Below are 72,089 nucleotides of genomic sequence, written 5' to 3'. Positions count from 1 at the left end.
AGCAGAGATTCAGAAGACAGAGCATCTCCAAAACCTCAATCTGTTCTCCATTACTGCATAACAAGTATTATTTATTTTATGTTAATTATTTTTCATAAACCCAACCATTTTTATTATTAATTTCCTGACTAAGAATTACAAAATAACCATAGCTTCTTCAAGCCGATAATCTCCGTGGGATCGTGACGTTAGGATTTTATGGTGGTAAAAATTTTATAAAAACAGTCGCGTTGTAGATATAGTCTCTAAACCAATAGACATCCCTTCGTACAAATATTTTGGTTGTCACAAGTAACAAACCCCTAAATAAATTGATAACCGAAGTATTCAAATCTCGGGTCATCTTCTCAAGGAACTGCAAGGAATTATGTTCTTATTATTGGTTACGGAGATTGTAAATTGGGGTTTTGAGAATGAGGAGCGAATAGTCTAATTAGCAAATAAAGTAAATGAAGAACAAGCAATTTAAAATAAATAAATGGCTGTAAATAAACTTTTGGCAAGGTATGAGAAATTGGAGGTCTTATCCTAGTTATCCTTATCAATGATGATGAGAATTGAATCTTAATTCCACTTTATTAACCTTTACTAAGATAAAGGAAGGTCAAGGGATTAATTGGTTTGATCTTCGGATCCTATTTATTTCCTAAGAAAAGATTGGGATTATTGAAGTTCAATTTAATTAACAAAGATAACAACTATCAATCATGTTTGAGTTTGATAACTCCTGAGTTACTGATTCCTTAACCAAGACCAAAAGGAGAAAAGTAAATCTACTGGAATAAAAATGTCTTCAAATGGAAATAACAATAATGTAGATAAAATAAAGCAAGATTAAACTAAAATACCTCAAATAACATTAATTCAAAAGAGTAATCTGTAACATGGAAGAATTCATAAATTAAATTGCAAAAGAAAATAAAATGGAATATTGAACGTGATAAAGAGATAATCCTGAAAGCGAATAAAATCTTAATTCTAAATCCTAATCCTAAAGAGAGGAGAGAGAGGAGAGAACCTCTCTCTAAACTAAATCTAAATCATGAAAACAAACTAAAGTGGAGACTCCCCTTGAATGGATGCATTCCCCCACTTCATAACCTCTGGTCTATGCCTTCTAGACTTGGATTTGGGCCAAAAAGGGCTTCAGAATTCGCTGGGAGCGTTTTCTGCAATTTCTGGTGCGTGGCCTCTGTCACGCGTCCGCGTGGGTCACGCGATCGCGTTATTCGGAGTTTTCCTTGTCACGCGGTCGCGTCAGTCATGCGACCACGTCATATGTGTTTCGCTCGATGCGCGCGGTCGCGTCAGTCATGCGGCCGCGTCGTCCATGCGATCGCGTGGCTGCCAGTTTCTTCACAAACTCCGTTTTATGCTTTCCTTCCATTTTTGTATGTTTCCTTTCCATCCTTTGAGTCATTTCTGCCTTAGAAGATCTGAAACTACTCAACACACTAATCACGGCATCGAATGGAAATAAAGGTAATTAAAATAATTAATTTTAAAGCATAGGAAACATGTTTTTCACATACATCACATAATAAGGAAGGGAAAGTAAAACCATGCAGTTAATATGAATAAGTGGGTGAAGGATTGAATAAATCACTCAGATTAAGCACAAAATATATCATAAAATATGGGTTTATCAACCTCCCCACACTTAAACAATAGCATGTCCTTATGGTAATACCAAGATAAAGAGTAAGGTAAGGTTAAAGTGGTGGAATGTTATGCAATGCAATCTAATCTAAATGCAACTACCTAAATGAATGATGCATCATGCAATTCTAATTTTTATTCACTTGAATATATGCTTACATGTAGTTGAATTAATTCACATTCTCAAGAAGTCATATATATATATATATATATATATATATATATATATATATATATATATATATATATATATATATATATATAGCCAAGCCTTAGATAGTGATAAAGTGCCTTTACAATTGAGATTGGAGAGAAAAAAAAACATTTTATAAACTTGCAACACAATTAATAATTTAAATAGAGATATATGTTAATGAGCTATTGAACCCTCACTGGATTTTGTGTTTACTCTCTAATCACTCAGTGTTTATTGGGTTAATCACTCTATTCTTCTTTTTATTCTTTCTTTCTATAACTTTGTTCTTCATCTAATGAATCAACAATTATAGAATTTAGATATACCAAAAATCATGAGGTCTTGAATTAAGGTTGTAATGGGGCCAAGATAAAGGTAAGGATATATGTATAAGGCTAAGTGAGCTAATAAGTGAATCCTTAGTTAGTCTAAGATCTCACCTAACATACATACTTTCTAAAGCAAAGCTTCTTCACCTATTTTTCCATATTTTCCCACCTTTGATGTTACATGCTCATGTCTTAATATTTATTATTTTTATCCCATGTGCATTGCTTTATTTCACATTTGGGGAATTCTTTCATGTCCCCTTTATTCAACTACTGAAAAATAACACTTCTTTTTTTTTTTTTTAATGCACATGGTAATTCAATTATTTTGATTTCACATGAGCATGCTTCCCAAAACTTTTATTTTGAATTATTTTATTCTTTTCAACTTTTCCACCTTTTGTTTTTATCATCCGTGTTCCCAATAGGGTTTCCATACTTAAACAATTACACAATTTCTATCTTAAGCTAACCAAGGATTCAACTTGGAATTTTTATTTTGTTTTTCTGCTTAAGGCTAGTAATGTGGCTGATAGAATAAGAGGGATTTAAAGGCTCAAGGGGGCTAACAAGGGTGATGTAAAAGGTAGGCTATTTTGGGATAAGTGAGCTAAAATCAAACAATGGCCTCAATCACTCTCTTGGTATGTAGTTATATTCTATAATCGGACATATAGATTAAAACAAAGTAAAGAACATCAGAATAAAAAAAGAAGGGCGGAACACACAGGAATAAAATATTATGGTTTGAATGTAACCATACAATTAAGCTCAAAACTCACAAGCTGTGTGTTCTCTAGCCTAAAAATCATTTATTAGTTATGTATGTCATACAGGTTTAGTTAAAAATTCCCATTATTCTCAATGTAAAACTTAAGGTGGCTTTAAAGTTCTAGTGTTTCTCCTTGATGAAATGTTGTTAACTAACTAACATGTAATGCTATATAAACAAGGTGTGTGGATTGTTTCTATTATGTTCAAGTCCCTAGTTTACTTCCTTTTTATATTTTTCAATTTAAACTAAGTTATCTTATGCTAAAAAAAGGGTAAACTATACTAATTAATCCACAATTTCTATAACTAATAAGTTAGAATTGCAACTAAAACTAAATGGCTAAAATATGAACTAAAGTGCAACATAGAATAAATGCATAAAAATAGCAATATATATAAGTATTGAGAAAATAAAAATAAAAATAAAAATAAAAATACAGAAAAGTAGCAAAATAAATAAAAAGAGTATGTAGTGGTTCACCAAAAAAAAAAAGAACGCCAGAGATGGCGACCTCCCCACACTTAAAATGTAGCATCGTCCCTGATGCTCACTCAAGCAGGGTGTGAAGGGGTGTCATCACTAGAAGGACGGGTAGCTGGAGCCTCTGTGGTGGTGGTCTGAGGAGCTGCCATGTGGCAGAGGAGGTACTGACTAGATAGGGATCTCGGAGTCTACAGCCTGAATCTGATGCGGGGTCTCCTGCTGGTGTGCTGCCTGCTGGGTGCCTGCCTGCTCTGCCTCCTACTGTGGATGAGTCGCAGCCTCGGGCGCATCCGCCTCCTCCTCAGATGCCTCAGATGGTGTGTCAGGCTTGGAGGAGATGTCGCCAGATCGTATCATCAACTTCAGGTGCTCATAGCGTCGCTTGTTGCGATGCTCCATCTGGTCAAGCCGTCGAAACAGGCGGTGCACTAGATGATAGACGGGCTCTGGGGCAGGTGGAGGTGCAGTGGTGGTGGCAGGGGTAGCTAGGGCAGCTGTAGAGTAAGAGGGGCCGACAGATAGTGTGGCTGTGGCACCAGGAGCAGTGAGGAAAGGAGGTCTGTAGCCCAAAGCCAGAAAATTCCTGCTGTGAGGGATAATCTTCTTGCATTCTGCAGCAGGTGGCTTTTCATCAGCATCCTCCCAAGGCACGTTAGCTCGACGGCCTAGTTGTGTAATCAGATAAGGAAAAGGGAAGAATGCCTCGGACGTAGACCCTGGCCATATAGTACCGGATAAAGCGTGGCAAGTACAGGTCCTTACCCTCCATCACACACCATAGGAGGGTGATCATAGCGGTTGGTATCTCAGTCTCGTGAGTACTCGACATAATGAAGTTGCTAAGTATCTGATGCCATAGCCGAGCTGTATCATTCAAGTAAATCCGCTTGATTCCCTTTGGCATGGTAGTGTTCTGACCCATAATCCAAGGAACGGTTGGGTCAAGGGCTATCCGGGCCTTGACTGCATCCCAATCAAACTTCATAAAGCGCATATCCTCCTCAGCTCTTTGATAACCATCCAGCTGATCAGTTTTAGGCAGAAGTTTCAGAACATCTTCAATGGCCTCTTCAGTGACCAGAATTTGCTTCCCTCTAAGGTTCACTGCATCTAGGGAAGTTTTGAAGTAATTACAGTAGAATTCCCTAACCCAAGATGCATTGACCTCAGTCAGGTTTCTCTCCAGAAAGAACCAGCCTCTTTGTTTGATCTGATCAGAGGTGTATTGCTGGAGTTCTTCTGGGATCTTCAAAGTCCTCTCCAGGTAGAGGTTTCTGGAGGTTGCAAACACCGAATTCTTCAGCTCACAGTATTGGTTTGCAAACTTTACTGGATCATTAGTAGGGAGTAGCTGGTCAGCCTTCTCCTGCGGGGTAAAATTTTTCTCCCACCAGGAGTCATCGTGCATGATGTCCATGATGGACATGGAGGATTCTCCTCTTTTACATTTGCGAGCAGTTGGCTTTGCTTTTCCCTTTCTCTGGGAGGTAGACATCCTGAAAAACAGAAAACCAGGATATAATAAAAACAGGAAAACAAATAGGCACATAGTCAAAAGAAACACAAAGTGGCAAAGGAGCAATAGGATAAGGAAAATGAGTTAAGTAAATGTGTATTAAGGATTGTATAGGAGTTAAAAGTTTGAAAGGAAGAATTCACAATCCAAAATGTAATAGAAGGCATGTTAATTAGGAAAAAATTGTCAGTATGCCATGGTTAGAAGGTTAAAAGAAAGTGAAAAACTAGAAGAGATATTTTGAAAGGTTAGTTTGGTTAGAATTGAAAAAGAGTTCAGGAAGTTAAAATTAGTGAGTTAGTGAAAAATGGGGTAAGGTAAGTGGCATAAGGATAAGTTTCTAAGTAACAAGCATTCATAATTAGAAGCTACAGGTAACTCTTAACCAAACAAGGAAAACAGGTTGATGATGATTCAGATAGATATAGAAATAGCAAAAATTGGAATCAAACATCAAAAATGCAATTTATGAACCAGGAAATCAAAGAGAATAAGAATGCGTGCCCTGGCATTCATGAATTGGTTTGGTGAAATCTAAGGAAAGCATAGTTGAAAATGCCAAAACCAAGACATGAATGGAAACATTTTATAGAAATTTGGGCAGCATTTCGGCTAAAATTGGATTGTCCCAGAAAATAAACAACAACAGAATATTTCATATGAATAAAAAATAAAGCTGCAATTACATATAAGGAATAAGAATCATGAAAAATCAGAGTAAAGAGCAGCATGAAACAAGAAATTACAGCATATGAACAAAACTAACATCACAGCAACAGCAGAATTGCGAAAATAATAAAACAAGAAACACGAACAGCGCATTTAAACAGACCAAAATCCACTAACCACATCATAGGCTACCTAACAACCTAGAATCCACTACAACATGCATATCTAACTAGCCTAAAGATGAACATAAACAGAAAAATATGAATTAACTACGAATTGTGATGAGCAGATAATTTATACGCTTTTTGGCATTATTTTTAGTATGTTTTTAGTAGAATCTAGTTACTTTTAGGGATGTTTTAATTAGTTTTTATGTTAAATTCACATTTCTGGACTTTACTATGAGTTTGTGTGTTTTTCTGTGATTTCAGGTATTTTCTGGCTGAAATTGAGGGACTTGAGCAAAAATCAGATTCAGAGGTTGAAGAAGGACTGCTGATGCTGTTGGATTCTGACCTCCCTGCACTCAAAATGGATTTTCTGGAGCTAAAGAACTCGAAATGGCATGCTTCCAATTGCGTTGGAAAATAGACATCCAGGGCTTTCCAGAAATGTATAATAGTCCATACTTTGCCCAAGTTTAGATGACGCAAACTGGTGTTCAACGTCAGCTCTCTGCCCAATTCTGGAGTTTAGCGCCAGAAAGGGATCAAAAACCAGAGTTGAACGCCAGAAATGGATCAAAACCTGGCGTTCAACTCCACAAATGGCCTCTGCACGTGGAAAGTTAAAGCTCAGCCCAAGCACACACCAAGTGGGCCCCAGAAGTGGATTTATGCATCAATTACTTACTTCTGTAAACCCTAGTAGCTAGTTTATTATAAATAGGACATTTCACTATTGTATTTGATATCTTTTGATCCTGGATTGTATTTTGATCCTGTGATCTCGTTTTGGGGGCTGGCCATCTCGGCCATGCCTGGACCTTTCACTTATGTATTTTCAACGGTAGAGTTTCTACACTCCATAGATTAAGGTGTGGAGCTCTGCTGTTCCTCAAAGATTAATGCAAAGTACTACTGTTTTCTATTCAATTCATCCTATTTCGCTTCTAAGATATTCATTCGCTCTTCAACCTGAATGTGATGAACGTGACAATCATCATCATTCCCTATGAACGCGTGCCTGACAACCACTCCCATTCTACCTTCGACTGAATGAGTATCTCTTAGATCTCTTAATCGGAATCTTCGTGGTGTAAGCTAGAATGATGGCGGCATTCAAGAGAATCCGGAAAGTCTAAACCTTGTCTGTGGTATTCCGAGTAGGATTCAATGATTGAATGACTGTGACGAGCTTCAAACTCGCGATTGCCGGGCGTAGTGACAGATGCAAAAGGATAGTAAATCCTATTCCAGCATGATCGAGAACCGACAGATGAATAGCCGTGCCGTGACAGGGTGCGTTGACCATTTTCACTGAGAGGATAAAATGAAACCATTGACAAGGGTGATGCCTCCAGACGATTAGCCGTGCCGTGACAGGGTATTTGGATCATTTTCCCGAGAGAAGACCGAAAGTAGCCATTGACAGTGGTGATGTATCACATAAAGCCAGCCATGGAAAGGAGTAAGACTGATTGGATGAAGATAGCAGGAAAGCAGAGGTTCAGAGGAATGAAAGCATATCTATTCGCTTATCTGAAATTCTCACCAATGATTTACATAAGTATTTCTATCCCTGTTTTATTAATTATTTTCAAAAACCCCATTACTATTTTATATCCGTCTGACTGAGATTTACAAGGTGACCATAGCTTGCTTCATACCAACAATCTCTGTGGGATTCGACCCTTACTCACGTAAGGTATTACTTGGACGACCCAGTGCATTTGCTGGTTAGTTGTGCGAAGTTGTGAACCATGGTATTGGCATCATGTTTTTGGCGCCATTACCAGGGAAAGAAAGAGCGATGAATTTTACATAATCAAAGTGTAATCACAATTTCTGCGCACTAAGTTTTTGGCGCCGTTCCCGGGGATTGTTCGAGTTTGGACAACTGACGGTTCATCCTGTTGCTCAGATTAGGTAATTTTCTTTTGTTTTGTTTTCAAAAAAAAAGTTTTCAAAAAAAAAAATCTTTCAAAAATTTTTCTTTTGTTTTCCAAAAAAAAAATAAAAATGTTTTCAAAAATATATTTTTCTTCAGAATTTCTAAGAATGAATTCTAGTGTTTCACGAAGCATGCGAAGCCTGGCTGGCTGTAAAGCCATGTCTAAATTCATTTGGACTGAGGCTTGCAATTTGTTATCAAGAGCAAGCTAGTTGTTGCTAATGCACCTGCTGCTGTTCCTGATTTACCTGCTGAAGCTTGGCTGGCCATTGGCCATGTCTAGTGTTTTGGACCGGAGCTTTCATTGAAAGCTTGGCTGGCTAGTAAGCCATGTCTAATTCCTGGACTGAAGCTTTAGACTAACATGGCAAGATTCCTGGAATTCATATTAAAAATTTTGGAATCCTTATTTTTTCTTTTACAAATAATTTTCGAAAAAAAAATCCAAAAAAATTAGAAAATCAAAAAAAATATTTTTCTGTTTCTCGTTTGAGTCTTGAGTCATGTTAAAAGTTTGGTGTCAATTGCATGTGCATCTTGCATTTTTTTTTTCGAAAATTTCATGCATTCATAGTGTTCTTCACGATCTTCAAGTTGTTCTTGGTAAGTCTTCTTATTTGATCTTTACATTTGCATGTTTTGTGTCTTTTCTTGTTTTTCATATGCATTCTTGAATTCTTAGTGCCTAAGCATTAAAGAATTCTAAGTTTGGTGTCTTGCATGTTTTCTTTGCATTAAAAATTTTTCAAAAATGTGTTCTTGATGTTCATCATGATCTTCATAGTGTTCTTGGTGGTCATCTTGACATTCATAGCATTCTTGCATGCATTCATTATTTTTCTTGTTTTTCTCTCTCATCATAAAAATTCAAAAATAAAAAAAAAATATCTTCCCCTTTTTCTCTCATAATTTCGAAAATTAGATTTGACTTTTTCAAATATTTTAAAATCTAGTTGTTTTTAAGAGTCAAATCAAATTTTCAATTTAAAAATCTCATCTTTTTCAAAATCTTTTTCAAAAAAAATCAAATCTTTTTCATTTTTCTTAGTTATTTTCGAAAATTCCAAAAACATTTTTCAAAAATCTTTTTCTTATTTTTATACCAAATTTTCGAAAATAACATAAACAAATAATGTTTTGATTCAAAAATTTCAAGTTTGTTACTTGCTTGTTAAGAAAGATTCAAACTTTAAGTTCTAGAATCATATTTTTTGATTTCTTGTGAATCAAGTCATTAATTGTGATTTTAAAAATCAAATCTTTTTCAAAACTAATTTCAATCATATCTTTTCAAAAATATCTTTTTATCTTATCTTTTTCAAAATCATATCTTTTTCAAAAATTTGATTTCAAAATATCTTTTCCAACTTCCTAACTTCTTATTTTTTCAAAATTTGTTTCAACTAACTAACTAACTTTTTGTTTGTTTCTTATCCTTTTCAAAACTACCTAACTAACTCTCTCTCTCTAATTTTCGAAAATATCTTCCCCCTTTTTCAAAAATTTCTTTTTAATTAACTAATTATTATTTTTTTTTTGAATTTTTGAAAAACTACTAACCTTTTTCAAAACTATTTTCGAAAATCACTAACTCTTTTTCAAAAATTATTTTCGAAAATCCTTCTCCCTCATCTCCTTCTATTTATTTATTCATCTACTAACATCTCTTCCTCACATCACCAAAAATCCGAACCCTCTCTCTCTCTCTTAGTTCAGATTTTCTTCTTCTTTTCTTCCACTAACAATAAGGAACATCTTTACTGTGACATAGAGGATTCCTCTTCTTTTCTTGTTTTCTTCTCTTTCTTATGAGCAGGAACAAGGAAAAAGGCATTCTTGTTGAAGCTGATCCAGAACCTGAAAGGACTCTGAAGAGAAAACTAAGAGAAGCTAAATTACAACAATCCAGAGACAACTTGATTGAAAATTTTGAACAAGTAAAGGAGATGGCAGCCGAACCCAACAACAATGCAAGGAGAATGCTTGGTGACTTTACTGCACCAAATTCCAATTTACATGGAAGAAGCATCTCCATTCCTACCATTGGAGCAAACAATTTTGAGCTAAAACCTCAGCTAGTTTCTCTGATGCAGCAGAACTGCAAGTTTCATGGACTTCCATCTGAAGATCCTTTTCAGTTCTTAACTGAATTCTTGCAGATCTGTGATACTTTTAAGACTAATGGAGTAGATCCTGAAGTCTACAGGCTCATGCTTTTCCCTTTTGCTGTAAGAGACAGAGCTAGAGTGTGGTTGGACTCTCAACCCAGAGATAGACTGAACTCTTGGGATAAGCTGATCACGGCTTTCTTAGCCAAGTTCTTTCCTCCTCAAAAGCTGAGCAAGCTTAGAGTGGATGTTCAAACCTTCAAACAGAAAGAAGGTGAATCCCTCTATGAAGCTTGGGAAAGATACAAGCAGCTGACCAAAAAGTGTCTTTCTGACCTGCTTTCAAAATGGACCATCCTGGATATATTCTACGATGGTTTATCTGAGCTATCAAAGATGTCATTGGATACTTCTGCAGGTGGATCCATTCACCTAAAGAAAACACCTGCAGAAGCTCAAGAACTCATTGACATGGTTGCTAATAACCAGTTCATGTACACTTCTGAGAGGAATCCTGGGAGTAATGGGACGCCTATGAAGAAGGGAGTTCTTGAAATTGATACTCTGAATGCCATATTGGCTCAGAATAAAATATTGACTTAGCAAGTCAATATGATTTTCCAGAGTCTAAATGGAATGCAAGCTGCATCCAACAGTACTCAAGAGGCATCTTCTGAAGAAGAAGCTTATGATCCTGAGAACCCTGCAATAGCAGAGGTGAATTACTTAGGTGAACCTTATGGAAACACCTATAACTCATCATGGAGAAATCATCCAAATTTCTCATGGAAGGATCAAAAGCCTCAACAAGGCTTTAATAGTGGTGGAAGAAACAGGTTTAACAATAATAAACCCTTTCCATCATCCACTCAGCAACAGACAGAGAACTCTGAACAAAATACGTTTAATTTAGCAAACTTAGTCTCCGATCTATCCAAGGCCACTGCAAGTTTCATGAATGAAACAAGGTCTTCCATTAGAAATTTGGAAGCACAAGTGGGCCAGCTGAGTAAAAGGATCACTGAAATCCCTCCTAGTACTCTCCCAAGCAATATGGTGCACGAAATTGTGATCTTCAGGCTCGAACAAATCCTGGTAATGGCTTCAAAGCTTGGTGCTCTGATCTTAATTCATAATCGTCACAACTTCGATACAACTAACCAGCAAGTGCACTGGGTCGTCCAAGTAATACCTTACGTGAGTAAGGGTCGAATCCCACGGAGATTGTTGGTATGAAGCAAGCTATGGTCACCTTGCAAATCTCAGTCAGGCGGATTTAAACATGATATTTTATTAGATTCAAATAAACAATAAAAGGGATAGAGATACTTATGTAAATCTTTGGTAGGAATTTCAGATAAGCGAATGGAGATACTTTTCGTTCCTCTGAACCTCTGCTTTCCTGCTATCTTCATCCAATCAGTCTTACTCCTTTCCATGGCTGGCTTTATGTGATACATCACCACTGTCAACGGCTACTTTCGGTCATCTCACGGGAAAATGATCCAATGCCCTGTCACGGCACGGCTAATCGTCTGGAGGCATCACCCTTGTCAATGGCTTCATCTTATCCTCTCAGTGAATAATATGCTCACGCACCCTGTCACGGCACGGCTATTCATCTGTCGGTTCTCGATCATGCTAGAATAGGATTTACTATCCTTTTGCGTCTGTCACTAACGCCCTACAATCGCGAGTTAGGAGCTCGTCACAGTCATTCAATCATTGAATCCTACTCGGAATACCACAGACAAGGTTTAGACTTTCCGGATTCTCTTGAATGCCGCCATCATTCTAGCTTACGCCACGAAGATTCTGGTTAGGAGATCTAAGAGATATTCATTCTAGCTTATTTCATGTAGAACAGAAGTGTTTGTCAGGCACGCGTTCATAAGGGAGAAAGATGATGAGCGTCACACATAATCATCACCTTCATCACGTTCTTGGGTGCGAATGGATATCTTAGAAGACAAATAAGAAGAATTGAATAGAAAACAGAAGTACTTTGCATTAATCTTTGAGGAACAGCAGAGCTCCACACCTTAATCTATGGAGTGTAGAAACTCTACCGTTGAAAATACATAAGTGAAAGGTCCAGGCATGGCCGAGATGGCCAGCCCCCTAAAACGTGATCAAAGGATCATAAGGTAATCCAAAGATGTCTAATACAATAGTAAGAGGTCCTATTTATAATAAACTAGTTACTAGGGTTTACATGAGTAAGTAATTGATGCATAAATCCACTTCTGGGGCCCACTTGGTGTATGTTTGGGCTGAGCTTAAGTGTTGCACGTGCAGAGGCAATTTGTGGAGTTGAACGCCAGTTTCTGTGCCAGTTTGGGCGTTCAACTCTGGTTTTGGATCCTTTTCTGGCGCTGGACGTCAGATTTGGGCAGAAGGCTGGCGTTGAATGCCAGTTTACGTCGTCAATTCTTGGCCAAAGTATGAACTATTATATATTGCTGGAAAGCCCTGGATGTATACTTTCCAACGCAATTGGAAGCGCGTCATTTCAAGTTCTGTAGCTCCAGAAAATCCACTTTGAGTGCAGGGAGGTCAGAATCCAACAGCATCAACAGTCCTTTTTCAACCTCTGAATCTGATTTCTGCTCAAGTCCCTCAATTTCAGCCAGAAAATACCTGAAATCACAAAAAAACACACAAACTCATAGTAAAGTCCAGAAATGTGAATTTAACATAAAAACTAATGAAAACATCCCTAAAAGTAACTAGATCCTACTAAAAACATACTAAAAACAATGTCAAAAAGCGTATAAATTATCCGCTCATCACAACACCAAACTTAAATTGTTGCTTGTCCCCAAGCAACTGAAAATCAAATAGGATAAAAAGAAGAGAATATACTACAAATTCCAAACTATCAATGAAACAGAGCTTCAATCATATGAGCGGGACTTGTAGCTTTTTGCCTCTTGAATAGTTTTGGCATCTCACTTTATCCATTTAAGTTTAGAATGATTGGCATCTATAGGAACTTCAGATTTCGAATAGTGTTATTGACTCTCCTAGTTCAGTATGATGATTCTTGAACACAGCTTCTTTATGAGTCTTGGCCGTGGCCCTAAGCACTTTGTTTTCCAGTATTACCACCGGATACATAAATGCCACAGATACATAATTGGGTGAACCTTTTCAGATTGTGACTCAGCTTTGCTAAAGTCCCCAATTAGAGGTGTCCAGGGTTCTTAAGCACACTCTTTTTTTGCTTTGGACCTTGACTTTAACCGCCCAGTCTCAAGTTTTCACTTGACACCTACACGCCACAAGCACATGGTTAGGGACAGCTTGGTTTAGCCGCTTAGACCAGGATTTTATTCCTTTAGGCCCTCCTATCCACTGATGCTCAAAGCCTTGGGATCCTTTTTATTTGCCCTTGCCTTTTGGTTTTAAGGGTTATTGGCTTTTTCTGCTTGCTTTTTCTTTTTCTTTCTATTTTTTTTTTATTTTTCTTTCGCCCTTTTTTTTTTTCTGCAAGCTTTGTTCTTTGCTGCTTTTTCTTGCTTCAAGAATCATTTTTATGATTTTTCAGATTATCAAATAACATGTCTCCTAGTCATCATTCTTTCAAGAGCCAACATATTTAACATTATTAAACAACAACTTCAAAAGACATATGCACTATTCAAGCATACATTCAGAAAACAAGAAGCATTGTCACCACATCAATATAATTAAACTAAGTTCAAGGATAAATTCGAAACTCATGTACTTCTTGTTCTTTTGAATTAAAACAGTTTTCATTTAAGAGAGGTGATGGATTCATAGGACATTTATAACTTTAAGACAAAGTTACTAACTACTAATGATCATGTAATGAAGACACAAACATAGATAAGCACATAACATAGAAAATGAAAAACAGAGAAAGTAAGAACAAGGAATGAGTCCACCTTAGTGATGTCCTTGAGCTCTTCTATGTCTCTTCCTTGCCTTGGCTGCTCCTCCTTCATTGCTTTTAGATCTTCTCTGATTTCATGAAGGATGATGGAGTGCTCTTCATGTTCCACCCTTAGTTGCTTCCAATAATTGTGTGGAAGAAAATGTATCCCCTGAGGTATCTCAGGGATCTCTTGATTTGCAGTTAAATGTTTTACCACTGAGCTATAGACCCTTGATGGAAGCTTTTGTCTTCCCTTTCCTCTTTCTAGAGGTTTCTCTGGCCTTAGGTGCCATCAATGGTTATGGAAAAAAACAAAAAAGCTATGCTTTTACCACACCAAACTTAGAATGTTGTTCGCCCTCGAGCAAAAGAAGAAAGAATAGAAGAATAAGAAGAAGATATGGAGGAGATAGATGGGAGTGTGTATTCGGCTATATGGGTGAGATTGGGTGGGAGAGAGATGTTGAATTTTGAAGGTAGTGGGTGTATGGATGTGAGTGGTAAATGGAAAGTAGAAGGGATGATCATGAATGGGAAGAGAGATGATGAGGTAGGTGGGGATACTGTGGGGTCCACAGATCCTGAGGTGTCAAGGCATTTACATCCCTGCACCAATTTAGGCATGCAAAATGCCCTTGCACACAACTCTGGGCGTTCAGCGCCAGGTTGGTGCCCATTTTGGGCGTTCAATGCCCCTTTGCTACCATTTCTGGTGTTGAACGCCAGAACCATGCTTGTTCTGGGCGTTCAGCGCCAGGATGCTCCCATTCTGGGCGTTCAGCGCCAGAACTATGCTCTGTTCCGGCGCTGAACGCCAGACAGATGCTCCTCCAGGGTGCGATTTTTCTTCTGCTGTTTTTGATTCCGTTTTCAATTTTTATATTTGTTTTGTGACTCCACATGATCATGACCCTAAGAAAACAATAAAAATAAGAATTAGATAAACATTGGGTTGCCTCCCAACAAGCGCTTCTTTAATGTCAATAGCTTGACAGTGGGCTCTCATGGAGCCTCACAGATGTGCAGAGCTTTGTTGAGACTCTCCAACACCAAATTTAGAGTTTGGATATGGGAGTTCAACACCAAACTTAGAGTTTGGTTGTGGTCTCCCAACACCAAACTTAGAGTTTGACTGTGGGGGCTCTGGTTGACTCTGCTTGGAGAGAAGCTTTTTCTGCTTCCTCTCCATGGTTGCAGAGGGAGATCCTTGAGTTTTGAATACAAGGGAGTTCTCATTCCATTGAAGGAATATTTCACCTCTGTCAACATCAATCACAGCTCTTGCTGTGGCCAGGAAAGGTCTTCCCAGGATGATGGATTCATCCTCTTCCTTTCCAGTATCCAGGACTATGAAATCAGTAGGTATGTAAAGGCCCTCAACCTTTACTAATACGTCCTCTACTTGTCCATATGCCTATTTTCTTGAGCTGTCTGCCATCTCTAGTGAGATTTTAGCAGCCTGCACCCCATAGATTCCCAGTTTCTCTATTACAGAGAGGGGCATGAGGTTTATTCCTGAACCAAGGTCACACAGAGCCTTAAAGATCATGGTGCCTATGGTACAGGGTATTATGAACTTTCCAGGATCCTGTCTCTTCTGAGGCAATGTCAGTTGATCCAGATCACTTAGTTCATTGATGAACAAGGGAGGTTCAACTTCCCAAGCATCAATGCCAAATAATTTGGCATTCAGCTTCATGATTGCACCAAGAAACTTGGCAGTTTGCTCTTTAGTGACATCCTCATTCTCTTCAGAAGAGGAATACTCATCAGAGCTCATGAAGGGCATAAGGAGGTTCAATGGAATCTCTATGGTCTCTAGATGAGCCTCAGAGTCCTTTGGTTCCTCAGAGGGAAGCTCCTTATTGGTCACTGGACGTCCCAGGAGGTCTTCCTCCTTGGGATTCACGTCCTTTCCTCTCCTCACAGGTTCGGCCATGGCACTTATGTCAATAGCCTTGCACTCTCCTTTTGGATTATCTTCTGTATTGCTTGGGAGAGTACTAGGAGGGATTTCAGTGATCCTTTTACTCAGCTGGCCCACTTGTGCTTCCAAATTTCTAATGGAAGATCTTGTTTCATTCATGAAACTTACAGTGGCCTTAGATAGATCAGAGACTAGATTTGCTAAATTAGAAGCATTTTGTTCAGAGTTCTCTGTCTGTTGCTAAGTTGATGATGGAAAAGGCTTGCTATTGCTAAACCTGTTTCTTCCACCATTATTAAAGCCTTGTTGAGGCTTTTGATCCTTCCATGAGAAATTTGGATGATTTCTCCATGTTGAGTTATAGGTGTTTCCATAAGGTTCACCTAAGTAATTTACCTCTGCTATTGCAGGGTTCTCAGGATCATAGGCTTCTTCTTCAGAAGATGCCTCTTGAGTACTGTTGGATGCAGCTTGCATTCCATGCAGACTCTGAGAAATCATATTGACTTGCTGAGTCAATATTTTATTCTGAGCCAATATGGCATTCAGAGTATCAACCTCAAGAACTCCCTTCTTCATAGGCGTCCCATTACTCACAGGATTCCTTTCAGAAGTGTACATGAACTGGTTATTAGCAACCATGTCAATGAGTTCTTGAGCTTCTGCAGGCGTTTTCTTTAGGTGAATGGATCCACCTGCAGAAGTGTCCAGTGACATCTTTGATAGCTCAGATAAACCATCATAGAATATATCCAGGATGGTCCATTCTGAAAGCATGTCAGAAGGACACTTTTTGGTCAACTGTTTGTATCTTTCCCAAGCTTCATAGAGAGATTCACCTTCTTTCTGTCTGAAGGTTTGAACATCAGCTCTAAGCTTGCTCAGCTTTTGAGGAGGAAAGTACTTGGCTAAGAAAGCCGTGACCAGCTTATCCCAAGAGTTCAGGCTGTCTTTAGGTTGAGAATCCAACCATAATCTAGCTCTGTCTCTTACAGCAAAAGGGAAAAGCATGAGCCTGTAGACTTCAGGATCTATTCCATTAGTCTTAACAGTATCACATATCTGCAAGAATTCAGTTAAGAACTGAAAAGGATCTTCAGATGGAAGTCCATGAAACTTGCAGTTCTGCTGCATCAGAGAAACTAATTGAGGTTTCAGCTCAAAGTTGTTTGCTCCAATGGCAGGAATGGAGATGCTTCTTCCATGTAAATTGGAATTAGGTGCAGTGAAGTCACCAAGCATCTTCCTTATATTATTATTATTTTCGGCTGCCATCTCCTCTGCCTGTTCGAAAATTTCTGAAAGGTTATCTCTGGATTGTTGTATTTTAGTTTCTCTTAATTTTCTCTTCAGAGTCCTTTCAGGTTCTGGATCTGCTTCCACAAGAATGTTCTTATCCTTGCTCCTGCTCTTATGACAAAGAAGAGGGCACAGAAAAATAATAATAATAATAGAGATTCTCTTTACCACAGTATAGAGGTTTCCTTATGTAAGTGGAAGAAAAGAGAAGGAGATAAAGAATGTAATATAAAGGAAGAAACACAACTGTGAGAATGGAAGAGATGTGAGATGAGATGTTAGGATATGAATGAATAAATAGAATAGGATGGGGGAGGTATAATTTTCGAAAATTATTTTTGAAAAGGAGTTAGTGATTTTTGAAAATAGTTTTTGAAAATTGTTAGTATTTTTTTTTTCGAAAATTTTTTTGAAATAAAAATAAAAATAAAATAATTAGTTAATTAAAAAGAAATTTTTGAAAAAGGGGGAGATATTTTCGAAAAATGAGAGAGAGAGTTAGTTAGGTGGTTTTGAAAAAGTTAAGAAACAAACAAAAAGTTAGTTAGTTAGTTGAAACAAACTTTTGAAAAGATAAGAGGTTAGGAAGTTAGAAAAGATATTTTGAAAAGATATTTTTGAAAAAAATAAGATAAGAAGATATTTTTGAAAAGATATGATAGAAATTAGTTTTTTTGAAAAAGATTTGATTTTTAAAATCTCAATTAATGACTTGATTCATAAGAAATCACAAGATATGATTCTAGAACTCAAAGTTTGAATCTTTCTTAACAAGCAAGTAACAAACTTCAAATTTTTGAATCAAAACATTAATTGATTATGTTATTTTCGAAAATTTGGTATAAAAATAAGAAAAAGATTTTTGAAAACTATTTTTTTGAAATTTTCGAAAATAACTAATAATTTTGAAAAAGATTTGATTTTTGAAAAAGATTTTGAAAAAGATAAGATTTTCAAATTGAAAATTTGATTTGACTCATGAGAAACAACTTGATTTTTAAAAATTTTTGAAAAAGTCAACTCAATTTTCGAATTTGATGAGAGAAAAAGGGGAAAGATATTTTTTTGATTTTTGAATTTTTATGATGCAAGGGAAAAACACAAAAAAAATGCAATGCATGAAATTTTTTAGATCAAAACATGTGATGCATGCAAGAATGCTATGAATGTCAAGATGAACACCAAGAACACTATGAATGTCATGATGAACATCAAGAACATAATTTTGAAAAATTTTTAATGCAAAGAAAACATGCAAGACACCAAACTTAGAATTCTTTAATGCTTACGCACTAAGAATTCCAGAATGCATATGATAAACATGAAAAGACACAAAACAAAAAATCATCAAGATCAAACAAGAAGACTTACCAAGAACAACTTGAAGATCATGAAGAACACTATGAATGCATGATATTTTCGAAAAATACAAGATGCACATGCAATTGACACCAAACTTATTATATGACTCAAGACTCAAACAAGAAACATGAAATATTTTTGATTTTTATGATTTTCTAATTTTTTTGGTATTTTTCGAAAATTATATGAAAAAGGAAAATAAGGATTCCAAAATTTTTAATATGAACTCTAGGAATCTTGCATTCTTAGTCTAAAGCTTCAGTCCAGGAATTAGACATGGCTCACTAGCCAGCCAAGCTTCAGCATTTAACTCTCATGCATACAACAGCAAATTTTATTGGCAACAACTAACTTGCTCTTGTGATGATGATTAGGAAGCCTCAGTCCAAAAGAATTTAGACATGGCTTTGCAGCCAGCCAGGCTTCACATGCTTCATGAAACACTAGAATTCATTCTTAAAAATTTTGAATAAAATTTTTGAAAACATTTTTATTTTATTTTTTTTTCAAAAACAAAAGAGAAATTTTTTTGAGAATATTTTTGAAAGATTTTTTAAAAGAAAACGAAAAGAAAGTTACCCAATCTGAGCAACAAGATGAACCGTCAGTTGTCCATACACGAACAATCCCCGGCAACGGCACCAAAAACTTGGTGCTGTTGCCGGATCAAAAGGGAATCTGGCACTGATGTTACCGGACCAAAAGCTTGCCGAAAACTCAAACAATCCCCGGCAACGGCGCCAAAAACTTGGTGTTGTTGCCGGGATTGGGATCTCAGACGATTCTTGGCGCCAAACAGGAACAATTAAGTCCCCGGCAACGGCGCCAAAAACATGGTGCACGAAATTGTGATGTCCAGGCTCAAACAATCCCCGGCAACGGCGCCAAAAACTTGGTGCACGAAATTGTGATCTCCAGGCTCGAACAAATCCTGGTAATGGCTTCAAAGCTTGGTGCTCTGATCTTAATTCATAATCGTCACAACTTCGATACAACTAACCAGCAAGTGCACTGGGTCGTCCAAGTAATACCTTACGTGAGTAAGGGTCGAATCCCACGGAGATTGTTGGTATGAAGCAAGCTATGGTCACCTTGCAAATCTCAGTCAGGCGGATTTAAACATGATATTTTATTAGATTCAAATAAACAATAAAAGGGATAGATATACTTATGTAAATCTTTGGTAAGAATTTCAGATAAGCGAATGGAGATACTTTTCGTTCCTCTGAACCTCTGCTTTCCTGCTATCTTCATCCAATCAGTCTTACTCCTTTCCATGGCTGGCTTTATGTGATACATCACCACTGTCAACGGCTACTTTCGGTCATCTCACGGGAAAATGATCCAATGCCCTGTCACGGCACGGCTAATCGTCTGGAGGCATCACCCTTGTCAATGGCTTCATCTTATCCTCTCAGTGAATAATATGCTCACGCACCCTGTCACGGCACGGCTATTCATCTGTCGGTTCTCGATCATGCTGGAATAGGATTTACTATCCTTTTGCGTCTGTCACTAACGCCCTGCAATCGCGAGTTAGGAGCTCGTCACAGTCATTCAATCATTGAATCCTACTCGGAATACCACAGACAAGGTTTAGACTTTCCGGATTCTCTTGAATGCCGCCATCATTCTAGCTTACGCCACGAAGATTCTGGTTAGGAGATCTAAGAGATATTCATTCTAGCTTATTTCATGTAGAATAGAAGTGTTTGTGAGGCACGCGTTCATAAGGGAGAAGGATGATGAGCGTCACACATAATCATCACCTTCATCACGTTCTTGGGTGCGAATGGATATCTTAGAAGAGAAATAAGAAGAATTGAATAGAAAACAGAAGTACTTTGCATTAATCTTTGAGGAACAGCAGAGCTCCACACCTTAATCTATGGAGTGTAGAAACTCTACCGTTGAAAATACATAAGTGAAAGGTCCAGGCATGGCCGAGATGGCCAGCCCCCTAAAACGTGATCAAAGGATCATAAGGTAATCCAAAGATGTCTAATACAATAGTAAGAGGTCCTATTTATAATAAACTAGTTACTAGGGTTTACATGAGTAAGTAATTGATGCATAAATCCACTTCCGGGGCCCACTTGGTGTGTGTTTGGGCTGAGCTTAAGTGTTGCACGTGCAGAGGCCATTTGTGGAGTTGAACGCCAGTTTCTGTGCCAGTTTGGGCGTTCAACTCTGGTTTTGGATCCTTTTTTGGCGCTGGACGTCAGATTTGGGCAGAAGGCTGGTGTTGAACGCCAGTTTACGTCGTCAATTCTTGGCCAAAGTATGGACTATTATATATTTCTGGAAAGCCCTGGATGTCTACTTTCCAACGCAATTGGAAGCGCGCCATTTCGAGTTCTGTAGCTCCAGAAAAGCCACTTTGATTGCAGGGAGGTCAGAATCCAACAGCATCAGCAGTCCTTTTTCAACCTCTGAATCTGATTTCTGCTCAAGTCCCTCAATTTCAGCCAGAAAATACCTGAAATCACAGAAAAACACACAAACTCATAGTAAAGTCCAGAAATGTGAATTTAACATAAAAACTAATGAAAACATCCCTAAAAGTAACTAGATCCTACTAAAAACATACTAAAAACAATGTCAAAAAGCGTATAAATTATCCGCTCATCACAATACAGAAGAGAATCCAAAAGGAGAGTGCAAGGCCATTGACATAAGCACCATGGCCGAACCTGTAAGGGAAGGAGAGGACGTGAATCCCAAGGAGGAAGACCTCCTGGGACGTCTAGTGATCAATAAGGAGCTTCCCTCTGAGGAACCAAAGGACTCTGAGGCTCATCTAGAGACCATAGAGATTCTATTGAACCTCCTTATGCCCTTCATGAGCTCTGATGAGTATTCCTCTTCTGAAGAGAATGAAGATGTTACTAAAGAGCAAACTGCCAAGTTTCTTGGTGCAATCATGAAGCTAAATGCCAAATTATTTGGTATTGAGACTTGGGAAGATGAACCTCCCTTGTTCATCAATGAACTAAGTGATCTGGATCAACTGACATTACCTTAGAAGAGACAGGATCCTGGAAAGTTCATAATACCTTGTACCATAGGCACCATGATCTTCAAGGCTCTGTGTGACCTTGGTTCAGGGATAAACCTCATGCCCCTCTCTGTAATAGAGAAACTGGGAATCTATGGGGTGCAAGCTGCTAAAATCTCATTAGAGATGGCAGATAATTCCAGATAACAGGCTTATGGACAAGTAGAGGACGTATTAGTAAAGGTTGAAGGCCTTTACATCCCTGCTGATTTCATAGTCCTGGATACTGGAAAGGAAGAGGATGAATCCATCATCTTGGGAAGACCTTTTCTAGCCACAGCAAGAGTTGTGATTGATGTGGACAGAGGAGAATTGATCCTTCAATTGAATGAGGACAACCTTGTGTTTACAACTCAAGGATCTCTCTCTGCATCCATGGAGAGGAAGCAGAAGAAGCTTCTCTCAAAGCAGAGTCAAACAAAGCCCCCACAGTCAAACTCTAAGTTTGGTGTTGGGAGGCCACAACCAAACTCTAAGTTTGGTGTTGAACTCCCATATCCAAACTCTAAGTTTGGTGTTGGAGAGTTTCAACAATGCTCTGAACATCTGTGAGGCTCCATGAGAGCCCACTGTCAAGCTATTGACACTAAAGAAGCGCTTATTGGGAGGCAACCCAATTTTTATTTATCTAACTATATTTTTCTTAGTTATATGTCTTTCTAGGTTCATGATCATGTGGAGTCACAAAATAAATATAAAAAAATTGAAAACAGAATCAAAAACAGCAGAAGAAAAATCACACCCTGGAGGAAGCACTTGTCTGGCGTTCAACGCCAGAACAGAGCATGGTTCTGGCGCTGAACGCCCAAAAAGGGCAGCATCCTGGCGCTGAACGCCCAGAACAAGCATGGTTCTGGCGTTCAACGCCAGAAATGGCTATTAAATGGGCGTTGAACGCCCAAAATGGGCACCAACCTGGCGTTGAACGCCCAGAGTTGTGTGCAAGGGCATTTTGCATGCCTAAATTGGTGCAGAGATGTAAATGCCTTGACACCTCAAGATCTGTGTACCCCATAGGATCATCTCAGGATCTGTGGACCCCACAGGATCACTTAAGGATCTGTGGACCCCACAGAATCCACACCTACCTCTACTCACTTCTTCTCATCCCTCACCACTCTCTTTCACACAATCCCATAAACACTCTTCCCCATAAACCTACCTCATAAACTCCACCTACCTTCAAAATTCAAAACCAATTTCCCACCCAAACCCACCCTAAATGGCCGAACCTTAACCCCCCTCCCTCCCCTATATATAGCCCTCCATTATTCTTCATTTTCACACAACACAACCTTCTCCTCTCTACTTGGCCGAAACACACTTCACCCCTCTTCTCCATATTTTCTTCTTCTTCTTCCTCTATTCTTTCTTTTATTGCTCGAGGGCGAGCAATATTCTAAGTTTGGTGTGGTAAAAGCATAAGCTTTTTGTTTTTCCATTACCATTGATGGCACCTAAGACCAGAGAATCCTCTAGAAAGGGGAAAGGGAAGACAAAAGCTTCCACCTCTGAGTCATGGGAGATGGAAAGGTTCATCTCCAAAGCCCATCAAGACCACTTCTATGATGTTGTGGCCAAGAAAAAGGTGATCCCTGAGGTCCCTTTCAAACTCAAAAGAAATGAGTATCCGGAGATCCGACATGAAATTCAAAGAAGAGGTTGGGAAGTTCTAACAAATCCCATCCAACAAGTCGGCATCCTAATGGTTCAAGAGTTCTATGCCAATGCATGGATCACCAAGAACCATGATCAAAGTAAGAACCCGGATCCAAAGAACTACGTTACAATGGTTCGGGGGAAATACTTAGATTTTAGTCCGGAGAATGTGAGGTTGGCGCTCAACTTGCCCATAATGCAAGGAGATGAATGCCCCTACACTAGAAGGGTCAACTTTAATCAAAGGTTGGACCAAGTCCTTATGGACATATGTGTGGAAGGAGCTCAATGGAAGATTGACTCCAAAGGCAAGCCGGTTCAACTAAGAAGATTGGACCTCAAGCCTGTGGCTAGAGGATGGTTGGAGTTCATTCAATGCTCAATCATTCCCACTAGCAACCGATCTGAATTTACTGTGGATCGGGCCATCATGATTCATAGCATCATGATTGGAGAGGAAATAGAAGTTCATGAAGTCATCTCTAATGAACTCTACAAAATAGCCGAAAAGTCATCCCCCATGGCAAGGCTAGCTTTTCCTCATCTTATCTGCCATCTATGTTACTCAGCTGGAGCTTTCATAGAAGGAGACATTCCTATTAAGGAAGAGAAGCCCATCACTAAGAAAAAGATGGAGCAAGCAAGAGAGCCCATTCATGAAGCTCAAGAGGCGCAGGAAGCTCATTACCATGAGATCCCGGAGATGCCTCAAATGCATTTTCCTCCACAAAACTATTGGGAGCAAATCAACACCTCCCTAGGAGAATTAAGTGCCAACATGGGAAAATTAAGGGTGGAACATCAAGAGCACTCCATCATGCTTCATGAAGTAAGAGAAGATCAAAAAGCAACGAGGGAGGAGCAACAAAGACAAGGAAGAGACATAGAAGAGCTCAAAGACATCATTGGTTCCTCAAGGAGGAAACGCCACCATCACTAAGGTGGACTCATTCCTTGTTCTTACTTTCTCTGTTTTTCGTTTTCTATGTTATGTGCTTATCTATGTTTGTATCTTCATTACATGATCATTAGTAGTTAGTAACTATGTCTTAAAGTTATGAATGTCCTATGAATCCATCACCTCTCTTAAATAAAAACTGTTTTAATTCAAAAGAACAAGAAGTACATGAGTTTCGAATTTATCCTTGAACTTAGTTTAATTATATTGATGTGGTGACAATGCTTCTTGTTTTCTGAATGTATGCTTAAACAGTGCATATGTCTTTTGAAGTTGTTGTTTAAGAATGTTAAATATGTTGGCTCTTGAAAGAATGATGACTAGGAGACATGTTATTTGATAATCTGAAAAATCATAAAAATGATTCTTGAAGCAAGAAAAAGCAGCAAAGAACAAAGCTTGCAGAAAAAAAAAATAGGCGAAAAAAAAATAGAAAGAGAAAGAAAAAACAAGTAGAAAAAGCCAAAAGCTCTTAAAACCAAGAGGCAAGAGCAAAAAGCCAATAACCTTTAAAACCAAAAGGCAAGGGCAAATAAAAAGGATCCCAAGGCTTTGAGCATCAGTGGATAGGAGGGCCTAAAGGAATAAAATCCTGGCCTAAGCGGCTAAACCAAGCTGTCCCTAACCATGTGCTTGTGGCGTGAAGGTGTCCAGTGAAAACTTGAGACTGAGCGGTTAAAGTCAAGGTCCAAAGCAAAAGAAGAGTGTGCTTAAGAACCCTGGACACCTCTAATTGGGGACTTTAGCAAAGCTGAGTCACAATCTGAAAAGGTTCACCCAATTATGTGTCTATGGCATTTATGTATCCGGTGGTAATACTGGAAAACAAAGTGCTTAGGGCCACGGCCAAGACTCATAAAATAGTTGTGTTCAAGAATCATCATACTGAACTAGGAGAGTCAATAACACTATCTGAACTCTGAGTTCCTATAGATGCCAATCATTTTGAACCTCAATGGATAAAGTGAGATGCCAAAACTATTCAAGAGGCAAAAATCTACAAGTCCCGCTCATATGATTGAAGCTATGTTTCATTGATAGTTTGGAATTTATAGTATATTCTCTTCTTTTTATCCTATTTGATTTTCAGTTGCTTGGGGACAAGCAACAATTTAAGTTTGGTGTTGTGATGAGCGGATAATTTATACGCTTTTTGGCATTGTTTTTAGTATGTTTTTAGTAGAATCTTGTTACTTTTAGGGATGTTTTTATTAGTTTTTATGTTAAATTCACATTTCTGGACTTTACTATGAGTTTGTGTGTTTTTCTGTGATTTCAGGTATTTTCTGGCTGAAATTGAGGGATTTGAGCAAAAATCAGATTCAGAGGTTGAAGAAGGACTGCTGATGCTGTTGGATTCTGACCTCCCTGCACTCAAAATGGATTTTCTGGAGCTAAAGAACTCGAAATGGCATGCTTCCAATTCGTTGGAAAGTAGACATCCAAGGCTTTCTAGTAATGTATAATAGTCCATACTTTGCCCAAGTTTAGATGACGCAAACTGGCGTTCAACGCCAGCTCTCTTCCCAATTCGGGAGTTCAGCGCCAGAAAGGGATCAAAAACCAGAATTGAACGCCAGAAATGGATCAAAACCTAGCGTTCAACTCCACAAATGGCCTCTGCACGTGGAAAGTTAAAGCTCAGCCCAAGCACACACTAAGTGGGCCCCGGAAGTGGATTTATGATCAATTACTTACTTCTGTAAACCCTAGTAGCTAGTTTATTATAAATATGTCATTTCACTATTGTATTTGATATCTTTTGATCCTGGATTGTATTTTGATCCTGTGATCTTGTTTTGGGGGCTGGCCATCTCAGCCATGCCTGGACCTTTCACTTATGTATTTTCAACGGTAGAGTTTCTACACTCCATAGATTAAGGTGTGGAGCTCTGCTGTTCCTCAAAGATTAATGCAAAGTACTACTGTTTTCTATTCAATTCATCCTATTTCGCTTCTAAGATATTCATTCGCTCTTCAAGCTGAATGTGATGAACATGACAATCATCATCATTCCCTATGAACGCGTGCCTGACAACCACTCCCGTTCTACCTTCGACTGAATGAGTATCTCTTAGATCTCTTAATCGGAATCTTCGTGGTGTAAGCTAGAATGATGGCGGCATTCAAGAGAATCCGGAAAGTCTAAACCTTGTCTGTGGTATTCCGAGTAGGATTCAATGATTGAATGACTGTGACGAGCTTCAAACTTGCGATTGCCGGGCGTAGTGACAGACGCAAAAGGATAGTAAATCCTATTCTAGCATGATCGAGAACCGACAGATGAATAGCCGTGCCGTGAAAGGGTGCGTTGACCATTTTCACTGAGAGGATAAGATGAAACCATTGACAAGGGTGATGCCTCCAGACGATTAGCCATGCCGTGACAGGGCATTTGGATAATTTTCCCGAGATAAGACCGAAAGTAGCCATTGACAGTGGTGATGTATCACATAAAGCCAGCCATGGAAAGGAGTGAGACGGATTGGATGAAGATAGCAGGAAAGCAGAGGTTCAGAGGAATGAAAGCATATCTATTCGCTTATCTGAAATTCTCACCAATGATTTACATAAGTATTTCTATCCCTGTTTTATTAATTATTTTCAAAAACCCCATTACTATTTTATATCCGTCTGACTGAGATTTACAAGGTGACCATAGCTTGCTTCATACCAACAATCTCTGTGGGATTCGACCCTTACTCACGTAAGGTATTACTTGGACGACCCAGTGCATTTGCTGGTTAGTTGTGCGAAGTTGTGAACCATGGTATTGGCATCATGTTTTTGGCGCCATTACCAGGGAAAGAAAGAGCGATGAATTTTACATAATCAAAGTGTAATCACAATTTTTGCGCACCAAGTTTTTGGTGCCGTTGCCTGGGATTGTTCGAGTTTGGACATCTGACGGTTCATCCTGTTGCCCAGATTAGGTAATTTTCTTTTTGTTTTGTCTTCAAAAAAAAAGTTTTCAAAAAAAAAAATTTCTTTCAAAAATTTTTCTTTTGTTTTCGAAAAAAAATAAAAATGTTTTCAAAAATATATTTTTCTTCAGAATTTCTAAGAATGAATTCTAGTGTTTCACGAAGCATGCGAAGCCTGGCTGGCTGTAAAGCCATGTCTAAATTCATTTGGACTGAGGCTTGCAATTTGTTATCAAGAGCAAGCTAGTTGTTGCTAATCCACCTGCTGCTGTTCCTGATTTACCTGCTGAAGCTTGGCTGGCCATTGGCCATGTCTAGTGTTTTGGACCGGAGCTTTCATTGAAAGCTTGGCTGGCTAGTGAGCCATGTCTAATTCCTGGACTAAAGCTTTAGACTAACATGGCAAGATTCCTGGAATTCATATTAAAAATTTTGGAATCCTTATTTTTTCTTTTACAAATAATTTTCGAAAAAAAAAATCCAAAAAAATTAGAAAATAAAAAAAAAATATTTTTCTGTTTCTTGTTTGAGTCTTGAGTCATGTTATAAGTTTGGTGTCAATTGCATGTGCATCTTGCATTTTTTTCGAAAATTTCATGCATTCATAGTGTTCTTCACGATCTTCAAGCTGTTCTTGGTAAGTCTTCTTGTTTGATCTTTGCATTTGCATGTTTTGTGTCTTTTCTTGTTTTTCATATGCATTCTTGAATTCTTAGTGCCTAAGCATTAAAGAATTCTAAGTTTGGTGTCTTGCATGTTTTCTTTGCATTAAAAATTTTTCAAAAATGTGTTCTTGATGTTCATCATGATCTTCATAGTGTTCTTGGTGTTCATCTTGACATTCATAGCATTCTTGCATGCATTCATTGTTTTGAACCATAACTTTCATGCATTGCATCATTTTTCTTGTTTTTCTCTTTCATCATAAAAATTCAAAAATAAAAAAAAAATATCTTCCCCTTTTTCTCTCATAATTTTGAAAATTAGATTTGACTTTTTCAAATATTTTAAAATCTAGTTGTTTTTATGAGTCAAATCAAATTTTCAATTTAAAAATCTCATCTTTTTCAAAATCTTTTTCAAAAAAAAATCAAATCTTTTTCATTTTTCTTAGTTATTTTCGAAAATTCCAAAAATATTTTTCAAAAATCTTTTTCTTATTTTTATACCAAATTTTCAAAAATAACATAAATAATTAATGTTTTGATTCAAAAATTTCAAGTTTGTTACTTGCTTGATAAGAAAGATTCAAACTTTAAGTTCTAGAATCATATTTTTTGATTTCTTGTGAATCAAGTCATTAATTGTGATTTTAAAAATCAAATCTTTTTCAAAACTAATTTCAATCATATCTTTTCAAAAATATCTTTTTATCTTATCTTTTTCAAAATCATATCTTTTTCAAAAATTTGATTTCAAAATATCTTTTCCAACTTCCTATCTTCTTATCTTTTCAAAATTTGTTTCAACTAACTAACTAACTTTTTGTTTGTTTCTTATCTTTTTCAAAACTACCTAACTAACTCTCTCTCTCTAATTTTCGAAAATATCTTCCCCCTTTTTCAAAAATTTCTTTTTAATAAACTAATTATTATTTTTTTTGAATTTTTGAAAAACTACTAACCTTTTTCAAAACTATTTTCGAAAATCACTAACTCTTTTTCAAAAATTATTTTCGAAAATCCTTCTCCCTCATCTCCTTCTATTTATTTATTCATCTACTAACATCTCTTCCTCACATCACCAAAAATCCGAACCCTCTCTCTCTCTCTGAGTTCAGATTTTCTTCTTCTTTTCTTCCACTAACAATAAGGAACCTCTTTACTGTGACATAAAGGATTCCTCTTCTTTTCTTGTTTTCTTCTCTTTCTTATGAGCAGGAACAAGGAAAAAGGCATTCTTGTTAAAGCTGATCTAGAACCTGAAAGGACTCTAAAGAGAAAACTAAGAGAAGGGATAAGAAAAATTAGGATTGGGGAAGACAAGATAAGATATCTGGCGCTGATCTGGATAAACTGTACGTCGCATGTGACGCGGATGCGTGGTGCACATGTTTGCGTGGTTTGTGATAATTTCAGGTGACGCGAACGCGTGGGTCACGCGTTTGCGTGATACGGCTTGTGCTTCCAGCACCATTCGAGCCCTACTCCATCATAACTTGTTGCCATATACCTCTTTACGTCGACTTTGCAAGGTCACGCGTGCTTGTGGATGACGCGCACATGTGGGAGGCTATTTTTCAACTGACGCGGACGCGTCAGCGACGCGTTTGCGTGGGCATGTTTGTGCCTAAGGCATGCCTCTAGCCACGCTCTTGCGTGACTCTCTGCTTTTTTTCTTCTTGTTTCGAAAACACATATGACGCGGATGCTTCAACGACGCTTACGCGTCGTGTGCTCCTTTTTTTTTATGCAGTATGTAAATGCAGATGCAGACTATATGCAGAGATTATGAGAAGAGTCATTAACAAAAACAAAGTAGAATAAAATAAAACAAAAATAATACTGAAACTGAACGATCATACCATGGTGGGTTGTCTCCCACCTAGCACTTTGCTTTTACGTCCTTAAGTTGGACGTCTTCAGGCTCATTCTGCTTCTGTTGGTGGGTCTTCCAAGAGGAAAACCTCTTGTTCTTTGTGATCCTTCATCTTTTCTCCATGATAAAGCTTTAAGCGATATCCATTGACCTTAATAAATTTGGAGCTAGAAGGATGACGCAGGTGAAAAACTCCGTATGGCTTTGCCTTCTCTACTCTATAGGGACCTTCCCATCTTGATCTTAGTTTTCCTGGCATAAGCCTCAGTCTAGAGTTATAAAGAAGAACTAACTCCCCTAGTCTGAACTCTCTCCTTTTTATGTGCTTGTCATGGACAGCCTTCATCTTCTCTTTGTATCCTCTGGAGTTGTCATATGCTTCTAGGCGAAGATTTTCCAATTCTGCTAGTTGCAGCTTTCTTTCAGCACCAGATTCTTCAAAATTCACATTGCATTCCCTTACAGCCTAGAAAGCCTTGTGTTCCACCTCTATTGGAAGGTGGCAAGCCTTTCCGTATACCAAGCGGAAGGGGCTCATCCCAATGGGTGTCTTATACGCTGTTCTATATGCCCATAGTGCATCTTGTAGCCTGGCACTCTAGTCTTTCCTATGGGGCTTTACTATTTTCTCTAGAATGCATTTAATTTCTCTGTTAGACAGTTTTGCTTGTCCATTGGTCTGGGGATGATAAGCTGTTGCTACTTTGTGAACTATCCCATGCTTCTTCAGTAATCCTGTTAGTCTCCTGTTACAAAAGTGAGTGCCTTGATCGCTCACGATTGCTCATGGTGATCCAAAGCGATAGATAATATGGTTTCTAACAAAGGAAACGACAGTGTTAGCATCATTAGTATGGGTAGGAATTGCTTCCACCCATTTAGAAACATAATCTACAGCTAAGAGTATATAAAGGTAACCATTAGAGTTTGGAAATGGACCCATGAAGTCAATGCCCCAAACATAAAAAATTTCACAGAAAAGCATAATCTGTTGAGGCATTTCATCCCTCTTGGATATATTACCAAACCTTTGGCATGGGGAACAAGATTTACAAAATTCAGCAGCATCTTTAAAAAGAGTAGGCCACCAGAATCCATAGTCTAAGATTTTTCTAGTTGTTCTTTGAGGGCCAAAATGTCCTCCACTCTCAGAAGAGTGGCAGGCCTCTAAAATGAACTGGAATTCTGTTTGAGGCACACACTTTCTAATTACCTAGTCAGCACCACACCTCCATAAATATGGGTCATCCCATATATAATATTTAGACTCACTTTTCAGCTTGTCCTCTTGATGTTTAGTAAAATTGGGAGGGAAAGTATGGCTAACTAGATAATTAGCTACAGGTGCATACCAAGGAACTACTTCAGATACTGCTTGCAAGCTATCAAATGGAAAAGCATCATTTATAGGAATGGAGTCATCCTTAATGTGCTCAAGGCGACTCAAGTGGTCTGCCACTAAATTCTGGTAACTACTCCTATCCTTAATTTCTAAATCAAATTCTTGCAGCAGCAGTATCCAACGTATCAACCTTGGTTTGGACTCCTTTTTAGCTAATAAATATTTTAGAGCTGCATGGTCTGAGTACACTACTACCTTAGTACCAAGTAAATAGTCTCAGAATTTATCCAGAGCAAAAACAATAGCAAGAAGCCCTTTTTTAGTAGTAGTGTAACTAGACTGAGCAGCATATAAGGTCTTAGATGCATATGCAATTACGAAAGGATCCTTACCTTCGTGCTGAGCCAACGCCGCTCCTACTGCATGGTTGGAGGCATCACACATAATTTCAAATTGCTGGCTCTAGTCTGGTCCTCTCACAATCGGAGCTTGAGTCAGGGCAATCTTCAGTTTATCAACTGCTTTCATGCAGTCCTCACTGAACTCGATCTCAATATCTTTCTGTAGTAGTCTGGATAAAGGTAATGCTACCTTACTGAAGTCCTCAATGAATCTCCTGTAAAAACCTGCATGGCCTAGGAACGAACGGACTTACCTCACGGAGGAGGGGTAAGGTAAACTAAAAATGACATCTGATGAGCGAATAATTTATACCCTTTTTGGCATTGTTTTTACATAGTTTTTATTATGATTTAGTTAATTTTTATTAGTTTTTATGCAAAAATCACATTTCTGGACTTTACTATGATTTTTTGTGTATTTCTATGATTTCAGGTATTTTCTGGTTGAAATTGAGGGACCTGAGCAAAAATCTGATTCAGAGGCTGAAAAAGGACTGCAGATGCTATTGGATTCTGACCCTCCTGCACTCGAAATGGATTTTCTGGAGCTACAGAAGCATATTTGGCGCGCTCTCAAGTGACTTTCCAGCAATATATAATAGTCCATACTTTGCTCGAGATTTGATGGCCCAAAATGGCGTTCAAAGTCTGCCTAAAAATTCTGGCGTAAAACGCCCAAACTAGCACCAGAATTGGAGTTAAATGCCCAAACTGGCACCAAAGCTGGCGTTTAACTCCAGGAACAGCCTATGCACGTGTAAAGCTCAATGCTCAGCCCAAGCACACACCAAGTGGGCCTCGGAAGTGGATTTCTGCACTATCTGCACTTAGTTACTCATTTTTTGTAAACCCTAGTTACTAGTTTAGTATAAAAATTACTTTTAGAGATTTATTTTACGTCTTCTTTTCAGTATTTTGTTAATTCTAAGCTATCAGAGACCATTGTACACATTTGGAGGCTGGCCTCATGGTGATGCCTAGACCTTTCACTTATGTATTTTCTACGGTGGAGTTTCTACACCCCATAGGTTAAGGTGTGGAGCTCTGCTGTTCTTCATGAATTAATGCAATTACTACTATTTTTCTATTCAATTCACGCCTATTTCTTCTCCAAGTTATACTCTCGTTCTTAATTCAATTAAGTCAGAATGAAGGGGTGACCCGTGACAATCACCCAATCTTCGTTACTCGCTTAGCCAAGGTCGCGTGCCTGACAACCACAAAGCGATCTACATGATGTTCAACGGAGTTATTGGACGACAGCTGGAGTATATTCTCTTGGGTTTCTAATCTAAGATTAGAACCTTCGTGGTATAGGCTAGAACCATTGGAAGCATTCCTGGGATCCAGAAAGTCTAAACCTTGTCTATGGTATTCCGAGTAGGATCCGGGATCCGGAAAGTCTAAACTTTGTCTATGGTATTCCGATTAGGATTTAGGAAGGGATGACTGTAAAGAGCTTCAAACCTGCGAATGTGGGGCGCAAGTGACAGTGCGCAAAAGGACAATGGTCCTATTCCAACGCTAGCGGGAACCCACAGATGATTAGCCGTGCAGTGACAGTGCATATGGATTTGTTTTCATCCGAGAGGATCATACAGCTTGCCATGGAAGGAGGTAACGCATGATTGGAAGAAGGCAATAGGAAAGCAGAGGTTCAGAAGCAACAAAGCCTCTCCAGACGCTTATCGAAATTCCCACCAATGAATTACATAAGTATTTCTATCTTATTTTATATTTTATTTATATTTTAATTATCAAAATCTCATAAAAAGTTTAATCCGCCTGACTAAGATTTACAAGATGACCATAGCTTGCTTCAAGCCGACAATCTCCGTGGGATCGACCCTTACTCACGTAAGGTTTATTACTTGGACGACCCAGTGTACTTGCTGGTTAGTTGTGCGGAGTTGTGAAGAATAATTGAGATTACAATCGTGCGTACCAAGATGTTGGCGCAGTTGAGATCACAATTTCGTGCACCAAGTTTTTGGCGACGTTGCCGTGGATTGTTCGATTTTGGACAACTGACGGTTCATCTTGTTGCTCAGATTAGGTATTTTTATTTTATGTTTAAAGCTTTTTATTTTAATTTTTGAAAAAAAAATAAATAAATAAAATAATTTTTTTCTGAAGAACAAAATAAAATATCTTTAGTTTTCTAAAAACTCTTAAGAATTTTTAAGAATGAATTCTAGAGTTTCAGATCATGCTTTTATCATCACAGGAGCTAGTTGATTCCCATCAATTTGGCTGTTGTATGTAATGTCCTGCTGAAGCTTGGCTAGCCATGTCTAATCTTTTTAGACTGAAGCTTTAGACTAACATTGCATGATTCCTGGAATCCGTATTAAAAATTTTGAAATTTTTATTTTCTTTTCCTAATTAATTTTTGAAAAATACAAAAACAATTTAAAAAAATCATAAAAACCAAAAGTATTTTGTGTTTCTTGTTTGAGTCTAGTGTCAATTTTTAGGTTTGGTGTCAATTGCATCTTTTTAATTGTTCTTTAAATTTTCAAAAGTTCATGCATTGAGTTTTGTTCTTCATAATCTTCAAATTGTTCTTAATGATTTTCTTTGTTTGATCTTTACATTTTCTTGTTTTGTGTCTTTTCTTGTTTTTCATATGCATTCTTGAATTATTAGTGTCTAAAGAATAAAAATTTTTAAGTTTGGTGTCTTGCATGTTTTTCTTTTCTTAAAAATTTTCAAAAATGTGTTCTTGATGTTCATCATGATCTTCAAAGTGTTCTTGGTGTTCATCTTGACATTCAAAGTGTTCTTGCATGCATTTTTATTTTGATCTTAAATTTTCATGTTTTGTGTCATTTTTGTGTTTTTCTCTTTCTTCATTAAAAATTAAAAAATAAAAAATATCTTTCCCTTATTCTTCTCATAAATTTCGAAAATTTTGAATTGATTTAGTCAAAAAGTTTTGAAATTTAGTTGTCTCTTATTAGTCAAGTCAAAATTTTCAAGTTAAAAATTCTATCTTTTTCAAATCCTTTTCAAAAATCAAATCTTTTTCATTTTTTTTATATTTTCAAAAACTTTAAAAATTTGATTTTCAAAATCTTTTTCTTATTTTTATTTCATATTTTCGAATTTATTACTAGCATTTAATGTTTTGATTCAAAAATTTCAAGTTGTTACTTGCCTCTTAAGAAAGGATCAATCTTTAAATTCTAAAATCATATCTTTTTAGTTTCTTATTAGTCAAGTAATCAACTTTAATTTCAAAAATCAAATCTTTTTAATTTCTTTTTCAAATCTTTTTCAAAATAAATTTCAATCATATCTTTTTCAAAATCAATTTCAAAATCTTCTCTAACTTCTTATCTTTTCAAAATTGATTTTCAAATCTTTTTCAATTAATCACTTGTCTTTTTGTTTGTTTTACTATTTCTTATCATTTTCAAAACCACCTAACTATTTTTGTCTCTCTCTTATTTTTGAAAATCACTAACCTCTTTTTCAAAATTACTCTTCATTAACTAATTGTTTAAAATTTCAATTTAATTTTATTTTCCTTCTTAATTTCGAATTCTAACTAATATTTAAAATAAAAATAAAAATATTTTTATTTTATTTTAATTAATTTTCGAAAACCCTCTCTCTCATCTCTTTCTATTTATTTATTTATTCACTAACACTTCTCTTCTTCTTAAAAATTCGAACCCTCCCTCCCTCTCTGTGTTCGAATTTTTCTCTTCTCAGTCTTTTACTCTTCTCTTCTTCTACTCACATAAAGGAATCTCTATACTGTGACATAGAGGATTCCTATTCTTTTCTGTTCTCTTGTTTTTCATATGAGCAGGAGCAAGGATAAGAACATTCTTGTTGAAGCTGATCTGGAACCTGAAAGGACTCTAAAGAGGAAGCTAAGTGAAGCTAAAGCACAACACTCTGGAGAGGACCTGACAGAATTTTTCGAAAAAGAAGAAGAGATGGCCGAACCCAACAACAATGGTGGAGATGCAAGGAAGATGCTTGGTGACTTTATTGCACCCTCTTCTGACTTCTGTGGAAGAAGCATCTCAATTCCTGCAATTGGAGCAAACAACTTTGAGCTTAAGCCTCAATTAGTTTCTCTAATGCAGCAGAATTGCAAGTTTCATGGACTTCCATTGGAAGATCCTCATCAGTTTTTGGCTGAATTCTTGCAAATCTGTGACACTGTTAAGACCAATGAGGTTAATTCTGATGTTTACAGACTTATGCTTTCCCCTTTGTTGTAAGAGACAGAGCTAGGACATGGTTGGACTCACAGCCTAAAGATAGCCTGAACTCTTGGGAAAAGTTGGTCAATGCTTTCTTGGCCGAATTCTTTCCACCTCAAAAATTGAGCAAGCTTAGAGTGGAAGTCCAAACCATCAGATAGAAGGAAGGTGAATCCCTCTATGAAGCTTGGGAAAGATACAAGCAATTGATCAGGAGATGTCCTTCTAGCATGCTTTCAGAATGGAGCATCATATGCATATTCTATGATGGTCTGTCTGAATTGTCCAAGATGTCATTGGACAACTCTGCTCATGGATCTCTTCATCTAAAGAAGATGCCTGAAGAAGCCCAGGAACTCATTGATATAGTTGCAAATAACCAGTTCATATACACTTCTGAAAGGAATCCTATGAATAATGGGACAACTCAGACGAAAAGAGTTCTGGAGATTGATACTCTGAATGCCATATTAGCTCAGAACAAAATATTGACTCAGCAAGTCAATATGATTTCTCAGCTGTCTGGAATGCAAGCTGCATCAGGCAGTACTAAGGAAGCTTCCTCTGAAGAAGAAGCCTATGACCCTGAGAATCTTGCAATGGAAGAGGTGAATTATATGGGAGAATCCTCTGAAAACACCTATAATCCTTCATGGAGGAATCATCATAATCTCTCATGGAAGGATCAAGAGAAGCCTAATCAAGGCTTCAATAATAATAATAATGGTGGGAGAACACAGTTTGGCAATAGCAAACCTTTCCCATCTTCTTCTCAGCAATAGATAGAGAATTCTAAGCAGAGCCTCTTTGATTTAGCAACCATAATCTCTGATCTAAGTAAGACCACTCAAAGTTTTATGACTGAAACAAGGTCCTCCATTAGAAATTTGGATGCACAAGTGGGTCAGCTGAGTAAGAAAGTTACTAAACTCCCTTCTAGTACTCTCCCAAGCAATATAGAAGAGAACCTAAAAAGAGAGTGCAAGGCCATAACCATAACTAACATGGCCAAACCTAGAGAGAAAGAAAAGGCAGTGATTTCCAATGAGGAAGACCTCAATAGACGCCCACTGGCCTCCAAGGAGTTCCCTAATGAGGAACCAAAGGAATTTGAGGCTCATATAGAGACCATAGAGATTCCACTGAACTTACTGTTGCCATTCATGAGCTCTGATGAGTATTCATCCTCTGAAGAGGATGAAGACATTGTTGAAGAGCAAGTTGCTTAGTATCTAGGAGCAATCATGAAGCTGAATGCCAAGTTAATTGGCAAGGAGATTTGGGAGGATGAACCCTCATTTCTCCTCAATGAACTGAATGATTTGGTTCAACTGAAATTACCTCAGAAGAAACAGGATCCTGGAAAGTTCTTAATACCTTGTACCATAGGCACCATGACCATTGAGAAGGCTCTATGTGACCTTGGTTCAAGTATAAATCTCATGCCCCTCTCTGTAATAGAGAAACTATGGATCTTTGAGGTACAAGCTGCAAGAATCTCACTAGAGATGGCAGACAATTCAAGGAAACAGGCTTATGGACTTGTAGAGGATGTCTTAGTGAAGGTTGAAGGCTATTACATCCCTGCTGACTTCATAATCCTAGACATTGGGAAGGATGAGGATGAATCCATCGTCCTAGGAAGACCCTTCCTAGCCACAGCAAGAGCTGTGATTGATGTGGACAGAGGAGAGCTAGTCCTTCAATTGAATGATGACTACCTTCTGTTCAAGGCTCAAGGATCTTCTTTTGTAACCATGGAGAGGAAGCATGAAAAGCTTTTCTCAATACAGAGTCAAACAGAGCTCCCACACTCAACTTCTAAGTTTGGTGTTGGGAGGCCACCACTAAGCTCTGAATCTCTGTGAGGCTCTCTAAGAGCTCACTGTCAAGCTATTGACATTAAAGAAGCGCTTGTTGGGAGGCAACCCAATTTTATTTAATTATATTTATTTATTTTCCATTGTTATTTTATGTTTTCTTTAGGTTGATGATCATGTGAAGTCACAAAAATAACTGAAAAATCAAAAATAGAATGAAAAATAGCATTAAAAATAGCACACCTTAGAGGACAGACTTACTGGCATTTAAACGCTAGTAAGGATAGCAGAATGAGCGTTTAACGCCCAGCCTGGCAGCATTCTGGGCGTTAAACGCCAGAATAGGCAGCACTCTGGACGTTTAACGCAAGAAAGGGCTATCTGGCACAGGCTGGCGTTAAACGCCAAAAATGGGCATCTGGCTGGCGTTTAACGCCAGAAATGGGCAGCAGAGTGGCGTTTAACGTCAGGAAAGGTAGCAGGACTGGCGTTTAATGCCAAGAAAGGTAGCAGAGCTGGCGTTAAATGCTAGATTTGGCACAGAATGGGTGTTTGAACGCCAGATTGGTGCAGGGACTCAAATTCCTTGACACCTCGGGATCTGTGGACCCCACAGGATCCCCACCTATCCCACTTCTTCTTCTCTCCTCTTCACACCTTTCCATAACACTCTTCCACATACACCCTTGACCAATCACCTCAATACCTCTTCCCCAAATACCATTCACCTATCAAATCTTACCCTCTTCTCCATACTCTCTTCACCACTCAGATCCATCCATTATAAAACCCCACCTACCTCACCATTCAAATTCAAACCATTTCCCTCCTAAACCCACCCACACATGGCCAAACCTTCCCTCTCTCCCTTACCCTATAAATACCCCTCCTTACCACCTTCATTTTCACAAAAGATACACACTTCTCTCCCTCTTGGCCGAATCACATAACCCTCTCCATCTCCTCCATTTCTTCTTCTTCTACTCCCTTCTTTCTTCTTTTACTCGAGGACAAGCAAATCTTCTAAGTTTGGTATGGGAAAAGCTAAAGCTTTTTGTTTTTTACATAACCATTAATGGCACCTAAGGCCGGAGAAACCTCTAGAAAGATGAAAGGGAAGGCAATTGCTTCCACATCCGAGTCATGGGAGATGGAGAGATTCATCCCAAAGGTCCATCAAGACCACTTCTATGAAGTTGTGGCCAAGAAAAAGGTGATCCACGAGGTCCCCTTCAAGCTCAAAAAGAGTGAATATCCAGAGATCTGACATGAAGTTCAAAGAAGAGATTGGGAAATCCTCACCAACCCTATTCAACAAGTCGAGATCTTAATGGTTCAAGAGTTCTATGCCAATATATGGATCACTAAGAACCATGACCAAAGTGTGAACCCGAACCCAAAGAATTGGCTCACAATGGTTCGGGGGAATTACTTGGATTTCAGTCCAGAAAATGTGAGGTTAGCATTCAACTTGCCAATGATGCAAGGAGACCATCACCCTTTCACTAGAAGGGTCAACTTTGATCAAAGGTTGGACCAGGTCCTCTTGGACATTTGTGTGGAAGGCGCTCAATGGAAAAGAGACACAAGAGGCAAGCCGGTTCAACTAAGAAGGCTTGACCTCAAACCCGTGGCTAGGGGATGGTTGGAGTTCATCCAATGCTCAATCATTCCTACTAGCAACCGGTCTGAAGTTACTATAGACCGGGCTATCATGATCCATAGTATCATGATTGGAGAGGAAGTAGAAGTTCATGAGATCATATCCCTAGAACTCTACAAGGTGGCGGACAAGTCCTCTACTTTGGAAAGGTTAGCCTTTCCTCATCTCATTTGTCACCTCTGCAATTCAGCTGGAATTGTCATAGAGGTAGACACCCTCATTGAAGAGGACAAGCCCATTACTAAGAAAAGGACGGAGCAAACAAGAGAGCCCACTCATAGACCTCAACAAGAGCATGAGGAAGTTCCTCATCATGAAATCCCTGAGATGCCTCAAGGGATGCATTTTCCTTCACAAAACTATTGGGAGCAAATCAACACCTCCCTAGAAAAATTAAGTTCCAACATGGGACAACTATGGGTGGAGCACCAAGAGCATTCCATCCTCCTCCATGAAATTAGAAGAGACCAAAGAGCCATGAGGGAGGAGCAACAAAGGCAAGGAAGAGACATTGAGGAGCTCAAGCACTCCATAAGATCTTCAAGAGGAAGAACTAGCCGCCATCACTAAGGTGGACCCGTTCTTTAATTTCCTTGTTCTTTATTTTCTGTTTTTCGTTTATTATGCTTTATGTTTTATTTATGTTTGTGTCTTGTTACATGATCATTAGTGTCTAGTGTCTATGCCTTAAAGCTATGAATGTCCTATGAATCCATCACCTTTCTTAAATGAAAAATGTTTTTAATTACAAAAGAACAAGAAGTACATGATTTTGAATTCTATCTTGAAATTAGTTAATTATTTTGATGTGGTGGCAATACCTCTTGTTTTCTGAATGAATGCTTGAACAGTGCATATTTTTGAATTTGTTGTTTATGAATGTTAAAATTGTTGGCTCTTGAAAGAATAATGAAAAAGGAAAAATGTTATTGATAATTTGAAAAATCATAAAATTGATTCTTGAAGTAAGAAAAAGCAATGAAGAACTAAAGCTTGAGAAAAAAAAGAAAAAAAATAAAAGAAAAAGAAAGAAAAAGAAAAAGCAAGCAGAAAAAGCCAGTAACCCTTTTAACCAAAAGGCAAAGGTAAAAAAAGGATCCAAGGCTTTGAGCATTACTGGATAGGAGGGCCCAAGGGAATAAAATCCTGGCCTAAGCGGCTAAACCAAGCTATCCCTAACCATGTGTTTGTGGCGTGAAGGTGTCAAGTGAAAAGCTTGAGACTGAGCGGTTATGGTCGTGGTCCAAAGCAAAAAGAGTGTGCTTAATAGCTCTGGACACCTCTAGCTGGGGACTCTAGCAAAGCTGAGTCACAATCTAAAAAGGTTCACCCAGTTATGTGTCTGTGGCATTTATGTATCCAGTAGTAATACTGGAAAACAAAATGCTTAGGGTCACGGCCAAGACTCAAAAAGTAGCTGTGTTCAAGAATCAACATACTGAACTAGGAGAATCAATAACACTATCTGAAGTCTGAGTTTCTATAGATGCCAATCATTCTGAACTTCAAAGGATAAAGTGAGATGCCAAAACTGTTCAGAAGCAAAAAGGCTACAAGTCCCGCTCATCTAATTGAAGCAAATTTTCATTGATAAGTTTGGAATTTATTCTATATTCCCTTCTTTTTATCCTATTTTGTTTTCAGTTGCTTGGGGACAAGTAACAATTTAAGTTTGGTGTTGTGATGAGCGGGTAATTTATACCCTTTTTGGCATTGTTTTTACATAGTTTTTAGTATGATTTAGTTAATTTTTATTATTTTTTATTAGTTTTTATGCAAAAATCACATTTCTAGACTTTATTATGAGTTTGTGTGTTTTTCTATGATTTCAGATATTTTCTGGCTAAAATTGAGGGACCTGAGCAAAAATCTGATTCAGAGGCTGGAAAACGACTGCAGATGCTGTTGGATTCTGACCCTCCTGCACTCGAAGTGGATTTTCTGGAGCTACAGATGCCCAATTGGTGCGCTCTGAATTGCGTTGGAAGGTAGACATCCTGGGCTTTCCATCAATATATAATAGTCCATACTTTGCCCAAGATTTGATGGCCCAAACTGGCGTTCAAATTCTGCCTAAAAATTCTGGCGTAAAACGCCCAAACTGGCACCAGAATTGGAGTTAAACGCCCAAACTGGCACCATAGCTGGTGTTTAACTCCAGGAATAGCCTATGCACGTGTAAAGCTCAATGCTCAGCTCAAGCACACACCAAGTGGGCCCCAGAAGTAGATTTCTACACTTAGTTACTCATTTTCTGTAAACCCTAGTTACTAGTTTAGTATAAAAATTACTTTTAGAGATTTATTTTACGTCTTCTGTTCAGTCTTTTGTTAATTCTATGCTATCAGAGACCATTGTACACGTTTGGAGGCTGGCCTCACGGCCATGCCTAGACCTTTCACTTATGTATTTTTTACGGTGGAGTTTCTACACCCCATAGATTAAGGTGTGGAGCTCTGCTGTTCTTCATGAATTAATGCAATTACTACTGTTTTTCTATTCAATTCACGCCTACTTCTTCTCCAAGATATACTCTCGTTCTTAATTTAGTTAAGTTAGAATGAAGGAGTGACCCATGAGAATCACCCAATCTTCGTTACCCTCTTAGCCAAGGTCGCGTGCTTGGCAACCACAAAGCGATCTACATGATGTTTAACGTAGTCATTGGACGACAGCTGGAGTATATTCTGTTGGGTTTCTAATCTAAGATTAGAACCTTCATGGTATAGGCTAGAACCATTGGCAGCATTCTTGGGATCCAGAAGTCTAAACCTTGTCTGTGGTATTCCAAGTAGGATCTGGGATTCGGAAAGTCTAAACCTTATCTGTGGTATTCCGAGTAGGATCTGGGAAGGGATGACTGTAAAAAGCTTCAAACCTGCGAATGTGGGGCATAAGTGACAGTGCGCAAAAGGACAATGGTCCTATTCCGACGTTAGCGGGAACCGACAGATGATTAGCCATGCGGTGACAGCGCATATGGATTTGTTTTCATCCGAGAGGATCATACAGCTTGCCATGGAAGGAGGTAACGCATGATTGGAAGAAGGCAATAGGAAAGCAGAGGATCAGAAGCAACAAAGCATCTCCAGATGCTTATTTGAAATTCCCACCAATGAATTACATAAGTATTTCTATCTTAATTTATATTTCATTTATATTTTAATTATCAAAACCTCATAACCAGTTTAATCCGCCTGACTGAGATTTACAAGATGACCATAGCTTGCTTCAAGCTGACAATCTCCGTGGGATCGACCCTTACTCATGTAAGGTTTATTACTTGGACGACCCAGTGCACTTGCTGGTTAGTTGTGCGGGTTGTGAAGAATAATTGAGATTACAATCGTGCGTACCAAGATGTTGGCAAAGTTGAAATCACAATTTTGTGTACCAACATCCACCTTTGCTGGATCTACTGAAATACCAGTTTTAGAGAAAACATGTCCTAGAACAATCCCTTGTTTTACCATAAAATGACATTTTTCAAAATTCAATACAAGGTTTGAACTAACACATCTGTCTAATACTCTAGCTAAACTATCCAAGCAAAGGTCAAATGAATCACCATATACGCTAAAATCATCCATAAATACTTCCATACAGTTCTCAATAAGATCTGAAAAGATACTTATCATGCATCTTTGGAAAGTAGCAGGTGCATTACATTAGCCAAAAGGCATCCTTTTGTATGCATACGTTCCAAAGGGGCATGTAAAAGTAGTCTTCTCCTGATCTTCAGAAGCTATATAAATTTGAAAATAGCCTGTATAACCATCTAAAAAGCAATAGTGGGATTTACCTGACAGGCGATCGAGCATCTGATCAATAAATGGTAAGGGATAATGGTCCTTGCGAGTAGCTTGGTTGAGACGCCTATAGTTAATGCAAACCCTCCATGAATTCTGCACTCTAGTTGTCAGGAGCTCTCCATGCTCATTCTTTATTGTTGTGACTCCAGACTTCTTGGGCACCACTTGTACTGGACTGACCCATTCACTGTCTGAGATGGGGTAAATGATATCTGCTTCAAGTAGCCTGGTTACTTCTTTCTTGACAACTTCTAAGATGGTGGGATTCAATCTTCTTTGGGGTTGACGGATAGGTTTTGATTCCTGTTCTAAATATATTCTGTGCTCACAAAATTGAGGGCTGATGCCTACTATATCCGCCAAGCTCCACCCAATTACTTTCTTGTGCTTTTTCAGCACGCTAAGCAGTTGCTCCTCCGGTTGAGAAGTGAGTTACCATGCAATGATAACTGGAAACTTCTGATTATCCTCAAGGTAAGCATACTTAAAGTGTGGAGGAAGGGGCTTCAATTCCAATTTCTGCTCATGGCTAGGTTCTGGATCATCCGGGGCTAGTGGTAATGGTAAGGTGTCTTCCTTATGTTCAGAGGGTGTCCCCACACTTGGACCTTGCTCCATGTGCTTCTCTTCTAATTCTTCTTGGTGAAGTTGAGCTACAGTTTCATCAATGATGTTGCACTGGAAGATAGAATGATCTTTCGGAGGGTGCTTCGTAGCTTCATTTAAACTGAAACTTACTGTTCTGCCATTTATCTCAAAGGAGTAAGTTCCTGAGAATGCATCCAGCTTGAACTTCGAGGTTTTCAGGAATGGTCTTCCAAGCAGGATTGATGATGGTCTTCCTGAGTCATTAGGGGGCATTTCCAGGATATAGAAGTCAATAGGAAATGTGAGCCCCTTAATGCTCACTAATACATCTTCAGCAATGCCAACTACTGTAATAATGCTTTTGTCTGCTAACACAAAATGAGCTGCCGACCATTTTAAGGAAGGGATCATATATAGACAATGGCATTATACTAACACACGCTCCTAAGTCACACATGCAATCAGAAAATATTACACCTCCAATGGTACAGTTAACCATGCATGGACCTAGATCACTACATTTTTCAGGTATACCTCCCATTAAAGCAGATATAGAACTACCTAAAAGAATAGTTTCTAACTCATTAATTTTATCTTTATGTATGCATAAATCTTTCAGAAACTTTGCATATTTAGGTACTTGCTAAATAACATAAAAAAGGGGAACAATTACCTCAACCTTCTTGAAAATTTCTACCGTTTTGTGATCAAGTTCCATCTGCTTTCTGGACTTCCTTGCAACATGCAAAAATGGGATAGGAATGGCACCACTTGCAGCTTCTGCATCCTTTGGTGCTCCATTCCTTTACTGAGTTACTTCTTCTTCAACAATGTCTTGTGCTTCCTCTTTCTCTTCAGCATCTTCCACTTCTATCACATCCTCAGTTGAGGCGTGTACTTGTGGGATTGGCTCCTCTTGATTCCTCTCTTGCAGCGTGGTTCCGGACCTCAAAGTGATGGCATTGATGCCACCCTTGGGGTTAGGTAAGGGTTGAGAAGGGATTCTACTGGAGCTTAAAGGTTCGTTAGTAGAAGTAGGTAATGAATCTATCCAGGAAGCGAGAGCTTGTAAAGTGGCATTCAGACCATTTAGAGTAGAGTTCAGTGTAGTTTGCATGTCTTGTTGTCCTTGTGCAAGAGAATGAAGCATCTCGTCATTTGGTGAGGAAGTGGGATAAGTGATCTGTGGTACTTGTTGTTGGTTTTTCTGGGGTCCTTGTGATTGCCTTAGGTGAGGAGCTCTGTAAGGTTGGTTCTGATTCTGCTGTCTGTTGTTGTTATTCCACCTTTGGTTTCCATTGTTGTCTCTGCCTTCTCTGTTATAGTTATCCCTTCAGCCATGGTTGGTATTATCCCTCCAACCTTGGTTAGAGTTGTCCTGCCATCCTTGGTTATAGTTCCCACCTTAGTTGTAGTTGCCGCCTTGTTGATTGTATCCTTGCTTTGGGCGGTCATAGAAGTTATGAGTAGCTGCCACAGTATTGTCTTCTTGTTGGAGCTGCGGGCATTCATCAATATAATGACTATAATCAGCACATATTCCGCATATTCTTTGGGGAACTAACTGTTGGCTTTGCTGTGGTGGAGAAGGCTGAGCTTCTTGTTGTTGATTCAACTGTAATTGCTTCAATAGGTTGGTCATTTCACATATACTTTGTGTAAGAGCAGAAGTCTCAGTGCTAGAGGAAACTTTTGCAACAGCTTTTGAGTGGCAATTCCTGTGCCTGTGATTCTTGGTGGACTCAGCTAAGTCACTGATTAGTTGCCATGCTTCATCTGCGGTCTTATACTTCTTCAGAGAACCATTACTAGCACCATCTAATGTAGTTTTATCCCAAGGCTTCTTGCCTTGAGTGAAATAGCTGATCAATACTAGCCTGTCAATCATGTGGTGGGAGATCTCTTTCCTCAGTCTGTCTGTAACTTCAGTTGGAAAGTATTTTTCCAGAAATTTTCTCCTGAGCGTATCTCAGTTAGTAATAGTCGCTTCAGGTTGGGAGTAGTACCACTCCCTCGCCTTTCCCTCAAGAGAAAATAGGAAGGCAGTTAACAGAATAGAAGTTTCATTTGCACCCTGACGCCTAACAGTAGAACAGGCTGTCTGAAAATCCCTGAGGTGCTTGATGGGCTCCTGAGCAGGTAAGCCATGAAACTTGGGCATTAAGTTGATTAGTGTAGTTTTTAGTTCAAAATCTACAGCCGGAGTTGGATGATGCACTTGATACGGCTGCATTGTAAAATCTGGGTGATGACTTGCATCATCTACCCTTCTTTCTTGCATAAAGAAGACAATAAAAGAGCATAAATCTCATTTGATCAGTACAATTCATGCATTATTTGATGAATATGATGGTACACTACTTTGAGATGAGTTGTGGTGAATTTCGGGTGAAAAAGGCCTAAAAAATGGGTAGAAGACAAACAAGAAGCTGGGCGTGTGAAACTGGCGTGCCACTTGCGAGCAAATGCCACAAAAATGCACTGGCGTGGCACGCCATGAGCTATGCATGGCACGCCAGTACTAAATTCCAGAGGGGAAGTCCAAGCATGCATGTGGGCATGGCACGCCAGGGACTGGGCGTGGCACGCTAGTACAAAGTTCTAGAGAGCAACAATGGAGGACACAAAAGGAACGTGGAACACCAGGTTAGGCGTGGCATGCCTAACCCACCAACTACTATGGGCGTGCCACTTGAGCAAAAGGGGCGTGGCACGCCAACTCACCATTCCAAGAAGAACCTCCACTATGGCGTGCCACTTGGTATCGAAGGCATGGCACGCCAGCTCCAAGAAGACACTTGGGCGTGCCACTTAAGAACCCAGGCGTGGCACGCCAAGCTTGAAGAGTTCACAAATCCATGGGCGTGCCACTTGAACAGCATGGGGTGGCACGTTGGTACAATAATCTAGAGAAGGGGTTGAAGGCAATTGAAGACTGGGCATGCCACTTGAAGTCGAAAAAACCCTAAAGTAAGTGGCATGGTGTTGTGGTTCTTAATTAACATAAATTGAAAAAACTTGAATAATAAGCAACTCACATTCAAGTAGATATTGTAGATTATTGATGATAAATCATATAAAGAAAAGAATTGCAAAATAAAATCATCAATAATGCTATTTAATGAATAAGGGAATCAGAAAGAATAAGAATGCTAGCCCATTCATCCATGAATTGGCTTGGTTGAAACCAATTAGTGCAAAACTTGAAGAAGAAGAAGGGGAGAAGAAGAGAAGAGAGGAGGGGGGTTCGGCAAGGGCGGCACGGTGGCGGGGGAACGGCGAGGTGGGGCGGCGTGGTGGTGGCTGGTCGGCGGCGGTGGTTACAGAGGAGAAGGGAGAAGGCTGTGAGGGAGGGGAAAACATGGTGACGCGGGGGGGCTAGGGTTTTGCGTGGGTTGGGTTAAGTGGATTCAAATCCACGCAGATGCGTGGGTCACGCGAATGCATGGTTGAAGCGGAAACACAATGATGCGGACGCGTCATTGACGCAATCGCACGAGTGAGGGATAAAGAAAATGACGCGTACGCGTGGAGCACGCGTATGCGTCGCTCAAAATTGTGCTAAACGCACAATTCCAACGTCGTTTAGGCGCAACTCTCTGTTTCAAATGAGGGGGCAAGAATTTCCACACGACGCGTACGCGTCGCCCACGCTTTCGCGTGGGGTGTGTAAAGTGAAAGTGACGCGTTCGCGTCATTGATGCGAACCCGTGGCCCAAATTGTGCCTAACGCATACCAGCCGCACGATTCCAGTGCAACTTTCTGGGCGTTGGATTGTGACGTCGATTTTGAGTCGACGCCCACGCGTGGGGTGCTTTGTTTTTTTTTATGCAGTATGCAGAATTCTATATGCAATGCTTATGCAGATATTTTGAATAATTCCAGGTAAAATAAAACAGAATAAAATAAAGTTAAAAACAAACAAAACGAAATAAAATTAAAATTTGAAGAAGGAACGATCATACCATGGTGGGTGATGAGTGGATAATTTATACGCTTTTTGGCATTGTTTTTAGTATGTTTTTAGTAGAATCTAGTTACTTTTAGGGATGTTTTCATTAGTTTTTATGTTAAATTTACAATTCTGGACTTTACTATGAGTTTGTGTGTTTTTCTGTGATTTCAGGTATTTTCTGATTGAAATTGAGGGACTTGAGCAAAAATCAGATTCAGAGGTTGAAGAAGGACTGCTGATGCTGTTGGATTCTGACCTCCCTGCACTCAAATTGGATTTTCTGGAGCTACAGAACTCAAAATGGCGCGCTTTTAATTGCGTTGGAAAGTAGATATCCAGGGCTTTCCAGCAATGTATAATAGTCCAAACTTTGCCCAATTTTAGACGACGCAAACTGAAGTTCAACGCCAGCTCTCTCCCCAATTCTGGCGTCCAGCGCCAGAAACAAGCTGCAAAGTGGAGTTCAACGCCCAAACTGGCACAAAAGCTGGCGTTCAACTCCAAGAATGACCCCTACACGTGCAACACTCAAGCTCAGCCCAAGCACACACCAAGTGGGCCCCGGAAGTGGATTTATGCATTAATTACTTACTTCTGTAAACCCTAGTGACTAGTTTATTATAAATAGAACTTTTTATCATTGTATTCACAGTCTTGGTTACTCCAGTTCGCCTCTGGGGCCGAGACCAATGAACTCCATTATCACTTATATATTTTCAATGGTAGAGTTTCTACATTCCATAGATTAAGGTGCGGAGCTCTGCTGTTCCTCAAAGGTTAATGCAAAGTACTACTGTTTTCTATTCAATTCATCTTATTTCGCTTCTAAGATATTCATTCGCACTTCAACCTGAATGTGATGAACGTGACAATCATCATCATTCCCTATGAACGCGTGCCTGACAATCACTTCTGTTCTACATTAGATTGAATGAGTATCTCTTAGATCTCTTAATCGAAATCTTCGTGGTGTAAGCTAGAATGATGGCGGCATTCAAGAGAATCCGGAAAGTCTAAACCTTGTCTGTGGTATTCCAAGTAGGATTCAATGACTGAATGACTGTGACGAGCTTCAAACTCGTGATTGCTGGTGACAGACGCAAAAGGATAGTAAATCCTATTCCAGCATGATCGAGAACCGACAGATGAATAGCCGTGCTGTGACAGGGTGCGTTGACCATTTTCACTGAGAGGATAGGAAGTAACCATTGACAAGGGTGATGCCTCCAGACGATTAGCCATGCCGTGACAGGGCATTTGGATCATTTTCCCGAGAGAAGACCGAAAGTAGCCATTGACAATGGTGATGCATTACATAAAGCCAGCCATGGAAAGGAGTAAGATTGATTGGATGAAGATAGCAGGAAAGCAGAGGTTCAGAGGAACGAAAGCATCTCTATTCGCTTATCTGAAATTCTCACCAATGATTTACATAAGTATTTCTATCACTATTTTATTAATTATTTTCGAAAATCCCATTACTATTTTATATCCGCCTGACTAAGATTTACAAGGTGACCATAGCTTGCTTCATACCAACAATCTCCGTGAGATTCGACCCTTACTCACGTAAGGTATTACTTGGACGACCCAGTGCACTTGCTGGTTAGTTGTGCGAAGTTGTGAACCATGGTATTGGCATCATGTTTTTGGCGCCATTACCAGGGAAAGAAAGAGCGATGAATTTTACATAATCAAAGTGTAATCACAATTTCTGCGCACCAAGTTTTTGGCGCCGTTGCCGGGGATTGTTTGAGTTTGGACAACTGACGGTTCATCCTGTTGCTCAGATTAGGTAATTTTCTTTTTGTTTTGTTTTCAAAAATTTTTCAAAAATCTTTCAAAAAAATTTCTCCTTTGTTTTCAAAAAAAAAAAATTTCAAAAAAAAAATTAAAAATAAAAATAACAAAAATAAAAATGTTTTCAAAAAAAAAATATATTTTTCTTCAGGATTTTTAAGAATAAATTCTAGTGTTTCATAAAGCATGTTGAAGCCTGGCTGGCTGTAAAGCTACGACTGTAGGGCATGTTAGACGTGTCATGTCTGAGTTACATACTAAAGCTTGGCTGGCTATTAAGCCATGCCTGACCCTTTGATTGGAGCTTTAGAGTATAAGATTCCTGGAATTCATATTAAAAATTTTAGAATCCTTATTTTTCTTTTTCAAAATGATTTTCAAAAAAATTAAAAGAAAATACAAAAAAAAATTCATAAAATCAAAAAAATAAAAAATATTTCATGTTTCTTGTTTGAGTCTTGAGTCAAGTTGAAAGTTTGGTGTCAATTGCATCTTTATCTTGCATTTTTTCGAAAAATTCATGCATTCATAGTGTTCTTCATGATCTTCAAGTTGTTCTTGGTAAGTCTTCTTGTTTGATCTTTGCATTTGCATGTTTTGTGTCTTTTCTTGTTTTTCATATGCATTCTTGGATTCTTAGTGTCTAAGCATTAAAGAATTCTAAGTTTGGTGTCTTGCATGTTTTCTTTGCATTAAAATTTTTTCAAAAATATGTTCTTGATGTTCATCATGATCTTCATAGTGTTCTTGGTGTTCATCTTGACATTCATAGCACTCTTGCATGCATTCATTGTTTTGATCTAAAAATTTCATGCATTGCATCATTTTTCTTGTTTTTCTCTCTCATCATAAAAATTCAAAAATCCAAAAAAAATATCTTTCCCTTTTTCTCTCTTAAAATTTCGAAAATTAGATTTGACTTTTTCAAAAATTTTTAAAATCTAGTTGTTTTTATGAGTCAAATCAAATTTTCAATTTAAAAAAATCTTGTCTTTTTCAAAATCTTTTTCAAAAAATCAAATCTTTTTTCAATTTTTTTTAGTTATTTTCGAAAATTTCAAAAATATTTTTCAAAAATCTTTTTCTTAATTTTACATCATATTTTCGAAAATAACAATAACAATTAATGTTTTGATTCAAAAATTTCAAGTTTGTTACTTGTTAAGAAAGATTCAAACTTTAAGTTCTAGAATCATATCTTGTGATTTCTTGTGAATCAAGTCATTAATTATGATTTTAAAAATCAAATCTTTTTCAAAACTAATTTCAATCATAGCTTTTCAAAAATATCTTCCTTATCTCATCTTTTTCAAAATATGATTTCAAAATATCTTTTCTAACTTCTTATCTTCTTATCTTTTCAAAATTGATTTTCAAATTTGTTTCAACTAACTAACTAACTTTTTGTTTGTTTCTTATCTTTTTCAAAACCACCTAACTAACTCTCTCTCTTTCTCTAATTTTCGAAAATATCTCCCTCTTTTTCAAAATTTCTTTTTAATTAAACTAATTATTTTATTTTTTATTTGAATTTTCGAAAAACTACCAACCCTTTTCAAAATTAATTTTCGAAAATTACTAACCCTCTTTCAAAAATTATTTTCGAAAATCCTCTCCCTCTCTCATCTTATTCTATTTATTTATTCATCTACTAATACTTCATCTTACCCAAATTCGAACCCTCTCTTCCATCTGTATTCGAATTTCTTCTTCTTCTTTTCTTCTACTCACACTGGGACCTCTATACTGTGGTAAAAAGGACCCCTATTATTATTATTTTTCTGTTCTCTCTTTTTCATATGAGCAAGAGCAAAGATAAGAATATTCTTGTTGAAGCAGATCCAGAACCTGAAAGGACTCTGAAAAGGAAACTAAGAGAAGCTAAAATACAACAATCTAGAGATAACCTTTCAGAAATTTTCGAACAAGAAGAGGAGATGGCAGCCGAAAATAATAATAATGCAAGGAGAATGCTTGGTGACTTTACTGCACCTAACTCCAATTTACATGGAAGAAGCATCTCCATTCCTGCCATTGGAGCAAACAATTTTGAGCTGAAACCTCAGCTAGTTTCTCTGATGCAGCAGAACTGCAAGTTTCATGGACTTTCATCTGAAGATCCTTTTCAGTTCTTAACTGAATTCTTGCAGATCTGTGATACTGTTAAGACTAATGGAGTAGATCCTGAAGTCTACAGGCTCATGCTTTTCCCATTTGCTGTAAGAGACAGAGCTAGAATCTGGTTAGACTCTCAACCCAAAGACAGCCTGAACTCTTGGGATAAGCTGGTCACGGCTTTCTTAGCCAAGTTCTTTCCTCCTCAAAAGCTGAGCAAGCTTAGAGTGGATGTCCAAACCTTCAAACAAAAAGATGGTGAATCCCTCTATGAAGCTTGGGAAAGATACAAACAGTTGACCAAAAAGTGTCCTTCTGACATGCTTTCAGAATGGACCATCCTGGATATATTCTACGATGGTTTATCTGAGTTATCAAAGATGTCATTGGATACTTCTGCAGGTGGATCCATTCACCTAAATAAAATGCCTGTAGAAGCTCAAGAACTCATTGACATGGTTGCTAATAACCAGTTCATGTACACTTCTGAGAGGAATCCTGTAAGTAATGGGACGCCTATGAAGAAGGGAGTTCTTGAAGTTGATACTCTGAATGCCATATTGGCTCAGAACAAAATATTGACTCAGCAAGTCAATATGATTTCTCAGAGTCTGAATGGAATGCAAGCTGCATCCAACAGTACTCAAGAGGCTTCTTATGCAGAAGAAGCTTATGATCCTGAAAACCCTGCAATAGCAGAGGTGAATTACTTAGGTGAACCTTATGGAAACACCTATAACTCATCATGGATAAATCATCCAAATTTCTCATGGAAGGATCAAAAGCCTCAACAAGGCTTTAATAATGGTAGAAGAAACAGGTTTAGCAATAGCAAGCCTTTTCCATCATCCACTCAGCAACAGACATAGAATTCTGAGCAGAATCCATCTAGCTTAGCAAACTTAGTCTCTGATCTATCTAAGGCCACTGTGAGTTTCATGAATGAAACAAGGTCTTCCATTAGAAATTTGGAAGCACAAGTGGGCCAGCTGAGTAAAAGGATCACTGAAATCCCTCCTAGTACTCTCCCAAGCAATACAGAAGAGAATCCAAAAGGAGAGTGCAAGGCCATTGACATATGCACCATGGCCGAACCTGTAAGGGAAGGAGAGGACGTGAATCCCAAGGGGGAAGACCTCCTGGGACGTCCAGTGATCAATAAGGAGCTTCCCTCTGAGGAACCAAAGGACTCTGAGGCTCATCTAGAGACCATAGAGATTCCATTAAACCTCCTTATGCCATTCATGAGCTCTGATGAGTATTCCTCTTCTGAAGAGAATGAGGATGTTACTGAAGAGCAAGCTGCCAAGTTTCTTGGTGCAATCATGAAGCTGAATGCCAAATTATTTGGTATTGAAACTTGGGAAGATGAACCTCCCTTGTTCATCAATGAACTAAGTGATCTGGATCAACTGACATTGCCTCAGAAGAGACAGGATCCTGGAAAGTTCATAATACCTTGTACCATAGGCACCATGATCTTTAAGGCTCTGTGTGACCTTGGTTCAGGAATAAACCTCATTCCCCTCTCTGTAATAGAGAAACTGGGAATCTATGGGGTACAAGCTGCTAAAATCTCATTAGAGATGGCAGACAATTCAAGAAAACAGGCTTATGGACAAGTAGAGGACGTGTTAGTAAAGGTTGAAGGCCTTTACATCCCTGCTGATTTCATAGTCCTGGATACTGGAAAGGAAGAGGATGAATCCATCATCCTAGGAAGACCTTTCCTAGCCACAGCAAGAGCTGTGATTGATGTGGACAGAGGAGAATTGATCCTTCAATTAAATAAAGACAACCTTGTGTTTACAACTCAAGGATCTCTCTCTGCATCCATGGAGAGGAAGCATAAAGAGCTTCTCTCAAAGCAGAGTCAAACAAAGCCCCCACAGTCAAACTCTAAGTTTGGTGTTGGGAGGCCACAACCAAACTCTAAGTTTGGTGTTGAACTCCCATATCTAAACTCTAAGTTTGGTGTTGGGGAGTCTTAACAAAGCTCTGCACATCTGTGAGGCTCCATGAGAGCCCACTGTCAAGCTATTGACATTAAAGAAGCGCTTGTTGGGAGGCAACCCAATTTTTATCTAACTATATTTTTCTTGGTTATATGTCTTTATAGGTTCATGATCATGTGGAGTCACAAAATAAATATAAAAATTGAAAACGGAATCAAAAACAGCAGAAGAAAAATCACACCCTGGAGGAAGCATCTGCCTGGCGTTCAACGCCAGAACAGAGCATGGTTCTGGCGTTCAACGCCAGAAATGGGCAGTATCTGGGCGTTGAACGCCCAAAATGGGCATCATCTGGGCGCTGAACGCCAGAATTGCACCCTGGAAAGGAGCTGACGCTGAACGCCCAGAACAAGCATGGTTCTGGCGTTCAACGCCAGAAATGGGCAACAAATAGGCGTTGAACGCCCAAAATGGGCACCAACCTAGCGCTGAACGCCCAGAGTTGTGTGCAAAGGCATTTTGCATGCCTAATGGGTGCAGGGATGTAAATCCTTGATACCTCAGGATCTGTGGACACCACAGGATCATCTCAGGATCTGTGAATCTCACAGGATCCCCACCCACCTCACCCTCTCTCTCTCCATTCATGGTCATCCCTTCTGTTTTCTATTCACCACTCACATCCATACACATATCCCTCCATCTCCTCCATATCTTCTTCTTCTTCTTCTATTCTTTCTTCTTTTGCTCAAGGGCGAGCAACATTCTAAGTTTGGTGTGGTAAAAGCATAAGCTTTTTGTTTTTCATTACCATTAATGGCACCTAAGACCGGAGAAACCTCTAGAAAAGGGGAAGGAAAGACAAAGGCTTCCACCTCCGAGTCATGGGAGATGGAAAGATTCATCTCAAGGGTCTATAGCTCAGTGGTAGAACATGTGGCTGCAAATTAAGAGATCCCTGAGATACCTCAGGGGATGCACTTCCCTCCACATAAATATTGGGAGCAAATCAACACCTCCCTAGGAGAATTAAGTTCCAACATGGGACAATTAAGGGTGGAACATCAAGAGCACTCCATCATCCTTCATGAAATTAGAGAAGATCAAAAAGCAATGAGGGAGGAGCAACAAAGACAAGGAAGAGACATAGAAGAGCTCAAGGACATCATTGGTTCCTCAAGAAGGAAACGTCACCATCACTAAGGTGGATTCATTCCTTGTTCTTATTTCTTCTGTTTTTCGTTTTCTATGTTATGTGCTTATCTATGTTTGTGTCTTATTACATGATCATTAGTAGTTAGTAACTATGTCTTAAAGTTATGAATGTCCTATGAATCCATCACCTCTCTTAAATGAAAAATGTTTTAATTCAAAAGAACAAGAAGTACATGAGTTTCGAATTTATCCTTGAACTTAGTTTAATTATATTGATGTGGTGACAATGCTTCTTGTTTTCTGAATGAATGCTTGAACAGTGCATATGTCTTTTGAAGTTGTTGTTCATGAATGTTAAATATGTTGGCTCTTGAAAGAATGATGACAAGGAGACATGTTATTTGATAATCTGAAAAATCATAAAAATGATTCTTGAAGCAAGAAAAAGCAGCAAAGAACAAAGCTTGCAGAAAAAAAAAAGAAAAAAGAAAAAAAAATAGTGAAAAAAAAAAATAGAAAGAAAAAGAAAAAGCAAGCAGAAAAAGCCAAAAGCTCTTAAAACCAAGAGGCAAGAGCAAAAAGCCAGTAAACCTTAAAACCAAAAGGCAAGGGCAATAAAAAGGATCCCAAGGCTTTGAGCATCAGTGGATAGGAGGGCCTAAAGGAATAAAATCCTGGCCTAAGCGACTAAACCAAGCTATCCCTAACCATGTGCTTGTGGCGTGAAGGTGTCAAGTGAAAACTTGAGACTGAGCGGTTAAAGTCAAGGTCCAAAGCAAAAAAAGAGTGTGCTTAAGAACCCTGGACACCTCTAATTGGGGACTTTAGCAAAGCTGAGTCACAACCTGAAAAGGTTCACCCAATAATGTGTCTGTGGCATTTATGTATCCGGTGGTAATACTGGAAAACAAAGTGCTTAGGGCCACGGCCAAGACTCATAAAATAGCTGTGTTCAAGAATCATCATACTGAACTAGGAGAGTCAATAACACTATCTAAACTTTGAGTTCCTATAGATGCCAATCATTCTGAACTTCAATGGATGAAGTGAGATGCCAAAACTATTCAAGAGGCAAAAAGCTTTAAGTCCCGCTCATATGATTGAAGCTCTGTTTTATTGATAGTTTGGAATTTATAGTATATTCTCTTCTTTTTATCCTATTTGATTTTCAGTTGCTTGGGGACAAGCAACAATTTAAGTTTGGTGTTGTGATGAGCGGATAATTTATACGCTTTTTGGCATTGTTTTTAGTATGTTTTTAGTAGAATCTAGTTACTTTTAGGGATGTTTTCATTAGTTTTTATGTTAAATTCACATTTCTTGACTTTACTATGAGTTTGTGTGTTTTTCTTTGATTTCAGGTATTTTCTGACTGAAATTGAGGGACTTGAGCAAAAATCAGATTCAGAGGTTGAAGAAGGACTGCTGATGCTGTTGGATTCTGACCTCCATGCACTCAAATTGGATATTCTGGAGCTACAGAACTCAAAATGGCGCGCTTCCAATTGCTTTGGAAAGTAGACATCCAGGGCTTTCCAGCAATGTATAATAGTCCATACTTTGCCCAAGTTTAGACGACGCAAACTGGCGTTCAACGCCAGCTCTCTGCCCAATTCTGGCATCCAGCGCCAGAAACAAGCTGCAAAGTGGAGTTCAACGCCCAAACTGGCACAAAAGCTGGCGTTCAACTCCAAGAATGACCCCTACACGTGAAACACTCAAGCTCAGCCCAAGCACACACCAAGTGGGCCCCGGAAGTGGATTTATGCATCAATTACTTACTTCTGTAAACCCTAGTGACTAGTTTATTATAAATAGAACTTTTTATCATTGTATTCACAGTCTTGGTTACTCCGGTTCCCCTCTGGGGCCGAGACCAATGAACTCCATTATCTCTTATGTATTTTCAACGGTAGAGTTTCTACATTCCATAGATTAAGGTGTGGAGCTCTGCTGTTCCTCAAAGGTTAATGCAAAGTACTACTGTTTTCTATTCAATTCATCTTATTTCGCTTCTAAGATATTCATTCGCACTTCAACCTGAATGTGATGAACGTGACAATCTTCATCATTCCCTATGAACGCGTGCCTGACAACCACTTCCGTTCTACATTAGATTGAATGAGTATCTCTTAGATCTCTTAATCGGAATCTTCGTGGTGTAAGCTAGAATGATGGCGGCATTCAAGAGAATCCGGAAAGTCTAAACCTTGTCTGTGGTATTCCAAGTAGGATTCAATGACTGAATGACTGTGACGAGCTTCAAACTCGTGATTGCTGGGCGTAGTGACAGACGCAAAAGGATAGTAAATCCTATTCCAGCATGATCGAGAACCGACAGATGAATAGCCGTGCCGTGACAGGGTGCGTTGACCATTTTCACTGAGAGGATAGGATGTAACCATTGACAAGGGTGATGCCTCCAGATGATTAGCCGTGCCGTGACAGGTGATGACAAGTCATCTTAGCCTAGTTTCACTAGCCTTTTTCTTTTGTTTTCAATTGAATTATGCACTTTCTTGAGCCATAAGCAAGCCAATTGGGTAAATTTTCATGTCTCCTTTGATTTAATCAACCATGTATGAATTAATGCAATTTCATGAGGTTTTAGACTATAATTGTCACATATTATGAAAGAATGAATATCTCATGATTTTGAGCATAGCTTTGATGTGTTTGGTTGATTAATGATAGGTGAAGAAAGCTTGGAGAAAGGTTGAAGCAAGAAGGAATGGCTAGGAGGAAGAGAGGACAAAAAGTTTGAGCAAAAGTTTTCCTCAAACTTTAGCTCAAACTTTTGGAATAAGTGAAAATGAACCAGGGAGCAAAAAGTTGGACCAAAAGTTTGCCTCAAACTTTTGTGCAAACTTTTGGGCAAAAAGCTTGAGCAAAAGTTTGCCTCAAACTTTTTGGCAAACTTTTGGCATCACAAATCAACACCCTGGAGAGCAAAAGTTTGCGCCAACGTTTGCCTCAAACTTTTTGGCAAACGTTGGCGCCATGAACAACACACCCTGGAGAGCAAACGTTTGCGCCAACGTTTGCCTCAAACTTTTTGGCAAACATTGGTGCCATGAGTGTGCAAGGGGAGGCCAACGTTTGAGCAAAAGTTTGACCCCAAACTTTGGCTCAAACGTTGGTAGCAGCAAAATAGGGTGGCTGATGTGAAAAGTTTGAGTAAAAGTTTGCCTCAAACTTTTACTCAAAGTTTTGCTCAAGCTTTCATGATTCCAAACCCGGTTCACTTCGATTCTTCTCCAAACTCCAAGAGCAATCAACCAAGGCCTCTATCAACCCAATTCCATCAAGAGCAAAGGCCCAATTGAAGGCTTGAAGACTATTTGAAGAAAGTGTATAAATAGCATAGGATTTAAGTTTTTAGGAGAGCTTTTTCTTTTAGTTTTCATAGAGAGTTTTCGGAGAGCTTTTGGTGTGGAGTGAATTTTAATTTCTAAGTCTCGGGGAAGGAGAATTGAATTCCCTTCCTCTTTGTTTTCTTGCTTTCAATTTCAATTACAATTGTCTTGGATCTTGGGTTGGAGAATTGAAGGAACTCTGTTTCAATCTCATCCTGAGACCTCTCTGTTTCTTTACTGCACAATTGAATTTAAATTTCTGTTAATTGCTTCTTCATCTACTTTCTCTGCAATTTACATTTCCTTTGCAATTGTTCTTGTTGGATCTAGGAAGGCATTGAGATCTAGACTTGGTTATCTAGTCTCTTGGGTCCTGAGATCTGAATTATCATTTTACATTCTCTGTTTACTGCTTTCAAGCTCATTTACATTCCTGTTTCAAGATCCAATTCAATCCAATTCATCTTCCACTCTTATATTTGTTGCAATTTTACTTTTCCTTGTTTAATTTCTGCAAATCCAATTCCCAATTCCCTTTACAATTCAAGCCATTTACATTTCTTGCACTTTATGATTCTGCAATTTACATTTCTTGCGTTCTAAGTTTCTGCCATTTAATTTCTTGTTCTTTAAGATTCAGCACTTTAAATTTCAGTTCTCTTTAATTTCATGCACTTTACCCATTCCCTTTACTTTCTATGCAATTTAAATTCTGCAAATCACAAATCTCTCAACCAAATCTTGATTCACTTGACTAAATCAACCACTAAACTAAAATTGCTCAATCCTTCAATCCCTGTGGGATCGACCTCACTCCCGTGAGTTTTTATTACTTGATGCAACCCGGTACACTTGCCGGTGAGTTTTGTGTCGGATCGTTTTCCGCACATCAAGTTTTTGGCGCCGTTGCCGGGGATTGATTAGATTGACAATGATTAAGTGAAGTGGTGATCTAGATCTAGCATTTTTATTTTCTGTTTCTCTAATTTTTGACTAACACGCTAACTGTTTGAAATTTTGCTTAAACTAAACTTCGTTCTAGCAATAGACTGAAGAGTTACTGGTGGTGTTTCTTGTGTTTTGTTTGTATGTCAGGTACAGGGAGATCCATTCCTGTTTTATCTGAAACTAACCAGAGAACTCTTAGAAGGTTGAGAAGAGCTGAAAGAGGGAAAAATATTGTGGAGAGGAAGAATCTGAGGAAGAATATCACGAAATGGAAGGAGATCCATCTAATCCAGGAGGAGGGGTTAACAATAACCCACAGCAGAGGAGAGTATTGGCCTCCTATACCTTTGCAAATGCTAGACATTGTGGAAGCAGCATTCTCACCCCTAATGTCAATGCAAATAACTTTGAATTGAAGCCACAACTCATTACATTGGTCCAAAACAACTGCTCGTTTGGGGGAGGACCATTGGAGGATCCAAATCAACATCTATCTACCTTCTTAAGGATTTGTGACACTGTCAAGTCCAATGGCGTGAATCCTGAAACTTACAAGCTTCTGCTGTTCCCGTTCTCATTAAGGGACAAGGCCGCACAATGGCTTGAAACTTTTCCTCAAGGAAGCATCACTAGTTGGGATGACTTGATAACTAAATTTCTAGCCAAATTCTATCCACCGCAAAGAGTCATCAGGCTGAAGACTGAGGTGCAAACATTCACGCAATTGGATGCTAAAAATCTGTATGAAGCATGGGAGCAAGGCTCTACTGAGGAAATGTCCACCAGAAATGTTCACTGAGTGGGACAAGCTACAGAACTTCTATGAAGGACTCACTCTAAAGGCTCAAGAATCACTTGACCACTCAGCTGGAGGATCATTGCAACTGATGAAAATAGCAGAAGAAGCTCAAAATCTCATTAATATGGTGGCTAACAACCAATATTTCTTTGCTCATCAAAGAAACCGCCAACCATCACAAAGGAGAGGAGTAATGGAGCTAGAAGGAGTGGACTCAATCTTGGCTCAAAACAAGATGATGCAGCAGCAAATTCAACAACAATTTGAGCAAATGGCCAAGAGGATTGATAGCCTCCAAGTTGCAGTGGTTAACACAAGCCAACCATCATCCACATGGGGGCGAAATGAAGAAACTCAAGAAGAACAACAATAAGAGCAAGTACAGTATATGCACAACCAAGGACCAAATGAAGTGTATGGTGATACATACAATCCATCCTGGAAGAACCACCCAAACCTCAGATGGGGAGATAATCACACCCAAAACCAACAACCATGGTAGAGGAACTCAAACCAAAACAACCCAAGAAGCCACCAAAACCACAACCAGCAGCAAACTAACCAGAATCCCTATAGAAAACCACAAAACAACTACCCCAACCCCAACCAGTACCAATCCAATAACCAATCCACCAACCAAAATGCCTACCATCTACCACCCACATCTCACAACCCACCACAAGCATCACCTGAATCTCAAAGACTCACTAACTTGGAGACCTTGATAGACAAAATGTTGAAACACCAGGAAATGACAACCAAGAACCATGAAGCCTCCATAAAGAGCCTAGAGAGGCAAATTGGGCAAATCTCCAAACAGATTTCTGTTGAGAGACCTTCAAGCTCACTGCCGAGTGACATAATCCCAAATCCTAAGGAAGAATGCAAGGCAATACAATTAAGGAGTGGCAGAACATTGATGAGCAACAATGACACTACAAAGAAGCAAGCAGAGAGCAGCAAAAGGCCAATAGAAGATGAGGAGCAAACAAAGGCAGATGAAGCCAAGGATCAAGTTGTGATGCCAAACAAGAGCATTAAGAAACTCAAAGAGAAGGACAACCAACCACACGGTTCACAAGAAGTAACTCAGGGACAGCAACAAATAGGAAAGAGCATCACACCTCCACTGCCATATCCCCAGAGGTTCAACAAAGAAACTAAGGACCAACATTTTCATAAGTTCCTTGAGACTTTCAAAAAGCTGGAAATCAATATTCCCTTTGCTGAAGCACTTGAGCAAATGCCTCTGTATGCCAAGTTTTTGAAGGAGCTTATCAATAAGAAAAGAAGTTGGCTTGCGAAGGAAACCGTGTTACTCACCGAGGAATGCAGTGCTTTGATTCAAAGGAGCATTCCACCAAAACTCAAGGATCCAGGAAGCTTTGTAGTCTCATGCACCATTGGCAGAATAATTCTCAACAAAGCTCTCTATGACCTTGGTGCCAGCATCAACTTAATGCCTCTCTCAATGATGAGAAAACTTGCTATAGAAGAGCTTAAACCCACCAGGATGTCATTGGTCATGGCTGACAGATCAATCAAAACACCTACTGGAATTGTGGAGAATCTGTTGGTGAAGGTTGGGGAGTTTATTTTCCCAGTAGATTTTGTGATTTTGGATACTGAAGAGGAAGGAAACAATTCAATCATTTTGGGAAGGCCATTTCTAGCCACAGCAAGAGCCACTATTGATGTAGAAAAAGGAAAAATGATCTTCAGGGTCCACAATGAACAAATGGTCATAAACGTCTTCAAGTCAATGCAACACATTCCCGAGCAAGAGGATTATGTGAGAGTGGATATGATAGAGAGTTTGGTGGAAGAAATGCTGGAAGAAAGTCCTCAAGAGCAAGAAGGAAATCAAGGGGCAACAGAGGAACAAGTAGCTGAGACTTCTATTGGGCAAGATAAAAAACAAGACAAGAAGGAAGAAGTACGAAAATAAGAACTGAAACCATTACCCAACCGTCTCAAATATGCATTCCTTGGCACATCGGAGAGCTTCCCAGTGATCATTAATTCATCCCTGACAAAGAAGGAAGAAGGAGAACTTCTTGATGTACTCAAAGCAAACAAAGATGCTTTAGGATGGACCATTGACGACCTGAAAGGAATCAGCCCTGCAGTGTGTATGCATAAAATCCTCTTGGAAGACAATTCCAAACCAGTGGTTCAACCCCAAAGAAGGCTAAATCCCACAATGAAGGAAGTTGTCCAGAAGGAAGTAATGAAGTTGTGGAATGCAGGAATAATCTTCCCAATATCTGATAGACCATGGGTGAGCCCGGTTCAAGTTGTACCAAAGAAATAAGGAATGACGGTCATCACTAATGAAAAGAATGAGTTGATCCCTACTAGAATAGTGACTGGGTGGAGAATGTGCATAGACTATAGAAGATTGAATGATGCTACCAGGAAAGACCATTTCCCTCTCCCATTCATTGATCAGATGCTGGAGAGATTAGCCGGCCATGCCTATTATTGCTTTTTGGACGGATATTCTGGGTACAATCAAATCGTGGTGGATCCCAAGGACCAAGAGAAGACTGCCTTTACATGTCCATTTGGAGTCTTTGCATACAGAAGGATGCCCTTTGGGCTTTGCAACACCCCAGCCACATTTCAAAGGTGTATGCTCTCCATTTTTCTCTGATATGGTCGAAAAATTTTTAGAGGTCTTCATGGACGATTTCTTTGTTTTTGGTGATAATTTCAATGCTTGCCTAAACCATTTAACCCTTGTCTTGAAACGGTGCCAAGAAACTAATTTGGTTTTGAATTGGGAGAAATGCCACTTCATGGTACCCGAAGGGATTGTTCTTGGTCATAAAATTTCAAGAAAAGGGATAGAGGTCGACAAGGCAAAGGTTGAGATCATAGAAAAACTCCCTCCACCAATTAATGTGAAATCTGTTAGAAGTTTCTTGGGGCATGCTGGATTTTACAGAAGGTTTATCAAGGATTTTTCAAAAATAGCCAAACCTTTGAGTAATCTATTAATGCTTGATAACCCTTTTGTTTTTGATGAAAACTACCAGCAAGCCTTTGAAACTTTAAAAAATAGACTCACAACAGCACCAATCATCACACCTCCAGATTGGGAGTTACCCTTTGAACTCATGTGTGATGCAAGTGACCTTGCAATTGGTGCTGTACTTGGGCAAAAGAAGGGAAACTTACATCATGTTATATATTATGCAAGTAAAGTGTTGAATGAGGCCCAAAAAAATTATACCACAACAGAGAAGGAATTGCTAGCTGTAGTTTATGCATTTGATAAGTTTAGATCATACTTGATAGGATCCAAAGTTGTGGTTTATACTGACCATGCTGCACTTAAGTATTTGATGTCAAAACAGGATGCTAAACCAAGACTTATTAGGTGGATATTGCTCTTACAAGAGTTTGACATTGAGGTAAGAGACAGGAAGGGCACTGAAAACCGGGTTGCTGACTATTTGTCGAGGTTACCACATGAAACAATTCAACAAGCCTCTCAGCCCGTGAACGAAGTTTCCCAGATGAGCACCTTTTGCAGATCCAGCACACACCTTGGTTTGCTGACATAGCAAACTACAAAGTGGGAAGGAAGATACCTCAAGAATTTTCTAAGCAACAAGTGAAAAAGTTAATCCATGAGGGAAAGAATTTCTTATGGGATGAACCCTTCCTGTTCAAGAGATATTCTGATGGAGTAATTAGAAGGTGTGTCCTTGAGAGTGAACTGAGGGATATCCTGTGGCACTGCCATGGTTCAGCTTATGGTGGACACTTTGGCCCAGAGAAAACAGCTGCAAAGATATTGCAGAGCGGCTTCTATTGGCCAACTATCTTCAAGGATGCCAGAGAATATGTTCACCAATGTAATGAATGCCAGAAAGCAGGAGGATTAACAAGAAGAAATGAGATGCCTCAAAACTTCATCTTGGAACTGGAATTATTTGATCTATGGGGAATTGATTTCATGGGGCCCTTTCCCCCTTCCTATTCTTTCAGATATATCTTAGTCGCAGTGGAGTATGTCTCAAAGTGGGTGGAAGCCATAGCCACGACCACCTGTGATGCACATATTGTCCTCCAATTCCTTAAAAAGCACATTTTCACAAGATATGGAGTGCCCAAGGGTCTTGTCAGTGATGGTGGTAGTCACTTTTGCAACAAACAGATGGAGAAGCTCCTCCACAAATATGGAGTAATCCATAAAGTGGCCACACCTTACCACCCTCAGACTAATGGCCAGGCTGAACTAGCAAATAGGGAGTTAAAGAAGATCCTAGAGAAAACAGTGGGAAGCACAAGAAAAGATTGGGCTAGGAAGCTAGAAGATGCATTATGGGCATATAGGACAGCTTTCAAAACTCCTATTGGCAAGTCACCCTTTCAGCTATTGTATGGCAAATCCTGCCACCTCCCTATAGAGCTTGAACACAGAGCTTTTTGGGCCACTAAACTCCTCAACCTTGATTCCCAAGCTGCAGGAGAAAAAAGGTTGTTGCAACTAAATGAGTTAGATGAATTCAGGATAGAAGCTTATGAGAGTGCTAAGATATACAAGGAAAGAGCTAAGAGATGGCATGACAAGAAGATCACAAAGAAGGAATTCAAGCCAAGACAGCAAGTGCTCCTGTATAATTCAAGGCTTAAGATTTTCCCTGGCAAACTGAAGTCTAAGTGGACTGGCCCATACTTGGTAACAAAGGTTTTTCCTTACGGGAGTATTGAACTGCTAGATGAAGCAACAAAGAATCAATTCACAGCAAATGGTCACAGAGCAAAGCTGTACTTGGGAGGACAATGGGATAAGGAAAAAGAGGTCTAGAACCTACAGCCTTCTTGAAAGGAATTGAAAGATGTCAAGCTAGTGACAATAAAAGAGCGCTTGTTGGGAGGCAACCCAACCTGAGGTAGTTTTCTTTTCATAGCTTTTTCAATAAAAATGTTGAATAATTGATATGTATTGCAAGGAGCTAAGTTTGGTATTGCACACCAAAAACAACTCAAGGGAGAATGGAGGATTCCAAGTTTGGTGTTCCACCAAAACCTCATTCAAAAGCACATTTTAACTTCCTGCACATTGCTAGTTCCAAGCAATCAAACAGATTATTCAACCACTTAACTGCTTTTTTTAGTCTTAAACTTCATAACCTTTAGCAAGGACACAAGATTTTGCCTAGAGTTAACCTGCTGTATCCAGAAAAGTGGCAAGAAATTAAGTTTGGTGTTCCCACACCAAATTGAATCCACAAGCCACAATCAATTCATGCATACTAACTGGTCATCTAAGGGCTTGAGAAGCAAGCAACTTTTGAGAATTATGCAGGGAATTCACCACCATTTGCAGACACTATGCATCATAACTCAAAAGGGCACAACAGAAGGAAGGACAAAGGAACTGCAAACCAATAGGTTGTATTTACACTTAACTCTTGCTGTTGAAAAATGTTTTGACTTGTGTTTTGTTAAAGTGTTCATCTAATACAAGTAGAATCACTCTTAGAATAAGTAAGCTAGTCTATGTGTGTGCTTGTGTGTTTACTTTCACTGAACAAAAGCATGTTTTGTCCCCTGCATCTTTAATTCAATAAAAGAAATGTTTGAATGTGAAGTGAGATAGTTCTCTGTTAGATAGAAGTACAATAAAAGTAAGTGGTGGTGTATGTGTGTGATTGTATAATAGCTCACTTTAGTGAATAAAAGAACTAGGATGTCTCCTTCTAAGTATAAAGTGGCCTACTGTCTATGAATCTCAATCAAATAAAAGTCCTTGGTTAGACAGAAAAACAAAAAGAAAAAAAAAGGGGAGAAAAAGAAATAGCCAAAGAGTGGCAGAACAAAAGAAAAACAAAAAGAAACAAAGCTGGACACCAATAGCTTGAACCTTAGAATATATGCCCGTGGTGTCTTTGTATTAGGATCTGCTTGGATTATTAAGCTCTTTGGAGTGCATCAACACTTGGTGACTTGGGTTAACTAACCCGGGATCATCAGCTGAAAGTCCACTATCAAGAGCAACCTAACTACAAGGCATTTAGTAGCCCAAAGAGGTGCTGGGCATCAATGTTTTAAGAAGGAATGTGAGCCAAGTGTCTATAGTGAATAATGTGTCAAGTATAAAGAAAAGGAAATGAACTTGCTACACATGACACTCAAATAAAGCTTATGAACAAAATAATAGCCAAGGATAAAGGAATAATGAGAGGTCATAGCAGTATGTTACTTGAAGCTTGAAGGAGACTTTCTAGGCTTAAGAGTCAATAAGAAGTGAGTGTTTACATATCCACATAAAACCCCATGAACTACCAATAATACTCTGCTAGCATGAACATCCTCTTCCATTTCATTCTTTCTTCTCAATAAATTTTCTTGCTTGGGGACAAGCAAGCTTTAAGTTTGGTGTTGTGATGACAAGTCATCTTAGCCTAGTTTCACTAGCCTTTTTCTTTTGTTTTCAATTGAATTATGCACTTTCTTGAGCCATAAGCAAGCCAATTGGGTAAATTTTCATGTCTCCTTTGATTTAATCAACCATGTATGAATTAATGCAATTTCATGAGGTTTTAGACTATAATTGTCACATATTATGAAAGAATGAATATCTCATGATTTTGAGCATAGCTTTGATGTGTTTGGTTGATTAATGATAGGTGAAGAAAGCTTGGAGAAAGGTTGAAGCAAGAAGGAATGGCTAGGAGGAAGAGAGGACAAAAAGTTTGAGCAAAAGTTTGCCTCAAACTTTAGCTCAAACTTTTGGAATAAGTGAAAATGAACCAGGGAGCAAAAAGCTGGACCAAAAGTTTGCCTCAAACTTTTGTGCAAACTTTTGGGCAAAAAGCTTGAGCAAAAGTTTGCCTCAAACTTTTTGGCAAACTTTTGGGCAAAAAGCTTGAGCAAAAGTTTGCCTCAAACTTTTTGGCAAACTTTTGGCATCACAAATCAACACCCTGGAGAGCAAAAGTTTGCGCCAACGTTTGCCTCAAACTTTTTGGCAAACGTTGGTGCCATGAACAACACACCCTGGAGAGCAAAAGTTTGCGCCAACATTTGCCTCAAACTTTTTGGCAAACGTTGGCGCCATGAGTGTGCAAAGGGAGGCCAACGTTTGAGCAAAAGTTTGACCCCAAACTTTGTCTCAAACATTGGTAGCAGCAAAATAGGGTGGCTGATGTGAAAAGTTTGAGTAAAAGTTTGCCTCAAACTTTTACTCAAACTTTTGCTCAAGCTTTCATGATTCCAAACACGGTCCACTTCGGTTCTTCACCAAACTCCAAGAGCAATCAACCAAGGCCTCTATCAACCCAATTCCATCAAGATCAAAGGCCCAATTGAAGGCTTGAAGACCATTTGAAGAAAGTGTATAAATAGCATAGGATTTAAGTTTTTAGGAGAGCTTTTTCTTTTAGTTTTCATAGAGAGTTTTCGGAGAGCTTTTGGTGTGGAGTGAATTTTAATTTCTAAGTCTCGGGGAAGGAGAATTGAATTCCCTTCCCCTTAGTTTTCTTGCTTTCAATTTCAATTGCAATTGTCTTGGATCTTGGGTTGGAGAATTGAAGGAACTCTGTTTCAATCTCATCCTGAGACCTCTCTATTTCTTTACTGCACAATTGAATTTAAATGTCTGTTAATTGCTTCTTCATCTACTTTCTCTACAATTTACATTTCCTTTGCAATTGTTCTTGTTGGATCTAGGAAGGCATTGAGATCTAGACTTGGTTATCTAGTCTCTTGGGTCCTGAGATCTGAATTATCCTTTTACATTCTCTGTTTACTGCTTTCAAGCTCATTTACATTCCTGTTTCAAGATCCGATTCAATCCAATTCATCTTCCACTCTTATATTTGTTGCAATTTTACTTTTCCTTGTTTAATTTCTGCAAATCCAATTCCCAATTCCCTTTACAATTCAAGCCATTTACATTTCTTGCACTTTAAGATTCTGCAATTTACATTTCTTGCGTTCTAAGTTTCTGCCATTTAATTTCTTGTTCTTTAAGATTCAGCACTTTAAATTTCAGTTCTCTTTAATTTCATGCACTTTACCCATTCCCTTTACTTTCTATGCAATTTAAATTCTGCAAATCACAAATCTCTCAACCAAATCTTGATTCGCTTGACTAAATCAACCACTAAACTAAAATTGCTCAATCCTTCAATCCCTGTGGGATCGACCTCACTCCCGTGAGTTTCTATTACTTGATGCGACCCGGTACACTTGCCGGTGAGTTTTGTGTCGGATCGTTTTCCGCACATCAACAGGGCATTTGGATCATTTTCCCGAGAGAAGACCGAAAGTAGCCATTGACAATGGTGATGCATTACATAAAGCCAACCATGGAAAGGAGTAAGATTGATTGGATGAAGATAGCAGGAAAGCAGAGGTTCAGAGGAACGAAAGCATCTCTATTCGCTTATCTGAAATTCTCACCAATGATTTACATAAGTATTTCTATCACTATTTTATTAATTATTTTCGAAAACCCCATTACTATTTTATATCCGCCTGACTAAGATTTACAAGGTGACCATAGCTTGCTTCATACCAACAATCTCCGTGGGATTTGACCCTTACTCACGTAAGGTATTACTTGGACGACCCAGTGCACTTGCTGGTTAGTTGTGCGAAGTTGTGAACCATGGTATTGGCATCATGTTTTTGGCGCCATTACCAGGGAAAGAAAGAGCGATGAATTTTACATAATCAAAGTGTAATCACAATTTCTGCGCACCAGTGGGTTGTCTCCCACCTAGCACGTTTAGTTAAAGTCCTAAAGTTAGACATTTGATGAGCTTCCTGCTATGGTGGCTTGTGCTTAAATGCATCCAAAAATTTCCACCAACGTTTGGAATGCCAACAGCCTCCGGGGTCCCAGACGAGGCACATAAAGCCTTCGAGTAAGTAAAAGCAGGTTTTTAGGCTCCAGGGGTGTTGATTGTTAGAATAAATTCCAGGATCCCAAACCTTGCTTTTGTACCCATCTTTGTCTTGATCTACATTTTTCCAGCCGGGTAGTATGGAATTTGAACTCTCACTAAGATGACCAAACATCTTCTGAGACCCATTCAATCGAACTCGAAACCAATCCTTGTACCTCAAATTGAAGCGTGGAGCTTTATTGAATCTTGCATACCAGCTTTGAGTGCAAACAATTTCCCTCTTACACTTAGAGCCGCAAAGAGCTCTAAGCTGGCCATCTGTTTCAAGCAAACCATATTCAAGTGGAAAAGTAAAGATAAAGGCTAAGGATTTTACCCACTTGAAGTTTGTATTGGGTGGCAATGGCCTTGGGACAGGTGTTTCCAGTGGTTTTGCAAGCTCTACTCCCTTGTATTCTTCTGTGAATTCCTCCACTTCTTTGCAAACTTCTTCAACTACAACCACATATTGATCAAAGTCTTCGATATCTTCCTCATCACTCGAGTCCTAAGTTGGAGGTTGACAAAAGTCTACCTCCACATCATCTTTGTATTCACTCGGGGAAGATTCTTCAATCTCAAAGAATTTACTTGCGGATGAAAGTTCATTACTAGGAGAACTTGATTTGTGATTATCATTACCAAGGAAACTTGCTTCTTGAGCTGTTCCATCCAGTTCTTCATAAGATATATGCTTTGAGGGTTGTGCACTATCTTCCTTAGCATCAATTGCAAACTGCTCAGCAGAGTTCTCCACAATTCACAGTTCCCATGGAGGTTCAGCATCTCCTAAGTCTTCAACCAATTCTTCTTCTTCGATAATCTAGGCTTCCTCCACTTGTTCTAGTACAAAGTCATGCTCCGTACTATCCACTGGAGTTTCTAGTATCTCCTTCATGCTACGTTCTTCGTTAGATTGTCCACATGAAGTCGTGGGTGTTCCTTGAATGTCCAAACGTCGGAAAGCTAATCGATTAATTGCTTGATCCAATTGGTAAAGGGTTGCATGAAATTTATTCACTGTTTCCTTGAGACGCTCCTGTGATTCTTGGGTTGATGGATATGGGCATGGTGCATATGGAAGTGGTGGTTCTTGGGGGTAATTGGATTGGAATTGGGGTGGGTAAGGGTTAGCGTCGTATGGAGGTGAATGGTGGTGGGTGGCTTGTGAGTGTGGTGGTTCATAGCTATGTTGAGGAGGTGGTTCATCGGCATATGATGGGGCTTATTGGTAACCACAAGGGGGTCCACCATAACTATCATCTTGGTATGCACCTCAGAATGGTTCTTGACCATAGTAATTTGGTGGAGGTTGGTTGTCACGAGAAGGTCCACCATAACTATTGTCTTTCTATGCATTGTAGAATGGTCATTGTCTATGGTATCTTGGAAGGTGTTGTTGCCGAAAGGGTTGATCAGATCCTCGTGGCTCCTTCCATTTCTGATTATTTTGACCTTGATGCATGTTCCTGTTATAATTTCCATTCCTTGCAACAACATTGGAACCAAACTCAAAGCGATAGGGGTGAGAACTCATGGTAGCTAATAAAAATTAAAACAAAAATAAAAAAAATAAACAGGTAAAAGAAAATATTTACAATAACCAATAATAAGGAACACAGTTGCAATTCCCCGGCAACGGCGCCTGTAACAACCCTGATTTTCAAGTAGGCGAGATCTTTTCCGAAAGTACAGATTTCTCCGGAGGATTAGTAAAGGGAGAACCTCTGATATATCATCAAGTATCTCAATCCTCATTGTCATTATGTCATCTTTAAGTTAGAACCTTTTATGAGGCAAGCTCGATAACACAGTCACGAAGAACCTAGTTTTTGAACCGTATCGGTTAGGTGTTTTGATTCGGTTTTTCGTAAATAGTTCCAATTTGATGAACCGGACTCGATTCATGAGAGAAGAGAGATAATAGGATAATATCATCATTTTATGAGTATTAGAAGGTTTTTGAATGATATTATAAGGTTACCTGGTTAGTTTTAGTTAAAAATAGAAAATCGGTTTAACCGGGTTCACAGTTTACTGGTACAGCTTAGCACCAGCACTCTCTGATGACTTTAGCATTGCTAAGGCCTCATTATACATGTTTTATTCTCACAATAAATATGTTACTAGTGTCATTTATGCTAGTAGCTCAGAAAATAATTTTTAGAGATGTTTTTACGAGTGTTCCGATACACCTAGTTTTAGTAGTTATACACCAGAGAAATTTTAATATTATTTTAATCCACCTCCAAGCCAACCAATCACAACTCACCCTACACCCCCAAGACACTCCAAGGCTGTCTCATTTCTTCATTTTGGATGAAAATAACAAGAGAGAAAAGAGAGAAACTTTCATGAACACTTAATCTTCAAAGCTTGATTTCTTCTTAATTAAAACTCAAATCAAAACTTCGATTTCACCAAAATGATCCTCTCTTCTTCCTCTACAAAACCATGTAACTTATCAAGGCTGGAAATAAGGTGAGATGGCTGTCTCCCTCCCTCTTCAATTCGGTTTTCAAGGAAACATGCTTAAACAAGTGTTTTCTTGATGTTCTTCCTTGGATATCTTGCTTAACTTGACTTGTGGGCCAAAGATCTTTAATTTCCTGCACGTTTAAGGTGAGGATAACCTTCTGAAGATGCTTCTGAAGTTCGTTTAGTTGATGGTTTAGAGTTTTAAAGTTGTTCTTGATGTGTTTTAGGAGGAAAAAGTGCTTTAAGAACACTTCAAAGGGTAACCGGATTTGGAGCAGCAAATCAAAGTAGGGTGTAACGAAATTAATCTTGATTATTTGTGTTTGAGTTGTGTGAATGTTGTATGATTTGGCTGTGCTAAAAATTGGTTGCATATATGATTGATTCTTGGTGAAAATATGGTGAAATTTTGATGAAATTTGATGAAATTTAAGCTTTAAGTTCATGTTCTTGGAGCAGCTGGAAAAATGAAACCCTAGGCCTAAATTGAGGTTCAGTTTGTGTTAAAATCATGTGGAAAAGATGGGGTTTTTGTGGATGCTAATTTATTATGAATTATGGTAAAAATTGGTTGCTGAAAAGACTGAAAAACAGGTAAAAACAAAGAAAGAATCTGAAGAATTTACGAAGAACACGAAGAACATTTTGAGTGTGGTGAAGAACAATAAAGAACACCTTTTTGATCCATAAAAGGGCAAGGAAGTAAATATTTTTGTGTTTGGGGGTTATTTTGTAATTTCTAAAAGTTAGGGTGTTTAAAGTAGAAATTTTAAAAGTTATGGGTGGTAAAAAGTGAATTTTAAAGGTTAAAAGTTAAAGTGGGGTAATTTTCGAAAATTTAATAATAAAATAATAAATAATAGTAAAATATTAAATAATAATATTTAATTAAAAATAATATTTTAATAAAAATAATAAAATAATGCGAAAAAGGCAGTTTACTGTAAAAGCTTTAGAAAGACAACTTTAAGCGCAGAATCTCATAATTACCTTCATAAAACACTTAGGGAGTGGTAAGAACATATTAGTGAGGCAAAGATAAAAGAAAGATAAAAAGTTGAAGAAAAGATAAAAGTCGAAGAAAAGTCTGTAAAGTTTTAATGATAGAAAAACAGACAGAGACTAGTGAACGAACTAGGGCAACTTAGCTAGTACTTGAGTTGCGACTAGGGTTAGGTATTATATGAAAAGTTAAACTGTTTCAGTATAGACTTAATGAACCTATAATTGGGAGAAGCTAACCATTCATACCGAAATTTACATAAGCTTTAAATATATACGTTAAGCAGAGAA

The 72,089-nt window shown here is 38.6% G+C and overlaps 2 non-coding genes across 2 annotated transcripts; one reads left to right on the top strand and one right to left on the bottom strand.

The window, feature by feature from the left end:
* Positions 1–16,446: 16,446 nt before the first annotated feature.
* LOC112761905 (small nucleolar RNA R71) lies at positions 16,447–16,554 on the top strand. Its single transcript, XR_003182275.1, has one exon. It is a non-coding gene; the product is annotated as a small nucleolar RNA R71 (small nucleolar RNA).
* A 34,857-nt stretch (positions 16,555–51,411) lies between these two features.
* LOC112760757 (small nucleolar RNA R71) lies at positions 51,412–51,519 on the bottom strand. Its single transcript, XR_003181181.1, has one exon. It is a non-coding gene; the product is annotated as a small nucleolar RNA R71 (small nucleolar RNA).
* Between the last annotated feature and the right edge of the window lie 20,570 nt (positions 51,520–72,089).

The sequence above is a fragment of the Arachis hypogaea genome, chromosome 16 (genome assembly GCF_003086295.3).
Source record: "Arachis hypogaea cultivar Tifrunner chromosome 16, arahy.Tifrunner.gnm2.J5K5, whole genome shotgun sequence".
Classification (NCBI taxonomy): Eukaryota; Viridiplantae; Streptophyta; class Magnoliopsida; order Fabales; family Fabaceae; genus Arachis; species Arachis hypogaea.
Note: the sequence above shows the minus strand (reverse complement) of the source record. Positions and strands in the feature narration are given on the sequence as shown.